We start from the raw sequence: 72,089 nt of genomic DNA on the forward strand, positions 1-72,089 counted from the left end.
ATCTTCGCTTCCCCATGTTGTCGGCGCCCGCGCCGTCCATGGACCGCTGCCACCACACCGACCCATCAAGGTGGCCGAGGAATAGCCACAAGGTGGTGATATAAACGCCGGGGGTGGAGCATCAGATCTCCTTCTGCCGCCGCCTTGCTGTCCTCCTGACCTCGATGGCCAAGCAGCACGCGGCGAACCCCATGTCGGTGGGACCTGCTTTCGACGCCGCGCTCCGCACGCCGGCCCACCTGTTGTGGGTCACAAGCCACGATCCAGAGGACTTCCTGGTGCTTTTTGAGTTGTCGGCGCACCACGACAACGATGTCCGCCTTGGCTCCATCAACGTCGACGGCGTCGTCTTCAACATCAAGCCATGGCACGATTATGACCATGCTGTGCACCAAGACTTCATGCTCCATGTGCGGGCGGTGTCACAACCTGATTCGGCCCTTTCTTTTTCTTTTGTTTTTCTGAGATATTTGCTTGAGATTTGTGGTCTAGAAACTGGAGAAGATGAACTCTTCTTTCTTTCAGAGTGGCTTGTTATCGTCATATCCATCCCAAAACCTTGCCATTTCCATCTTGGACCAAACCCCAATATTCTTTTCCTTTGGAATATTCCTTTTCTATTAAAGGAGTAACCCAATTCGCCCTAGGTTGTGAAACAACCTATATTTCCATCACTCCCCAAATTCCCAAATAATTCTCATAAATTGTTTGGGTCATATCTTCCTAAAATATGGCAAAATATTTCATTTGCCATGTTCCCCATCATGCTCGATTAATTCCTTACCTATTTTGTCCTGAATGTCAGTTTGTGAAGCAAGTGCTATTTGCCCTTGCCAAATTGACCCCAAACTTTTTGGACACCTTTTCATGTCCATATCATTGCCCCATGCTAAAATTCAACTCATTTTCTTAGTAAATATTCCTGAGCAATTTTTCAAAATTCTTGTCTGAGGGAAGCCTTTGTGAAGGAAGTACTAGTTAGGGTTACCCAAATGAGTTGAAATTTTGCACACACCTTCATGTGCTCATATCATTGCCCTCATTCAATTTTCAGCCCTATCCAAGCGTCTATGTGAGCACAGGGCTAAATCTTTATTTCTGGCAATATTTTCAGGTTATGAAGCAACTATAATTTTTAATGCTTCATTAATTCTGAGAAATTATCAGAACATGCTACTACCCATATAACATCTCTCCACCAAATTTGAGACCATTTCCTTAAGCCATTTTCCCTCTAATATTATTGCAAGTTTCTGGTCAGTGGGGATGTTTGTGAAGCAAGTACTATTTTGGCATGTCCATTTGGTATGAAACTTTTATATCATCTTTATATGGCCAAATAACCCTGTCTTGCCAAATTTGAGCTCAAGTTGATACTCCATGTGAGTGCATCATCATGCTCAACTTTATGGACCAGTTTAAGCAGTTGTTAAACAAGTGCATTAAGACTTGGTCCAAATCATCTCAAACTTAACAGAATGCTTGTTCCTTCGACCCTGAACACCCCAGACATCCTCTCTTGTCCCTATCCACTCTCCGCTCTCCACAATTTCAGTGAAACAACTGCTGCGTCAATGTTTCAGGGATGAATCCCATCGATCCAGAGCTCCTTTATTTGATCCATCACCTCTCTCAGACTCAGTGATGTAGGGACTCATCACTAGACATATCACGGCAGCCCCTCTTGTCCTTTTCATGCCAGCCAGTGTGGTGACCATCATTTTGGCAGCTATGAGCGTGTCTAGGGCGTTGCTTTGCTCTGGCCCGGCTCGTGATCATCGTTCCAGCGAGCACTGGCATGTTCCCTGTGTCGTAGCCGTCTCCCCGGACACATCTCCCCCTCTGGAAACCTCCTCGCTGTCGCTCGTCGCCGTGCGCCCACGGACACGGTGTAGATAGCCGTCGTCTTCCTCCTTTGTCCACTTCTCCCACGTGCCCGTTGTCTTCCTCTACACCGTGAGCCTGCTCCCTGCTCTACTCTGTCGCCTTATCTCGAGCAAGTTCGCGTGCCCATGCGTCCGCGGCCTCGACGACGTGTCGCACGGTCGTGCTCACCCAACCGCCTCGCCCCCGGCTATTTATAGCCCCTTCCCGTGGCTCCCAACCTCTTCATCGCCTCCTCCTCACTCCCAGCAACCTCCCCAACCTCTCCATTAAGCTCCAGGAGCTCTCCTAGCCTCCAATGGCCGCCATGGCCGCCGTTCGGCTCCTCCTAAATTCCTGCGAGCCAGCGCTCCTTCTCCTTCTCCCCACCTCCATGCGCCCCACCAAACCCCTCCGGACCCTCCCAGTTCCTCTCTTCGTCGCCGGAGCCAATGTGGCCGCGACCCCAAGATTTAGCCGCCGCCTCTGTCCTCGGATGACGTGAACCCCGTCGGCCCATTGCTCCTTCCCGGCCACCGTGCGTGTTCTGAATGGGAGCGGGGCATCTGCCCGAGGCCGTCGGTGGCTTCACCCTGGCCTGAGGCGGCCGGAGCCGGCCAGGCGGCCCAGGCCCCCGCTGGCGTCGCGCCCCCTGGCTTCCACTGCTTCTGGTCGGGAGGAGCGAGGAAGAGGACGACGACCTGGCCAGCCCCCCTGACCCCACCTGGCGGCGAACCTAGCGCCCGGCCCCGCCTCAGCTGACGTGGCAAGTGGAAGCACATTCCACAAATTACGTTTTTGTGTATTGAAAGCGTACTCCAGTGTATCATCCGCTATGAATACGCTTTCACTACTATGGAGACGTATTTCTGACAATGCGCCTTCTATTTCCCAGCCGCCATTCGAATCGGTTAAATAGTGGACGTTCACCCGTTAGCAACAGAAAAGCATATATTTTTATTTGTTTTTCTACTAACGAACGAACGACCGTATCTTTTTAACCGTGACTCTGAATCAGGTGATTCCAAAGCCCACTTCTTCGTCTTGTCGAGGCCGTCCTGTTCACATCATTTTCACTATGGTTTGACATACTAGAAATGACATTTATGCCCTTGCCCCTAATCAGCCCCTCCGAGAGAGAACCTTTTCCGGGGAATCTTTCCGCAACTTCACCGCACCTCTTCCCGGAGCCTTCTTCACCCCAGGCAAGCCACGACAACCACTTGCATGATTGCATGCAGTAGCCATGGTTTTCTACTTGAACCTTTAATAACTATCGGTTTGGTTTGCTACTATTAACGGTGTTTCGATAATGCTTATAGTTTCATGTTCATCTTCATGCTATGTTCGTATGCACCTGGTTATCATGTATTCTTACTAGTATTATTTCCATATGGCATGCTTGGTAGTAGTACATGTGGGTGTTGGTCATATTCTTCGGTGCATGAGCATCGTCTGTTTCCGAGTACCATTGATATGCATGTTCCTTTGCATCTAGCTGGTTATATGTTTGCCTGGTAGTAATCTTGACATGCTCTTGCTTGGTATTTATTGTTGATGCTAGTGGTCATGGTATGCTTTGAGTAGTGTTCAACTTGTGATATACATGCTCGTCAGTATTCCGTGCTCCTCTGGATTACTGTTTCAATGTTGTTGATTATACCCCCATGATTATGTTGATATCATGTTCATGCATTGTGGTTGCATCACTTTATTTTAATATGGCTCAGCTTATTGCATTCAATTTTAACCGGATAATAATGAACTTGAACAACTGTTGGCTGAGTCATGGTGCCACCATATCGAGCTGACCAGTGCAACCACATTTGCCTTTTATGGGGAGGTCCTAACTTGGTCTATTGTCATGCCTCTCGTTGGTGCCTCCAACGAGGGAAGGTTATGTGCGGGTGCTACCTTGGCTGGGTAGGACGACATAAGCCTTGTGAGCCCGAGCTTGGTTATGTGCACATGTCCCCTTTTGGGACCGTTTATGTTTTGCCACGATGGTGGCCGTTGATGCCTTTCGTAGGCATGGGGCCACCCATGACTTAGCCCAGTGGGGAGTTAGTCGGAGTGGCTGGGAGAGTGTCATGGCAGTAGGACGATTTTGTCGGAACGCGGTTGGTCCACCCGAATGGGAGTGGGAGGCCATGGGTTTCGTGGTGTGGGTAGAGTGCGCTACCTCTGCAGAGTGTGTATTAAATCTATCGATAGCCGCGCCCGCAGATATGTGCCTAGTTCATAGTTGGTCACACTATGGGTCAACAGTAATAATAATAATGGGCTTAATAACAACCTTGGTTCGATGATGGGAAAGAGATTGGTTGTGATCATGAGAGGATAACCGTGGTATCGAGGATACCGAGTTGTTGGATATTTGTGGTGTTATGCGAGAGTCAAGGGTAAAGGTCAAGCTCCTTGTAGTCATGTAATAATTACTACAATATTGTAATACCAAGCTTGATTGGCTCCTGAGATGATCGTGTGATGTCCGTAATGGTAAGTTGATGCATGTGATGGTTACGAGGTAACCCGAGCAGAGTAAGTTGGTGCATAAGAGTGTCATCATGTTGCATGCTAGTATCATCATGTTCATATGTTCATGCCATGCTCATATTGTTCTTGCTGTATCCTGTTCATCTTGTTCATGCTATGTTGTTCTGATCGATCTGTTAATCTTTGTTAACCTGTAATTGAAGGAAATATGCCCTAGAGGCAATAATAAAGTTGTTATTTATATTTCCTTATATCATGATAAATGTTTATTATTCATGCTAGAATTGCATTAACCGGAAACTTAGTACATGTGTGAATACATAGACAAACAAAGTGTCACTAGTATGCCTCTACTTGACTAGCTCGTTGAATCAAAGATGGTTAAGTTTCCTAGCCATGGACATGAGTTGTCATTTGATTAATGGGATCACATCATTAGAGAATGATGTGATTGACTTGACCCATTCCGTTAGCTTAGCACTTGATCGTTTAGTATGTTGCTATTGCTTTCTTCATGACTTATACATGTTCCTATGACTATGAGATTATGCAACTCCCGTATACCGGAGAAACACTTTGTGTGCTACCAAACGTCACAACGTAACTGGGTGATTATAAAGGTGCTCTACAGGTGTCTTCGATGGTACTTGTTGAGTTGACATAGATCGAGATTAGGATTTGTCAATCTGATTGTCGGAGAGGTATCTCTTTGCCCTCTCGGTAATGCACATCACTATAAGCCTTGCAAGCAATGTGACTAATGAGTTAGTTGCGGGATGATGCATTACGGAACGAGTAAAGAGAATTGCTGGTAACGAGACTGAACTAGGTATTGAGATACCGACGATCGAATCTTGGGCAAGTAACATACCGATGACAAAGGGAACAATGTATGTTGTTATGAAGTTTGATCGATAAAGATCTTCGTAGAATATGTAGGAACCAATATGAGCATCCAGGTTCCGCTATTGGTTATTGACCGGAGATGAGTCTCGGTCATGTCTACATAATTCTCGAACCCGTAGGCTCCGCACGCTTAATTTTCGGTGATGATCGGTATTATGTGTTGGAAATATGCCCTAGAGGCAATAATAAAAGTGTTATTATTATATTTCTTTGTTCATGTTAATTGTCTTTTATTCATGCTATAACTGTATTATCCGGAAATCGTAATACACGTGTGAATACATAGACCGTAATATGTCCCTAGTAAGCCTCTAGTTGACTAGCTCGTTGATCAACTGATAGTCATGGTTTCCTGGCTATGGACATTGGATGTCGTTGATAACGGGATCACATCATTAGGAGAATGATGTGATGGACAAGACCCAATCCTAAGCATAGCACAAGATCGTGTAGTTCGTTTGCTAGAGCTTTTTCAATGTCAAGTATCTCTTCCTTAGACCATGAGATCGTGTAACTCCCGGATACCGTAAGAGTGCTTTGGGTGTACCAAACGTCACAACGTAACTAGGTGATTATAAAGGTGCACTACAGGTATCTCCGAAAGTGTCTGTTGGGTTGACACGGATCGAGACTGGGATTTGTCACTCCGTATGACAGAGAGGTATCTCTGGGCCCACTCGGTAATGCATCATCATAATGAGCTCAAAGTGACCAAGTGGTTGGTGACGGGATCATGCATTACGGTACGAGTAAAGTGACTTGCCGGTAACGAGACTGAATAAGGTATTGGGATACCGACGATCGAGTCTCGGGCAAGTAACGTACCGATTGACAAAGGGAATTGTATACGTGGTTTGATCGAATCCTCGACATGGTGGTTCATCCGATGACATCATCGAGGAGCATGTGGGAGCCAACATGGGTATCCAGATCCCGCTATTGGTTATTCACCGGAGAGTCGTCTCGGTCATGTCTACATGTCTTCCGAACCCGTAGGGTCTACACACTTAAGCTTCGGTAACGCTAGGGTTATTAGGAAGACTTGTATGTGATTACTGAAAGTTGTTCGGAGTCCCTGATGAGATCCCGGACGTCCCGAGGAGTTCCGGAATGGTCCGGAGGTGAAGTTTTATATATGGGAAGTTGTCATGCGGACACCGGAAAGTTTCGGGGGCATATCGGTATTGTACCGGGGCCACCGGAGGGGTTCCGGGGGTCCATCGGGAGGGGCCACCCCTCTCGGAGGGCCACATGGGACGCAAGGGGCAGGGAGCCAGCCCTTGGAGGGCTGGGCGCCCCCCCACCTTGGGACCATGCGCCCAGGGTTGGGGGGAAACCCTAAAGGGGGCGCCCCCCTTGCTTGGGGGGCAAGTCCCCCCTCCCTGGCCGCCGCCCCCCTCTAGATCCTATCTAGAGGGGTCGGCCCCCCTTGCCCCTTCCCCTATAAATAGAGGGGTGAGGGGAGGGCTGCGGGACACAACTCAAGGCGCAGCCCCTCCCCTCCCCAACACCTCTCCTCCTCCGTACGTGCTTGGCGAAGCCCTGTCGGAGTACTGCTGCACCAACAACACCACGCCGTCATGCTGCCATTGGAGAAATCTTCCTCAACCTCTCCTTCCTCCTTGCTGGATCAAGATGGAGGAGACATCGTCCGTCCCGTACGTGTGTTGAACGCGGAGGTGCTGTCCGTTCAGCACTTGGTCATCGATGATCCGAATCACGGCGAGTACGACTCCATCATCACCATCCCCTTGAACGCTTCCGCACTCGATCTACAAGTGGTATGTAGATGCAAACTCTCTCCCTTGACTCGTTGCTTAGATGAACTCATAGATGGATCTTGGTGAAATCGTAGGAAAAATTTTAATTTTCTGCAACGTTCCCCAACAGTGGTATCGGAGCTAGGTCTATGCGTAGTTCTCTATTGCACGAGTAGAACACAATTTTGTTGTGGGCGTAGATCTTGTCAACTTGCTTGCCGCTACTAGTCTTATCTTGCTTCAGCGGTATTGTGGGATGAAGCGGCCCGGACCAACCTTACACGTACGCTTACGTGAGACCGGTTCCATCGACTGACATGCACTAGTTGCATAAGGTGGCTGGCGGGTGTCTGTCTCTCCCACTTTACTTGGAGCGGATTCGATGAAAAGGGTCCTTATGAAGGGTAAATAGAAGTTGACAAAATCACGTTGTGGTTATTCGTAGGTAAGAAAGCGTTCTTGCTAGAACCCAATTGCAGCCACGTAAAAGATGCAACAACAATTAGAGGACGTCTAACTTGTTTTTGCAGCAATTGTCATGTGATGTGATATGGCCAGAAGTTGTGATGAATGATGAATGACATATTGTGATGTATGAGATTATGTTCTTGTAATAGGAATCACGACTTGCATGTCGATGAGTATGACAACCAGCAGGAGCCATAGGAGTTGTCTTTATTTTTTGTATGACCTGCGTGTCATTGAAGAACGCCATGTAAATTACTTTACTTTATTGCTAAATGCGTTATCCTTAGAAGTAGAAGTAGTCGTTGGCGTGACAACTTCATGAAGACACGATGATGGAGATCATGATGATGGAGATCATGGTGTCATGCCAGTGACAAGATGATCATGGAGCCCCGAAGATGGAGATCAATGGAGCTATATGATATTGGCCATATCATGTCACTACTATATAATTGCATGTGATGTTTATTATGTTTATGCATCTTGTTTACTTAGAACGACGGTAGTAAATAAGATGATCCCTTACAAAATTTCAAGAAGTGTTCTCCCCTAACTGTGCACCGTTGCTAAAGTTCGTCGTTTCGAAGCACCACATGATGATCGGGTGTGATAGATCCTTACGTTCACATACGACGGGTGTAAGACAGTTTTACACATGCAAAACACTTAGGGTTAACTTGACGAGCCTAGCATGTACAGACATGGCCTCGGAACACGGAGACCGAAAGGTCGAACACAAGTCATATGGAAGATACGATCAACATGAGAATGTTCACCGACGATGACTAGTCCGTCTCACGTGATGATCGGACACGGCCTAGTCGACTCGGATCGTGTAACACTTAGATGACTAGAGGGATGTCTAATCTGAGTGGGAGTTCATTATAATAATTTGATTAGATGAACTTAATTATCATGAACTTAGTCTAAAACCTTTGCAAATATGTCTTGTAGATCAAATGGCCAACGCTCATGTCAACATGAACTTCAATGCATTACTAGAGAAAACCAAGCTGAAAGATGATGGCAGCAACTATACGGACTGGGTCCAGAACCTGAGGATCATCCTCATAGCTGCCAGGAAACAATATGTCCTAGAAGGACCGCTAGGTGACGCTCCCGTCCCAGAGAACCAAGACATTATGAATGCTTGGCAGACTCGTGCTGATGATTACTCCCTCGTTCAGTGCGGCATGCTTTACAGCTTAGAACCGGGGATCCAAAAGCGTTTTGAGCAACACGGAGCATATGAGATGTTCGAGGAGCTGAAACTAGTTTTCCAAGCTCACGCCTGGGTCGAGAGATATGACGTCTCCGACAAGTTCTATAGTTGTAAGATGGAGGAAAATAGTTCTATCAGTGAGCACATACTCAAAATGTCTGGGTTGCACAACCGTATGACCCAGCTGAACATTAACCTCCCAGATGAGGCGGCCATTGACAGAATCCTTCAGTCGCTCCCACCAAGCTACAAGAGCTTTGTGATGAACTACAATATGCAGGGGATGGTGAAGACCATTCCTGAAGTATTTTCCATGCTGAAGTCAGCAGAGCAGCAGAGGTTGAAATCAAGAAAGAACATCAAGTGTTGATGGTCAATAAGACCACTAAGTTCAAGAAGGGCAAGGGCAAGAAGAACTTCAAGAAGGACGGCAAGGAGGTTGCCGCGCCCGGTAAGCCAGTTACCGGGAAGAAGTCAAAGAATGGACCCAAGCCTGAGACTGAGTGCTTTTATTGCAAGGGGAAGGGTCACTGGAAGCGGAACTGCCCCAAATACTTAGCGGATAAGAAGGCCGGCAACACCAAAGGTATATTTGATATACATGTAATTGATGTGTACCTTACCAGTACTCGTAGTAACTCCTAGGTATTTGATACCGGTGCCGTTGCTCATATTTGTAACTCACAGCAGGAGCTGCGGAATAAGCGGAGACTGGCGAAGGACGAGGTGACGATGCGCGTCGGGAATGGTTCCAAGGTCGATGTGATCGCCGTCGGCACGCTACCTCTACATTTACCTACGGGATTAGTTATAAACCTTAATAATTGTTATTTGGTGCCAAGTTTGAGCATGAACATTGTATCTGGATCTCGTTTGATACGAGATGGCTACTCATTTAAATCCGAGAATAATGGTTGTTCTATTTATATGAGAGAAATGTTTTATGGTCATGCCCCGATGGTCAATGGTTTATTCTTAATGAATCTCGAGCGTAATGTTACACATATTCATAGCGTGAATACCAAAAGATGTAAAGTTGATAACGATAGTCCCACATACTTGTGGCACTGCCGCCTTGGTCACATTGGTGTCAAGCGCATGAAGAAGCTCCATGCTGATGGACTTTTGGAGTCTCTCGATTATGAATCATTTGACACATGCGAACCATGCCTCATGGGCAAGATGACCAAGACTCCGTTCTCCGGAACAATGGAGCGAGCAACCAACTTGTTGGAAATCATACATACCGATGTGTGCGGTCCAATGAGCGTTGAGGCTCGCGGAGGATATCGTTATGTTCTCACTCTCACTGATGACTTGAGTAGATATGGATATGTCTACTTAATGAAACACAAGTCTGAGACCTTTGAAAAATTCAAGGAATTTCAGAATGAGGTAGAGAATCAACGTGACCGAAAGATAAAGTTCCTAGATCAGATCATGGAGGAGAATACTTAAGTCACGAATTTGGTACACACTTAAGGAAATGTGGAATCGTTTCACAACTCACGCCGCCTGGAACACCTCAGTGTAACGGTGTGTCCGAACGTCGTAATCGCACTCTATTGGATATGGTGCGATCTATGATGTCTCTTACCGATTTACCGCTATCATTTTGGGCATAAGCTCTAGAGACAGCTACATTCACTTTAAATAGGGCACCGTCTAAATCCGTTGAGACGACACCGTATGAATTATGGTTTGGGAAGAAACCTAAGCTGTCGTTTCTAAAAGTTTGGGGATGCGATGCTTATGTCAAGAAACTTCAACCTGAAAAGCTCGAACCCAAGTCGGAAAAATGCGTCTTCATAGGATACCCTAAGGAAACCGTTGGGTATACCTTCTACTTAAGATCCGAGGGAAAGATCTTTGTTGCCAAGAACGGATGCTTTCTTGAAAAAGAGTTTCTCTCGAAAGAAGTAAGTGGGAGGAAAGTAGAACTCGATGAAGTACTACCTCTTGAACGGGATAGTAGTGCAGCTCAGGAAAATTTTCCTGTGATGCCTACACCAACTGAAGAGGAAAATAATGATGATGATCAAGGTACTTCGGATCAAGTTGCTACTGAACTTCGTAGGTCCACAAGGACACGTTCCGCACCAGAGTGGTATGGCAACCCTGTCCTGGAAATCATGTTGTTGACAACGGTGAACCTTCGAACTATGAAGAAGCGATGGCGGGCCCAGATTCCAACAAATGGCTTGAAGCCATGAAATCCGAGATAGAATCCATGTATGAAAACAAATTATGGACTTTGGCAGACTTGCCCGATGAACGGCGAGCGATAGAAAACAAATGGATCTTTAAGAAGAAGACGGACGCGGATGGTAATATTGCCATCTATAAAGCTCGACTTGTCGCTAAGGGTTATCAACAAGTTCAAGGGATTGACTACGACGAGACATTCTCTCCCGTAGCGAAGCTGAAGTCCGTCCGAATCATGTTAGTAATTGCCGCATACTATGATTATGAGATATGGCAGATGGACGTCAAAACGGCATTCCTTAACGGGCATCTTAAGGAAGAACTGTATATGATGCAGCCGGAAGGTTTTGTCGATCCTAAGAACGCTAACAAAGTATGCAAGCTCCAGCGATCCATTTATGGGCTGGTGCAAGCATCTCGGAGTTGGAATATTCGCTTTGATGAGATGATCAAAGCGTTTGGGTTTATGCAGACTTATGGAGAAGCCTGCGTTTACAAGAAAGTGAGTGGGAGCTCTGTAGCATTTCTCATATTATATGTAGATGACATACTCTTGATGGGAAATGATATAGAACTTTTGGATAGCATTAAGGCCTACTTGAATAAGTGTTTTTCAATGAAGGACCTTGGAGAAGCTGCTTATATATTAGGCATCAAGATCTATAGAGATAGATCGAGACGCCTCATAGGTCTTTCACAAAGCACATACCTTGATAAGATTTTGAAGAAGTTCAAAATGGATTAGTCCAAGAAGGGGTTCTTGCATGTATTGCAAGGTGTGAGATTGAGCTCGGCTCAATGCCCGACCACGACAAAAGATAAAGAAGAGATGAGTGTCATCCCCTATGCTTCAGCCATAGGATCTATTATGTATGCCATGCTGTGTACTAGACCTGATGTAAACCTTGCCGTAAGTTTGGTAGGTAGGTACCAAAGTAATACCGGCAAGGAACACTGGACAACGGTCAAGAATATCCTAAAGTACCTGAAAAGGACAAAGGACATGTTTCTCGTTTATGGAGGTGACGAAGAGCTCGTCGTAAAGGGTTACGTCGACGCTAGCTTCGAAACAGATCTGGATGACTCTAAGTCACAAACCAGATATGTGTATATGTTGAATGGTGGAGCAGTAAGCTGGTGCAGCTGCAAGCAGAGTGTAGTGGCGGGATCTACATGTGAAGCGGAGTACATGGCAGCCTCAGAGGCAGCGCATGAAGCTATTTGGGTGAAGGAGTTCATCACCGACCTAGGAGTCATACCCAATGCGTCGGGGCCGATCAAACTCTTCTGTGACAACACTGGAGCTATTGCCCTTGCCAAGGAGCCCAGGTTTCACAAGAAGACCAGGCACATCAAGCGTCGTTTCAACTCCATCCGTGAAAATGTTCGAGATGGAGACATAGATATTTGCAAAGTACATACGGATCTGAATGTCGCAGATCCGTTGACTAAACCTCTCTCGCGAGCAAAACATGATCAACACCAGAACTCTATGGGTGTTCGATTCATCACAATGTAACCAGATTATTGACTCTAGTGCAAGTGGGAGACTGTTGGAAATATGCCCTAGAGGCAATAATAAAAGTGTTATTATTATATTTCTTTGTTCATGTTAATTGTCTTTTATTCATGCTATAACTGTATTATCCGGAAATCGTAATACACGTGTGAATACATAGACCGTAATATGTCCCTAGTAAGCCTCTAGTTGACTAGCTCGTTGATCAACTGATAGTCATGGTTTCCTGGCTATGGACATTGGATGTCGTTGATAACGGGATCACATCATTAGGAGAATGATGTGATGGACAAGACCCAATCCTAAGCATAGCACAAGATCGTGTAGTTCGTTTGCTAGAGCTTTTTCAATGTCAAGTATCTCTTCCTTAGACCATGAGATCGTGTAACTCCCGGATACCGTAAGAGTGCTTTGGGTGTACCAAACGTCACAACGTAACTGGGTGATTATAAAGGTGCACTACAAGTATCTCTGAAAGTGTCTGTTGGGTTGACACGGATCGAGACTAGGATTTGTCACTCCGTATGACGGAGAGGTATCTCTGGGCCCACTCGGTAATGCATCATCATAATGAGCTCAAAGTGACCAAGTGGTTGGTGACGGGATCATGCATTACGGTACGAGTAAAGTGACTTGCCAGTAACGAGACTGAACAAGGTATTGGGATACCGACGATCGAGTCTCGGGCAAGTAACGTACCGATTGACAAAGGGAATTGTACACGGGGTTTGATCGAATCCTCGACATCGTGGTTCATCCGATGACATCATCGAGGAGCATGTGGGAGCCAACATGGGTATCCAGATCCCGCTGTTGGTTATTGACCGGAGAGTCGTCTCGGTCATGTCTACATGTCTCCCGAACCCGTAGGGTCTACACACTTAAGGTTCGGTGACACTAGGGTTATTAGGAAGACTTGTATGTGATTACCGAAAGTTGTTCGGAGTCCCGGATGAGATCCCGGACATCACGAGGAGTTCTGGAATGGTCCGGAGGTGAAGTTTTATATATGGGAAGTTGTCATGCGGACACCGGAAAGTTTCGGGGGCATATCGGTATTGTACCGGGGCCACCGGAGGGGTTCCGGGGGTCCATCGGGAGGGGCCACCCCTCTCGGAGGGCCACACGGGCCGCAAGGGGCAGGGAGCCAGCCCCTGGAGGGCTGGGCGCGCCCCCCCCACCTTGGGCCCATGCACCTAGGGTTGGGGGCAAACCCTAAAGGGGGCGCCCCCCTTGCTTGGGGGGCAAGTCCCCCTCCCTGGCCGCCGCCCCCCTCTAGATCCCATCTAGAGGGGTCGGCCCCCCTTGCCCCTTCCCCTATAAATAGAGGGGTGAGGGGAGGGCTGCGGGACACAACTCAAGGCGCAGCCCCTCCCCTCCCCAACACCTCTCCTCCTCCGTATGTGCTTGGCGAAGCCCTGTCGGAGTACTGCTGCACCAACAACACCACGACGTCGTGCTGCCGTTGGAGCAATCTTCCTCAACCTCTCCTTCCTCCTTGCTGGATCAAGACGGAGGAGATGTCGTCCGTCCCGCACGTGTGTTGAACGCGGAGGTGCTGTCCGTTCAGCACTTGGTCATCGGTGATCCGAATCACGGCGAGTATGACTCCATCATCACCATCCCCTTGATCGCTTCCGCACTCGATCTACAAGTGGTATGTAGATGCAAACTCTCTCCCTTGACTCGTTGCTTAGATGAACTCATAGATGGATCTTGGTGAAACCGTAGGAAAAATTTTAATTTTCTGCAACGTTCCCCAACATTATGATTTTATGTGTTTTGATGTACTGAAGGTAGTTCAGAGTCCCGGATATGATCACAGACATGGCGAGGAGTCTCGAAATGGTCGAGACATAAATATCGATATATTGGATGACTATGTTTGGACATCTGAAGGGTTCCGAGTGGTTCGAGCATTTTTTTTGGAGTACCAGGAGGTTATCGAAAACCCCCGAGATAAGTTATGGGCCTTATGGGCCATAAGAAGGAATCACACCAGCCCACAAGGGGCTGGTGCACCCCCCTTGGGTAGGAGGCCAAATTAGAAAAGGTTTGGGGGGGGGGGCTTTCCTTCTCTCCTACTCCTCCTTCCCTTCCTCTCCTACTCCTACTAGGGAAAGGGGGATCCTACTCCCGATGGGAGTAGGACTCCCCTAGGGTGCGCCATAGAGAGGGTCGGCCCCTCCCCTGCTCCACTCCTTTATATATGGAGAGGGGGGCACCCCATGGTGACACACACGTTGATCATTGATCTTTTATCCGTGTGCGGTGCCCCTCCCCACCATAATCCACCTCGGTCACATCGTCGTAGTGCTTAGGCGAAGCCCTGCGCCGGTAGCGTCATCATCACCGTCATCACGCCGTCGTGCTGACGAAGCTCTCCCTCGAAGCTCTACTGGATCATGAGTTCGTGGAACGTCACCGAGCTGAACGTGTGCAGATCATGGAGGTTCCGTACGTTTGGTACTAGGATTGGTCGATCGTGAAGACGTACGACTACATCAGCCGCGTTGTCATAACGCTTCCACTTACGGTGTATGAGGGTACGTGGACAACACTCTCCCCTCTAGTCGCTATGCATCACCATGATCTTGCGTGTGCGTAGGATTTTTTTTGAAATTACTACGTTCCCCATCAGTAATTGCCATGCTATTGTCTGTCTTGATTTCTCTTGGTTGTTGTGAGATTGCAAGTACATTCAATGTACTGACCTGGCGTGTCATGCCAGTTTGCAGGTCATGCGAGATTTGATTGCTTGTTTGTCGTGGATTCCTTGTTTGCGAGCTAGGATAAGCGTTCCATCCAGAGTCCCTGCGGAGTGGAGTTCATCATCGTCGTCGCTGTCCGCTACTAGAGTTATCTCGCTGCTTCGTGTTATTCTGCTGCTTGCATGGAGCAACCGTGGCAGGCGTAGTGTCGCCGTGCCGATGTAATCCCCTTGTACTCAATATGGATTGTAACAAAGAGCTGATTTGTTCTATGCTAAGCAGTGCCGTATTCCAGAAGACTTCTCCTCGATCTAGGCTAGAATACAGGGCGTTCCAGTTTCTCTGAGCCGGGGTGCCACAAGGCTTGGTATCAGAGCAGGTCTGGCTGTAGGACGCCCTAGCCCGCGTGAACATTAGAATGCGGTAGTATAGAGTCCAGTTGGTTTGTTGCATTTGTTTGTTGCATAGCATGCATATAGATTATTATGTGGTCATTGATAGTGATCTTGAGTGTGTAGGTGGTATCAGTTTAAATCCACTACCTGCACCCTTCCTCTTCGCATACCCGATCTTCGGTGTTTGGCGTCACCTCTGTCCCAGAAGAGTAATGCCCTGGTACCAAGTGTTCCAGACACCATTTACAGGAGTTATTCTCGTATATCGCGTCGATATCTTTCCATCATCCACCCATATCGTTTCGGTGATAGACTTGCCTCTATCCCAAATCGTGCCGCCACTTTGGCAACCCTTACTGATCTTGGTCATCAGAAAAGGGTAATGCCAGCCAGCCTTGCTATTCCCACCACTATCCTGCTGTCACATCCCTAGCCTTACTTTGCACTAGGCTAGCACTTGTCTGTTGCATCATGTTTAAATTCTTTTGAAACTTGAAATGGGGATTGCCTAAACCCTAGCATCAAAGGAATTCACTAGGTTCAACTAAAATATTTTCAGTGAATCCAAATGGCTTTCAAAAATGTTCATGATTTCTGGAAAATGCTAGAAACCATAACCAGAGGTGTTGCACATTTTTCCATGACATATTTGGTCACTGAATTAAATCATATAGTATTTGCATTTGGGCATTTAAATGCTATAAAATATTTTAAATGCCCAAATAATCATAAACTAAAATGTTTACTGTTGGATGTAATCTAAACAGTAGCCATGATTAGTTTCATGATTTTTGGAAGTGTTTAGGTATTTTTAGTAAAGCCACAAAGATTACGGAAAAATAGAAAAATAGAAATAAAAGAGAGAGAGACTCACCTGGGCCAACTCACCTGTGCCGCCCCCCTGGCGGCCCAGCCCACCTAGCTCCCTGTCGCCTTCCTCCCCAGGCCAGTAGGCAGAGCGCGTGGCCGCAGCGCGCCGGCATGCAGCTCGGCCACCTCCACCCTGCATGCCTGCGTCCCCGTCGCCCTGGATCTCTCCCGCGTCGCCACGAGCCCCCAGGCCCTCTCACTCTCTCACGTGCCTTCTTCCCCCTCCTTTGGCTCCCTCTCTCTCCCACCGAGCGGAGCTTCTCACCGCCGCTAGCTGCTGCCGCAGCCGCCGTGCTCCCCTCGCCTCCCGGACGTGTCCACGAGCCTCGTCGAGCCTCCCTTGTCCTCTCCGTGCAGCCACGCCTCGCCGGAGGCCCTACATCATCACTGTCTTCATCATGTTCGTCGCCGGCCGCCGGAGATCCCCCTCGCCGCTCCGCTCGCTCCGGTGCTTCCCCGAGCACGCCGAAGCCACCCCTGCATCCACCGTGAGTCACTGACCATCCTCCCACTCTCCATTCTCTCTGCCACTCGCCGTAGTTGCCGCACCAAGCACACCCGCACGCGCCACCGCCCGAGCTCGCCGCCGACGTGGCTCCGGCCACTCAACGGCCCCGTTGTCCTGTCCACTGACCTCACCGCGTCGCGTAGGGCCCGTAGATGCCTCGCACACACCAACTCGTTCGCCGTAGCCTCGACCCCGACCTCACCCAAGCTCCGGCAACCGCCGAGGTCATCACCGGCGACAACTCCAGCCACCCCAGGCCCAACCGCCACCACCACTCGATGCGAACGTGCGTCCGCATCACGTAGATGCCCTCCGCCGGCCGTTTGGTCGCCGGAGACGCAAACCCGAGGCTCGCCGCCACGGCTGGCCTCGCCGGTGGGTTTGACCCCGCTGACCCAGGTGTCGGGGATATACCCCGCGGTGTAAACCGGCCAGAAGGATAATCCGGCCGGACTTGGCGATTCACCGGCGACCTGCACAGACCAGACGGTTTACAGTTCATTGGTAACCCGGCAGGCGGGCCAGAGGAGCAACAAGACCCGGCGGCCTGTCTGGCGGTTCATGAAGGCCGGTTCAACCATTGTGGGCCGGTTCAAGAGGAAAGGAATATTTGCCTTACAAGGAGTTAAGACCAACACTTATATCCGGTTTGTATTAGAGATAGATTAGTCCTTATCCTAATAGGACTCCACATGTAACCCGCCCCTTCAACATATATAAGGAGGGGCAGGGCTCCCCAAAGAGGGACAAGCTAGAAGCTACAAGCAACAAGAAACAATCTTAGGGCTAGACACAAAGAGGAGAGCCGGTTTACGGCGACTCCCTCGTGATGGTAATGAGACCTAGCCTCAAACAGCATGTAGGGTTTTACCGGATGATGTTTCCCGGGGCCCGAAGCTGTCTAAATCCCTGTCTTATGTTGCGTCTCTCGATTCCACTCAACCCCTCTCAAGCTACCACATAGATGCGTTGGCCTCGCGACTAAGTCCTGACACTAAGGACATCTGCCGTGACAAATCCACGACAATTGGCGCCTACCGTGGGGCCTGCGCATGCTGGTGTTGAGTCCTTGGAGGGATCTTTTCTAGGGTTCGAGAAGCTCGCAATTTTCCGGTGGAAGAAGAGCCGGTGCAAAGGTCGCTGCCGTGGTCGTTCTTCCTAGTCTAATCTAGTCGACCATCGTCAGCCATGGGTGGATTTGCTTTTCTATCAACATCGGTGTCAGCCTTGTCTAAAGATCAAGCTCCTAAGTTTCGTTACGATGTTTCACACGCCACCGCAAAGCGGATCCAGTCGGCATCTACACACGCGTTCTTGGACGGTCTGCAATCAGTACTTCTCTAAGATCTTCTGTAAACCGGTTTCAGATTTACCTCGTGGGGAGCAAAGGAAAAAGCCGCAAGCCCGATACAATTCAACCGGGGAAGTATTGATCAATTTTTGTACTCCACGTCGAACTTTCAAGCAGTGCCGGTCTAAGGAAAGCCTAGTTCAATATGATTAAACAATGACCGGGTCTCAGGCCGGGTCAACCGGCAGCTGCACGCAGCTGCACGTACTTGTACTATTTACTTCAAAGTTTGGAGGAATTTCTACCTGCTATGCGTCAAAAATCCATCAGCAACGGTCACTGCTCCACGTACTATCGTCCAAACCCGAAGCGAATCAGAGACAGCTAACAGGCGTCCTATGTCATCGGCCAGTGCAAATTGCGATTGGGACAGCTACTTGCGGCCGCGTGAGATCGCCAGATTGATCTGCGTGAATTAAAGTTTCTGATAATCAGTCCGAAACCCAAAGCCTGATGGATTTCCAAATTGTTTCACGTGAAGGATCTCTCAACTAGTACAACCATTACACACGCACGAACTCCAAGGAAGGACAAAGACTTATGCAATGCACCAAAGATTCTTCACGTGAGTTTGCCAAACAGGCTCACGTACAAAAAAACAAGGGAGTCAACAATGGAAGTGGATAAGGTCACGGACTTAATCTCTGTCTCCCTCCGTCTTCGTCTTGGAGCCGCCACCGCCAAACGCGTTTCTGACCGCTGCTCGGCCGAGGCCCCGCCGTGCCGGTGCCTCTTCAACTCGCCGCTGTGGTTGCAGCCCTGCCCCTCCTTGTGCTTCATGGAGCTCGCCTCCGAGCCGCTTGTGCTTCTGCTAGACTTTGCCGCTGAGGCCGCGACCTCGCCTCAAGTTGCTGCCTTTGCTGCTGCTACGATAACGGCTGCACTTCGAGCTCTTCACAGCAAGCGGGACTGGGTACAGAGGAGTTTCCGGAAGCGCTCTCGCGATTGATGAACGGTTACAGTCAAGTATCTTTGCAGCTGCTATGAAGCAAATACACCAAAGTAGTACTAATTGCAATGCACAGAGTTCAAAGTATGTGCGTCTGTGCCGGACTGCGCCTGGGCCAAATCATCTGTCGTCCGCTCAGGTGATATCTGTCCAAACTGCTTCATTCAGAATACATTAATTTATTTGAGGAATAGATATTCCGGCAAGTTTATTTTAATCATGTAGGACGGATGTTCATTATAAAAGCGATGCCATGGATACCAAGCGTACACTGGCAGCATCTGCCGTGGAATCTGGGCGTGCCGCGGTGGCCAACTTGTGCATCCGCAGCGCGACTGATTCGTCCGTCCGTGGCTAACTCATCTGTCCGCTCTCGTGGTTGACTCGCTCGTCCGCGTGGCTTACCGCATCTGTGGTTGATTTGCCCGTCCACGCGGTTGACCGCGCCCGTGATTGACTTGCCCGTCCGCACCGGCTCAACGCTGCGGCCATCTCATCTGTCTGCTCCCGCGGCCGGTTCACCCGTGATTGATTTCCGCTTCATACAGTTATCATCAACTTCATGCGGGTTATTTCCGGTCCAAACGGATCAGGTGATATCCATCTAAGTCTATTTTTTGACATATGTTGTTTTTGTAAAAAGAACAATTACGTTGGTTTTGCATATTTTTATATGCAGGACAATTATTCGCCACAACATTGGTGTGACACCATGCATATGGAGCATGCACCGGCGTCATTATATACTGGCTTTTGACCATTCCACAGTGCTTAACGGACGCGCGCAAACCGCCGGTGGTCCGGTTTACATCAACACGCGGCCGGTTCTCCATCTGCGCCGGCTTACAACACCTGTGGCCGATTCTCCGTCTGCGCCGGTTTATAACACCCGCAGGCGACTCTCCGTTCGCACCGGTTTACAACGCCGTGGCCGACTCGGCCGTGATTAAATTCAGCTTCACCATGGTGATCATCAATTCTACAGTGGATAACCCCTGGCATGATACATCAGGTGAAATCCATCCAGTATATTTTATATTGTTTCCTTTAAAAGAGCAATTACTTTGGCCTGCAAAGTTGACTAATGCAGGACCCTAAACCGCCATATTGGTGCAAATTTAAAGGCCGTCAGAAAATTTCCGGCTTAAAAAGAGGGATTCCGGTTTAAAATCCGGCTCAAGGGGAAGATATCTCCCACAAAGCTTTGAAGCTCTCAAATTCGGTTCAAAATCCCGGTTCAAGAAGGAGTTATCTCTTGCAAAAAGTTAAAGGGTGCCAAAGAGGACCTGTTGCCATAATGCGCGGTTCAAACATGGGTATCCTGCCTTATTGTCCTAACATATTATTGATCACATGGGGGCTTCTGCTTCATAAAGCGGGGTCTCTGTCTTTCTCATCATGCGAGGTTACACGGAGTGGTTCTGTTTAAAGCGGCCTCCGGTTTACCCCTTGACATTTGTTTTTTATATATCACTGGGGGCCTTGGTCGTGTCCGAACCAACGAACACCCTTTGATAGGCGACAACCACCAGATCATTTGGGGACATGGTCAAGTCTGAACCAGTCACGCCTCTTGGTCGGCCTAAGGCCACAAAATCACTTGGGGGCATGGTCGAACCCGAACCATTGTCACACATCTTGATCTGGCATATATGCCATGAGTCATTTGGGGACCTGGCTGACTTGAATCATTGTCACTCCTATTGGGGGCCTTGATCCTGTCCGACCATGGTAATACCATCTGAACAGCTCAGTATAGCATATTTTTGCAAACGGTTTTTATCATGGCTTTTGCTTCCATATTTTTTCATAACTGTTATTTGATTTTTGTTGCGTTTTTTAAACCGACAACGTTTTAATCCGGTTCAACTATCAATTACAAATTGACGGAACACGGTCAAGTCTTAATCCGGAGGCCATCTGCCCGGTTTGATTTTCTGTTACCATCCTATTATGGAGTAAACCGGTGTTTATCAACCTGGCTTGACTTTCAATTACAAGTTGTCAATACAGGATCAAGTTATAATCCGGAGACTATCAGCCCGGTCCGGTTTGACTACGAGTCGCCAGTATTATATATGGTTAAACCGGTGTTTATCACAACCCGGTACGGTTTATCATCAACCGGCACAGTATGAAAGGAGTTATCATTACTTAAGATTGGGGTTATCACTCTTACTACAAAAAATTGGTAAACCAATGATATGATTCAATATCACAGGTATGATATATTTCATTGATTATTCTTAAGTGCAGCCTTGGTTATAAACCTGAGTTATATGTTGGGCATTATGACCCGTCCGGCGGTAAACCGCCAGGACACTTTAAACTTGTTGTATGCAGAGACAGGTTGAATAAAGCATGATGATAAATTATCCGGTGTTTATTAAACCGGCCTAGCTTTAAGACGATAAGTCGCCAGTATATGATGGGAAATTATCCGAAGTTTATTAAACCGGCCTGGCTTTGGACTATACGTCGCCAGTATATACTTGGATTGCGCCATTGGAGTCATGCGTTTATAAATGATTGGGTTATATTATTCAAATAGCCAAATTTGGCTGAATTTTCATTATGACATTGGATGAATTTTTCATACCGGATTATATTATCTTGAATAGCCAACATGGCTGATTTTTATGGTTATTAGTAACCGGTATTATTGAGTTTTCAAAGTCGCTTTAGCACAACAGTTATTATTTTATCAAAGGATATGGTTTATTCTACAATGGAAGGAATAGTCCCGAGTCGCTGCAGGCTCACGACCCGACACTTGGGGGCTACATTATTCAAATTGAGATTACATGCAAGTCTCATGTCGCTGCAAGCATGCACCATGACACTTGGGGGCTAATGCAAAGTAATTTTTTGCTCATATTATTGAAGACCCGACTCATCACATTATAATGAGTCGGCCCTTGGGGGCTACCAATTGCTCCTGTTAAACAATTCAAGGTACAAAGCTTTTTATTCATTATATTGAAGGGTCCACTGCTCAGTTGGTAAAGCAAAAGGCTCTTAACCTTGTGGACGTGAATTCAAGCCCCATGATGGGGGTTACATCATATGATGTTATTTTCATTGAAGTATCTATCAAAGTCCATGCTCATTATTGCATAATGACCCGGCCCTTGGGGGCTACACTGGTTGAAGTCTTTATGAGCATCAGGAAATTACAAGCCCAGGTTGCTGCAAGCATAACAACCCGGCACTTGGGGGCTACATAATATGGAATGTTCAGTTTTACTAAGTGACTGGGATGAACAACATGGATTTCTTCAAAGTGGCAGTAATTATATGAAAACAAGTCTCAAATCATCACTTTGTTCTATTCAAGACTTGGGGGCTACAGGTAATATGGATATAAGGGAGAAAAAATCTTCAAATGCTCAGTTTTGAGCAATAATTATGACCTGGAGTTGGTGACAATTATGACTTGGTGCCATCCATATTTACAATCCGGCAATTTTGGTAATATTAATCCGGCAAATTTTACATCTTCAAACCGGTTGAATATCAGATGAGTATGTCAAGACCAATATTTCTTAAAACCGGCGCCTTGGAAGCCGATTCAAGTGGATTATTCTTCACATTACTTTTTCTATAAGAAGCCAACATCAGCAATTTGAGTATGAAGCTGGTTATTAACTCGGATTTTCTAGAAGGAGGTGACAAGGATTTAAGGATGATCAAGTGCCGGTTTACAAGAGTATTTAAACCGGAGCACAACCCGACAAATTTATTCTTGTGTTTATGTTGCAGATCAGTTTAACATGGATGAATCCAAATTAAACTGGGGGCTAATGTCGGGGATATACCCCGCGGTGTAAACCGGCCGGAAGGATAATCCGGCCGGACTTGGCGATTCACCGGCGACCTGCACAGACCAGACGGTTTACAGTTCATTGGTAACCCGGCAGGCGAGCCAGAGGAGCAACAAGACCCGGCGGCCTGTCTGGCGGTTCATGAAGGCCGGTTCAACCATTGTGGGCCAGTTCAAGAGGAAAGGAATATTTGCCTTACAAGGAGTTAAGACCAACACCTATATCCGGTTTGTATTAGAGATAGATTAGTCCTTATCCTAATAGGACTCCACATGTAACCCGCCCCTTCAACATATATAAGGAGGGGCAGGGCTCCCCAAAGAGGGACAAGCTAGAAGCTACAAGCAACAAGAAACAATCTTAGGGCTAGACACAAAGAGGAGAGCCGGTTTACGGCGACTCCCTCGTGATGGTAATGAGACCTAGCCTCAAACAACATGTAGGGTTTTACCGGATGATGTTTCCCAGGGCCCGAAGCTGTCTAAATCCCTGTCTTATGTTGCGTCTCTCGATTCCACTCAACCCCTCTCAAGCTACCACATAGATGTGTTGGCCTCGCGACTAAGTCCTGACACTAAGGACATCTGCCGTGACAAATCCACGACACCAGGGTTGACATTGTTTGACCCACCAGGGTCACTGACACGTGGGCCCGCCCTGTTAATCTTTACTTAGTTTTAGGTTAGTGCTAACTAACTTAGATTAATTAGTTCAGTCACTGACCAGTGGGCCTAGGCCCTAATTAACCTCGGTTAGTGCTAACGTAACACTAACTAACTCTGTTAGTTAGTTGTTACACTGACATGTGGGTCCCAGCCATCAAGTTTGACCTGGGCTGGCGCCTTTGACCTGCTGACGTCACCCCGGCATCATGCTGGCGCAAATAACCCTTTTCTGGATTTATTTTAATTTAAAAAATTCTAGAAAAAGCTATTAACTTCAAAAATTCATAGAAAATTTTCTATAGCTCCAAATGAAATAAATTATATATTAAAAATGATCAGAAAAATCCAAAGAATCTGTTTATGGCAATATCATGCATGTTTGAACAACTTAAAGCTGCTGTATACAACAATTTGGATTAATGGCATTTGAAATGTCATATGTGGAGTTTGAATTTGAATCTTAGGTTCGAACCAACTCCATTTAACCTGTTGCTAGTTGCATTAGCTCAAATCACAACATATTGCCATGTCATGATCATGCATCATATTGTGCATTGCATTGATTGTATCTCCTTTTGTGTTGCCGGTATTTGTCCCCTCTCGATAGACATGGTTTCGACGATGAGTTCGATGACACCGATGAAGAGCTATACTATCTTCAGAAGTACCAGGCAAGCAAAAAAACCCTTGTTCATTCCGATACAATCCCACTCTCTCGCTCCTGCTCGCTTTTACTGCATTAGGACAACAACGATTCATTTGTTACTTGCTGCGGTAGTTGAACCCCTTTATCCTCTGCATGACCTTCTCATTGCCACAGTAAATAGATGAAACCCACTAGCATGAGTAGGAGTTGTTTGAGCCCTGATGTGCCTACTCATTCATGCTTGTTTGTCATGCCTACTATGCTTAGAGTTGTGTCAGGTCTGATTCATTGGGGATGAATTGGAACGGTGATGAACCTGTCCTACTGTGTGTGAGCTAAGTGTGTGAACACAATTTGGTAAAGGTAGCGGTGAGAGGCCATGTAGGAGTACATGGTTGGTTGTCTCATTGAAACTGTCCTCAGGAATTGTGTTCTGTGTTTGTGATCCATGAACAACTACTACCACACATTGGAATGCTTAAGTGCCCCTCTCGACTTATTAATCAACTCGATCTCTATCCAGGAGTTGCAACTAGTTTCTGGTGTTTGTAGGTAGTGCTAGTAGTCTACCAAGTGGCACCCGGTACAGGTGGGCTTGGGAACCCTGCTCACATCGTTTGGGGCCATGAGCGACATCCCGGCCGGATCTCCGTGCGGATGGAACCCGAATAGGCGAAAATATGGACTAGAGACTTGTGTGGTAGTCAGGTTGTGACCGACACCCTCGCCAGGCTTCCGCTTGAAGGTTGCCGAGATACATGACGTGTAGATGGCGATAAGTGGCAAGAGCGTGTGTGAAGAAGTATACCCCTGCAGGGTTAACATGATCTATTCGAATAGCCGCGTCCGCGGTAAAGGACCTTTGGGTTGCATATACAATTCATAGACAAGTGAAAGTGGATACTCTAAAATGCGCAAGATAAGCATGAGTGCTATGGATGGCATTCTCGTAGGGAGACGAGAGCGGATCCATAGTGGTGTATTGATATGGTGAATATGTGGACTCGTGTGCGCCACCTCAGAAGAGTTACTCGAAGTCGTAGTTCCGGATAGCCACCGAGTCAAAGCTGGCTTGCTGCAGTTAAACCCCACCATCTCCTTTGTCGATAATGATGCATATGTAGTTAGTTCTGATGTAAGTCTTGCTGGGTACATTTGTACTCACGTTTGCCTATTTTATGTTTTTGCAGAGAGACTTCAGTCTCACTAGTAGTTCCGCGTGGACTTTGATGTTTAGCTTGTTACCTCAGCTACGATCTTGGGCCCTCCGCAGGATCTGGTAGATAGTCAGGCTTCTCAGCCTTTTTCATTTGTAGATGTCTATACTCAGACATGTTAAGCTTTCGCTTGTTCTTTGACTTGTATGCTCTGAATGTTGGGTCATGAGACCCATGTTTGTAATATCTCGCTCCTCGGAGCCTTTTCAATAAAATACTTGAGTTGTAGAGTCATGTTGTCATGCCATGTTGTATTTGCACATATCGAGCATATTGTGTGTATGTTATTGAAATGCTTGGTATGTGTGGGATCTGACTATCTAGTTGTTTATCCTTGGTAGCCTCTCTTATTGGGAAATGTCTCCTAGTGCTTCCACTGAGCCTTGGTAGCTTGCTACTGCTCCGGAACACTTAGGCTGGCCGGCATGTGTCCTTCTTCGTTCCTGTGTCTGTCCCTTTGGGGAAATGTCACACGGTGTCTACTGGAGTCCTGTTAGCCTACTATAGACCAGTTTACCGGAGTCCTGCTAGCCCAGCTGCTACAGCCCGGATTCACTCGCTGATGACCGACACGTTCGTTGCTGGGTCATGTATGCTTGTCCCTATAAGTTAGTGCCACTTTGGGTTCATGACTAGCCATGTCAGCCCGGGCTCCTTGTCATATGGATGCTAGCGACACTATCATATACGTGTGCCAAAAGGCGCAAACGGTCCCGGGCCTGGTAAGGCGACACCCGTGGGAATAGCGTGCGGCAGGCCGCAAAGTGATATGAGGTGTTACATGCTAGATCGGTGTGGCATTGAGTCGGGATCCTGACAGCTTTTGTATCAAAGCCTGACTGCCTGTAGGATTACCAACCTTGTTCTCAGTAATTACTGATCAGGATCATTTCCAAGTGGTCCTACCATGGGCTCCATCCATCCCCGATGATAAGCAAAATCATCCATTGCATTGTCTTCAACAAGGTAATCTACATCATCCATGCTAGTCCGAGTATGCCATTCTATCGAACTCCTCCAAACAATCGCTCGAGATTTGCCCTAGGCTGGTATAGAAAGTCTCGGTGATCTCTATATCAAAGGTAATTCTTTTTCCCACTTAAGGTATTGATCCTATGAGTCACCTTCCCTGAGGTCTCGATATGGTGTCATGGAAACCTAACTCCTTGCTACATTGACAACCGTTCAACACCTTCTTAAGTGTGGGGTTGTTGTCTACCTAGTGAACCCTTGTCATCTGTTCCACTCCATCCCTCTAGATGTGTGCTTCGTGTCTCAGATCGAGAGATGTTGCTATGTCTCATTCTGTGAGTTGATCCAAAGTTGTTCGACCTTTGATAAGATCGATCCTTCTAGAGTCTTTCTTTCTCTCTCGTTGTCATGTTAGTTGGAGTCCTCAGAGCAAGACATCGAAACAATGATGGTGATCGAATCAACGTTCTTATGAAGTGCAACCTGGATCGTGAAGATTGTATTAGTTTGCGTCCCCCCTTCCGTCTTACCCTACGCTTGAATCTCGGGATGAGATTCTTTTTTAGTGGGGGTGAGTTGTCACATCCCTAGCCTTACCTTGCACTAGGTTAGCACTTATCTGTTGCATCATGTTTAAATTCTTTTGAAACATGAAATGGGGATTGCCTAAACCCTAGCATCAAAGGAATTCACTAGGTTCAACTAAAATATTTTCAGTGAATCCAAATGGTTTTCAAAAATGTTCAGCATTTCTCAAAAATGCTAGAAACCATAACCATAGGTGTTGCACATTTTTCCATAACATATTTGGTCACTGAATTAAATCATATAGTATTTGCACTTGGGCATTTAAATGCTATAAAATAATTTTAATGCCCAAACAATCATAAACTAAAATGTTTACTGATGGATATAATCTAAACAATAGCCATGATTAGTTTCATGATTTTTGTAAGTGTTTAGGTATTTTTAGTAAAGCCACAAAGATTACAGAAAAATAGAAAAACAGAAATAAAAGAGAGAGAGACTCACCCGGGCCAACTCACCTGTGCAGCCCACCTGGTGGCCCAAGTGGCCGGCCCAGCCCACTTAACTCCCTGTCGCCTTCCTCCCCAGGCCAATAGGCAGAGCGCGTGGATGCAGCGCGCCGGCACGCGCCCCGGCCACCTCCACCCTGCCTCCCTGCGTCCCCGTCGCCCTGGATCTCTCTCGCATCACCACGCACCCCCAGGCCCTCTCACTCTCTCCCGTGCCTTCTTCCCCCTCCTTTGGCTCCCTCTCTCTCCCACCGAGCGGAGCTCGTCACTGCTGATCACTGCTGCCGCAGCCACTATGCTCCCCTCGCCTCCCCGACGTGTCCACGAGCATCGTCGAGCCTCGCTCATCCTCTCCGTCCAGCCACGCCTCGCCGGAGGCCCTGCATCGTCGCCATCTTCATCATCTTCATCGCCGGCCGCCGGAGATCCCCCTCGCCGCTGCGCTCGCTCGGTGCTTCCCCGAGCACGCCAGAGCCACCCATGTATCCGCCGTGAGCCACTGACCATCATCCCCCTCCCCGTTCTCTCCGCCAATCGCCGTAGTCGCCACACCAAGCACACCCACACACATCGCCACCCGAGCTCACCGCCGACATGGATCCGGCCACGCAACGGCCCCGTCGTCCTATCCACTGACCTCGCCGCATCGCGTAGGGCCCGTAGATGCCTCGCATGCGCTGACTCATCCGCCGTAGCCTCGACCCCGAGCTCACCCGAGCTCTGGCAACCGCCGAGATCATCGCCGGCGACAACTCCGGCCACCCCGGGCCCAACTGCCACCACCACTTGATGCGAACATGCATCCACATCATGTAGATGCCCTCGGCTGACTGTTTGGTCGTCGAAGACACAAACCCGAGGCTCACCGCCGCGGCTGGCCTCGCAGGCGTCAAGTCACTGGTGGGCTTGACCCCGCTGACCTGGGGTTGACCTTGTTTGACCCCCCAGGGTCACTGACACGTGGGCCCACCCTGTTAATCTTTAATTAGTTTTAGGTTAGTGCTAACTAACTTAGATTAATTAGTTCAGTCACTGACCAGTGGGCCTAGGCCCTAATTAACCTAGGTTAGTGCTAACGTAACACTAACTAACTCTGTTAGTTAGTTGTTACAATGACATGTGGGTCCCAGCCGTCAGGTTTGACCTGGGCTGGCACCTTTGACCTGCTGACGTCATGCTGACACAGATAACCCTTTTCTGGATTTATTTTAATTCAGAAAATTCCAGAAAAAGCTATTAACTTCAAAAATTCATAGAAAATTATCTATAGCTCCAAATGAAATAAATTATATATGAAAAATGATCAGAAAAATCCAAAGAATCTGTTTATGGCATTATCATGCATGTTTGAACAACTTAAAGCTGCTGTATACAACAATTTGGATTAATGGCATTTGAAATGTCATATATGGAGTTTGAATTTGAATCTTAGGTTCAAACCAACTCCATTTAACGTGTTGCTAGTTGCATTAGCTCAAATCACAGCATATTGACATGTCATGATCATGCATCATATTGTGCATTGCATTGATTGTGTTTTCTTCTGTGTTGCCGGTATTTGTCCCCTCTCGATAGACATGGTTTCGACGATGAGTTTGATGACACCGATGAAGAGCTATACTATCTTCAGAAGTGTCAGGCAAGCAAAAAACCCCTTGTTCATTCCGATATAATCCCACTCTTTCGCTCCTGCTCTCTTTTACTGCATTAGGACAACAATGATTCATCTGTTACTTGCTGCGGAAGTTGAACCCCTTTATCCTCTGCATGACATGTCATTGCCACAGTAAAAAGATGAAACCCACTAGCATGAGTAGGAGTTGTTTGAGCCCTGATGTGCCTACTCATTCATGCTTGTTTGTCATGCCTGCTATGCTTAGAGTTGTGTCAGGTCTGATTCATCGGGGATGAATTGGAACGATGATGAACCTGTCCTACTGTGTGTGAGCTAAGTGTGTGAACACAATTTGGTAAAGGTAGCGGTGAGAGGCCATGTAGGAGTACATGGTGGGTTGTCTCATTGAAACCGTCCTCAGGAACCGAGTTCTGTGTTTGTGATCCATTAACAACTACTACCACACATTGGAATGCATAAGTGCCCCTCTCAACTTATTAATCAACTTGTTCTCTGTCCAGGAGTTGCAACTAGTTTCTGGTCTTTGTACGTAATGCTAGTAGTCTACCAAGTGGTACCCGGTACAGGTGGGCTTGGGACAGACTAGGTGCAGTGGCATGGTGTACCAAGTGGCACCCAGATGGTGGGCTTGGGAAACCTGCTCACATTGTTTAGGGCCGTGAGTGACACCCCGGCCGGATCTCCTTGCGGATGGAACCCGAATAGGTGATAAACCTGGACTAGAGACTTGTGTGGTTAGTTAGGTCGTGGCCGACACCCTCGCCACGCTTCCGCTTGAAGGTTGCCGAGATACATGACGTGTAGATGGCGATAAGTGGCAAGAGCGTGTGTGAAGAAGTACACCCCCATAGGGTTAACATGATCTACTCGAATAGCCACGTCCGCGGTAAAGGACCTCTGGGTTGCCTATACAGTTCATAGACAAGTGAAAGTGGATACTCTAAAATGCGCAAGATAAGCGTGAGTGCTATGGATGGCGTTCTCGTAGGGAGACGGGAGCGGATCCATAGTGGTGTATTGATATGGTGAATATGTGGACTCGTGTGCGCCACCTCAGAAGAGTTACTCGCAGTCGTAGTTCAGGATTGCTACCGAGTCAAAGCTGGCTTGTTGTAGTTAAACCCCACCATCCCCTTTGTTGATAATGATGCATATGTAGTTAGTTCTGATGCAAGTCTTGCTGGGTACATTTGTACTCACGTTTGCCTATTTTATGTTTTTGCAGAGAGACTTCAGTCTCACTAGTAGTTCCACGTGGACTTCGACGTTTAGCTTGTTACCTCAGCTAAGATCTTGTGCCCTTGGCAGGATCTGGTAGATAGTCAGGCTTCTCAGCCTTTTTCATTTGTAGATGTCTGTACTCAAACATGTTAAGCTTCTGCTTGTGCTTTGACTTGTATGCTCTGAATGTTGGGTCATGAGACCCATGTTTGTAATATCTCGCTCCTTGGAGCCTGTTGAATAAAATACTTGAGTTGTAGAGTCATGTTGTGATGCCATGTTGTATTTGCACATATCGAGCATATTGTTTGTATGTTATTTAAATGCTTGGTATGTGTGGGATCTGACTATCTAGTTGTTTATCCTTGGTAGCGTCTCTTACCGGGAAATGTCTCCTAGTGCTTCCACTGAGCCTTGGTAGCTTGCTACTGCTCCGGAACACTTAGGATGGCCGGCATGTGTCCTTCGTTCATGTGTCTGTCCCTTCGGGGAAATGTCACGCGGTGTCTACCGGAGTCCTGTTAGCCTACTACAGCCCGGTTTACCGGAGTCCTGCTATCCCAGCTGCTACAGCCTGGATTCACTCGCTGATGACCGACACGGTCATTGCTGGGTCATGTATGCATGTCCCTGTAAGTTAGTGCCACTTTGGGTTCACAACCAGCCATGTCAGCCCAGGCTCCTTGTCATATGGATACATTCTTTAGTTATATGTAGGGGAATTGATTGTGGGATAGAACATAAGGCTCTTTTACTCCTTATACCTTATGCCTTCTGATCTGGGTCATCCTATCTTTTCTACGGGGTAAGGAACTAGGCTTTCTCTTCTTTCTATCAGGATCACGTGTTACTAATCCGTTGACTTACAGGATTGTTGGATTCAAATCTTAGTGCAGTCTCTACTACTTCTGTGTGTTCATAGTTGGTCTCGGAATCTTCATATTTTGATGATCGAGTGGTTATGCCACCATTTGCAGGATGTCTTAAATCTCTTCGAGCATTTACAGCCGTTATGCTGTCTGAGTCATTCCAGGTTTCTAAACAATCCGATGCATTTGCGAAATCCTTTCCCTCTGGTTTCAATGTTCCTTTAGGCCAGGTTAATCACACTAATTGCTGAGTTGAGGTATTCTATTGCCTCGACATATATGTTGGAGTTATTATTATGACCCTAGGTGTCTTAGGGGATCACCTAGTAATCTAGCCATGTTTTTTGTTCCCAGTGTGATCATTCTAGCCATCATTCTCGAAAGCATCCCGTGATGCAATTTAGTTAGTAGGTATTCTATTCGTGGGTTTTTTCTTAACCCGAGATTCACCCTACTTACTTCATGTTGATAGTGTTTGCTCGTTCCCTTAGGTTATTAGTAACCTCTGCATTAGTCCTCAAGGTCTGTGGTATTTCCTTCTTCCAAATACCATGAACTGCTTATGGCAGAAGTTCCTTGCTGATCGGAAGATCACAACCAGAGTGCTCTTGATAAGTTCTCGATTCTATGATCTTACTCTGCCAATTCTACCTATCTGCATGGGTTATCCGAAAGAAATATTTTGATCTTGTTCGACATGCTAATCCATGCATCCACAACTCAGTAAATTGTATGTTCTTTCGAGTTGTCCCTATTTAGTTGTCTTCTGACCTTCGTCTATCAATTGATAGTTAAGAGTATGTGTGCATTCGTTCATCGATGCCTATTACCCTTGTGGTCCATCAAGCCATTATATCCGGAATGACAAGGAGAAACAAACTGCAGTATCTCATCCATTTCTAGGATTGGATCAAAGAAGTTGTACTTTGTAGATCAAAATGCCAATCCAGCTTTTGATTCTATTCTACCCTAGAGTATTACCCCCTTTATGTCAGGAATGTCATGGGAATTGCACACCATCTTATGAATTCTTGACATAGTGATACCTCTCGCCATCATTGCTCATTCCTCGGTTCCGTGTTATCACAACCGGAATGCCGCCAGGTGAACTATGATTTGTGAAATCAATACTCCTAGCAACTCCGTTGCTTGGTAGTTAAAGGCCAATAATTTCATTCTTAGCGTGTTGGTTATTGAATCATCATTCTAAGATTGATCGTGCTACCTAGTCCTAATTTTTGGTGCACTCTTCAATTAATGAGTTAGGATTGTGTCAATTCCTCTCTCTTTTGATCATCTCGTCTTGCCCTAAAAAGCAAGATTGTTCTCGAGCTTAATGGCATATCGATGGTTCGTGATTTCCCAATTATCTTCTCGGAAATATCACCAGGGTGAGTTGTCACATCCCTAGCCTTACCTTGCACTAGGCTAGCACTTGTCTGTTGCATCATGTTTAAATTCTTTTGAAACTTCAAATGGGGATTGCCTAAACCCTAGCATCAAAGGAATTCACTAGGTTCAACTAAAATACTTTCAGTGAATCCAAATGGCTTTCAAAAATGTTCATCATTTCTGGAAAATGCTAGAAACCATAACCAGAGGTGTTGCACATTTTTCCATGACATATTTGGTCACTGAATTAAATCATATAGTATTTGCATTTGGGTATTAAAATGCTATAAAATATTTTAGATGCCCAAATAATCATAAACTAAGATGTTTACTGTTGGATATAATCTAAACAGTAGCCATGATTAGTTTCATGATTTTTGGAAGTGTTTAGGTATTTTTAGTAAAGCCACAAAGATTACAAAAAAATAGAAAAACAGAAATAAAAGAGAGAGAGACTCACCTGTGCAGCCCATCGTGCGGCCCAAGTGGCCGGCCCACCCCACCTAGCTCCCTGTCGCCTTCCTCCCCAGGCCAGTAGGCAGAGTGTGTGGCCGCAGCGCGCCGGCACGCGCCCCGGCCACCTCCACCCTGCCTGCCTGCGTCCCCGTCGCCTTGGATCTCTCCCGCGTCGCCACGCACCCCCAGGCCCTCTCACTCTCTCCCGTGCCTTCTTCCCCCTCCTCTGGCTCCCTCTCTCCCTCATCGAGCGAAGTTCGTCGCCGCCGCTCGCTGCTACCGTAGCCACCATGCTCCCCTCGCCTCCCAGACGTGTCCACGAGCATCGCCGAGCCTCCCTCGTCCTCTCCGTCCAGCCACGCCTCGCTGGAGGCCTTGCATCATCACCATCTTCATCATCTTCGTCGCCGGCCGCCGGAGATCCCCCTCGCCGCTCCGCTCACTCCGATGCTTCCCCGAGCACGCCGAAGCCACCCCTGCATCCGCCGTGAGCCAATGACCATCCTCCCCCTCTGTTCTCTCTGCCACTCGCCGTAGTCGGCGCACCAAGCACACCCACACGCGCCGCCGCTCGAGCTCACCGCCGATGTGGCTCTGGCCACGCAAAGGCCCCGTCGTCCTGTCCACTGACCTCGCCGCGTTGCGTAGGGACCATAGATGCCTCGCACGCGCCGACTCGTCCGCCGTAGCCTCGACCCCGAGCTCACCCGAGCTCCGGCAACCGCCGAGGTCATCACCAACGACAACTCCGGCCACCCCGGGCCCAACCGCCACCACCACTCGATGCGGACGTGCGTCCACATCACATAGATGCTCTCTGCCGGCCGTTTGGTCGCCAGAGACGCAAACCCGAGGCTCGCCGCCGCAGCTGGCTTCGCCGGTGTCAAGTCGTCGGTGGGTTTGACCCCGCTGACCCGGGATTGACCATGTTTGACCCCCAAGGGTCACTGACGCGTGGGCCCACCCTGTTAATCTTTAATTAGTTTTAGGTTAGTGCTAACTAACTTAGATTAATTAGTTCAGTCATTCACCAGTGGGCCCAGGCAATAATTAACCTAGGTTAGTGCTAATGTAACACTAACTCACTCTGTTAGTTAGTTGTTACACTGACATGTGGGTCCCAGCCGTCATGTTTGACCTGGGCTATCGCCTTTGACCTGCTGACGTCACCCCGACGTCATGCTGATGCAGATAACCCTTTTCTGGATAGACGCAAACCTCATGCTCGCCACCGCGGCTGGCCTCGCTGGCGTCAAGTCGCCAATGGGTTTGACCCCGCTGACCCGGGGTTGACCTTGTTTGACCCCCCAGGCTCACTGACGCGTGGGCCCGCCCTATTAATCTTTAATTAGTTTTAGGTTAGTGCTAACTAACTTAGATTAATTAGTTCAGTCACTGACCAGTGGGCCCATGCCCTAATTAACCTAGGTTAGTGCTAACGTAACACTAACTAACTTTGTTAGTTAGTTGTTACACTGACATGTGGGTCCCAGTCGTTAGGTTTGACCTGGGCTGGGGCCTTTGACCTACTGACATCACCCCGACGTCATGCTGAGCAGATAACCCTTTTTTGGATAGACGCAAACCCGAGGCTCACCGTCGTGGCTGGCCTCGCCGGCGTCAAGTCGCTGGTGGGTTTTACACCGCTGACCCGGGGTTGACCTTGTTTGACCCCCCAGGGTCACTGACGCGTGGGCCCGCCCTATTAATCTTTAATTAGTTTTAGCTTAGTGCTAACTAACTTAGATTAATTAGTTCAGTCATTGACCAGTGGGCCCAGGCTCTAATTAACCTAGGTTAGGGCTAACGTAACACTAACTAAAATCATGCACAACCCCGATGACAAGCCAAGCAATTGTTTCATACTTTTGATGTTCTCAAACTTTTTCAATCTTCACGCAATACATGAGCATGAGCCATGGATATAGCACTATAGGTGGAATAGAATATGGTGGTTGTGGAGAAGACAAAAAGGAGGAAGATAGTCTCACATCAACTAGGCGTATCAACGGGCTATGGAGATGCCCATCAATAGATATCAATGTGAGTGAGTAGGGATTGCCATGCAACGGATGCACTAGAGCTATAAGAGTATGAAATCTCAAAAATAAACTAAGTGGGTGTGCATCCAACTCGCTTGCTCACGAAGACCTAGGGCATTTTGAGGAAGCCCATCATTGGAATATACAAGCCAAGTTCTATAATGAAAGATCCCCACTAGTATATGAAAGTGACAACATAGGAGACTCTCTATCATGAAGATCATGGTGCTACTTTGAAGCACAAGTGTGGAAAAAGGATAATAGCATTGCCCCTTCTCTCTTTTTCTCTCATTTTTTTTCCTTCTCTTTTTTTATGGCCTCTTTTTTTTCTCTTTTTTTATTTTTCGTCAGGAGTCTCATCCCGACTTGTGGGGGAGTCATAGTCTCCATCATCCTTTCCTCAATGGGACAATGCTCTAATAATTATAATCATCACACTTTTATTTACTTACAACTCAAGGATTACAACTCAATACATAGAACAAAAGTATGACTCAATATGAAAGCCTCCGGCGGTGTACCGGGATGTGCAATGAATCAAGAGTGACATGTATGAAAGAATTATGAATGGTGGCTTTGCCACAAATACGATGTCAACTACATGATCATGCAAAGCAATATGACAATGATGGAGCATGTCATAATAAATGGAACGGTGGAAAGTTGCATCGCAATATATCTCGGAATGGCTATGGAAATGCCATAATAGGTAGGTATGGTGGCTGTTTTGAGGAAGGTATATGGTGGGTGTATGGTACCAGCGAAAGTTGTGCGGCACAAGGGAGGCTAGCAATGGTGGAAGGGTGAGAGTGCGTATAATTCATGGACTCAACATTAGGCATAAAGAACTCGCATACTTATTGCAAAAATCTATTAGTTATCAAAACAAAGTACTACGCGCATGCTCCTAGGGGGATAGATTGGTAGGAAAAGACCATCGCTCGTCCCCGACCGCCACTCATAAGGAAGACAATCAATCAATAAATCATGCTCCAACTTCATCACATAACGGTTCACTATACGTGCATGCTACGGGAATCACAAACTTTAACACAAGTATCTCTCAAATTCACAACTACTCAACTAGCATGACTCTAATATCACCATCTTCATATCTCAAAACAATCATAAGGAATCAAACTTCTCATAGTATTCAATGCACTTTATATGAAAGTTTTTATTATATCCCTCTTGGATGCCTATCATATTAGGACTAAATTCATAACCAAAGCAAATTACCATGCTGTTTAATACTCTCAAAATAATATAAGTGAAGAATGAGAGTTCATCTATTTCTTCAAAATAAAACCACCGTCGTGCTCTAAAAAGATATAAGTGAAGAACTAGAGCAAATGACAAACTACCCCAAAAGATATAAGTGAAGAACAATGAGTAGTCGAATAATTATGTAACTATGCGAAGACTCTCTATCATTTAAGAATTTCAGATCTTGGTATTTTATTCAAACAGTAATCAAAACAAAAAAATAAAATGATGCTCCAAGCAAAACACATATCATGTGGTGAATAAAAATATAGCTCCAAGTAAAGTTACCGATGAATGAAGACGAGAGAGGGGATGCCATCTGGGGCATCCCCAAGCTTAGGATCTTGGTTGTCCTTGAATATTACCTTGGGGTGCCTTGGGAATCCCCAAGCTTAGGCTCTTTCCACTCCTTATTCCATAGTCGATCGAATCTTTACCCAAAACTTGAAAACTTCACAACACAAAACTCAACAGAAAACTCGTAAGCTCCGTTAGTATAAGAAAATAAATCACCACTTAGGTTCTGTTGTGAACTCATTATAAATTCATATTGGTGTAATATCTACTGTATTACAACTTTTCTATGGTTCATACCCTCCGATACTACTCATAGATTCATCAAAATAAGCAAACAACACATGGAAAACAGAATCTGTCAAAAACAGAACAGTCTTTAGTAATCTGTATCAAACGTATACTTATAGAACTCCAAAAATTCTTAAATAAATTGGTGGACCTGAGAAATTTGTATATTAATCATCTGCAAAAATAATCAACCTAAAATCTCCCTCCATTAAAAAATGGCAGCTAATCTCGTGAGCGGAAAAGTTTCTGTTTTTTTACAGCAAGATCATAAAGACTTCACCCAAGTCTCCCCAAAGGTTCTACTTGGCACAAACACTAATTAAAACATAAAACCACATCTAAAAATAGGCTATATGAATTATTTATTCCTAAAAGGAGCAAAATCAAAGAACAAAAACAAAATTGGGTTGCCTCCCAACAAGCGCTAACGTTTAACGCCCCTAGCTATGCATGATGATTTCAGTGACGCTCATATAAAAGATAAGAATCGAAACATAAAGAGAGCATCATGAAGAATATGACTAGCACATTTAAGTCTAACCCACTTCCTATGCATAGGGATTTTGCGAGCAAACAATTTATGGGAACGAGAATCAACTAGCATAGGAAAGAAAAACAAGCATAACTTCAAGATTTTCAACACATAGAGAGGAAACTTGATACTATTGTAATATGTAGAAGCATATGATCCTCTCTCATAATAATTTTTAGTAGCATAATGAATGAATTCAACCATATAACCATCACATAAAGCATTCTTTTCATGATCTACTTGCATAGAAATTTTACTACTTTCCACATAAGAAAATTTATTCTCATCAATAGTAGTGGGAGCAAACTCAACAAAATTGCTATCATGTGAAGAATAATCCAATTGAAAATTAAAATCATGATAACAAGTTTCATGGTTATCTTTATTCTTTATAGCATACATGTCATCACAATAATCATCATAAATAGGAGGCATGCTATCATCATTAATATATTTTCTCAACAAAACTTGGGAGACAAAAAATATCATCTTCATCAAACATAGCATCCCCAAGCTTGTGGCTTTGCATATCATTAGCATCATGGATATTCATAGAATTCATACTAACAACATTGCAATCATGCTCATCATACAAAGATTTAGTGCCAAACATTCTAATGCATTCTTCTTCTAGCACTTGAGCACAATTTTCCTTTCCATCATTTTCACAAAAGATATTAAAAAGATGAAGCATATGAGGCAACCTTAATTCCATTTTTGTAGTCTTCTTTTATAGACTAGACTAGTGATAAAACAAGAAACTAAAAGATTTGATTGCAAGATCTAAAGATATACCTTCAATCACTAACCTCCCTGGCAACGACGCCAGAAAAGAGCTTGATGTCTACTACACAACCTTCTTCTTGTAGACATTGTTGGGCCTCCAAGTGCAGAGGTTTGTAGGATAGTAGCAAATTTCCCTCGAGTGGATGACCTAAGGTTTATCAATCCATGAGAGGCGTAGGTTGAAGATGGTCTCTCTCAAACAACCTTGCAACTAAATAACAAAGGGTCTCTTGTGTCCCCAACACACCCAATACAATGGTAAATTGTATAGGTGCACTAGTTTGGCGAAGAGATGGCGATACAAGTGCAATATGGATGGTAGATATAGGTTTTTGTAATCTGAAATATAAAAACATCAAGGTAATTAATGATAAAAGTGAGCGTAAACGGTATTGCAATGCTAGGAAACAAGGCCTAGGGTTCATACTTTCACTAGTGCAAGTTTTCTCAACAATGATAACATAATTGGATCATATAACTATCCCTCAACATGCAACAAAGAGTCACTCCGAAGTCACTAATAGAGGAGAGCAAACGAAGAGATTATGGTAGGGTATGAAACCACCTCAAAGTTATTCTTTCTGATTGATCTATTCAAGAGTCCGTAGTAATATAACACGAAGCTATTCTTTCTGTTCGATCTATCATAGAGTTCGTACTAGAATAACACCTTAAGACACAAATCAACCAAAACCCTAATGTCACTTAGATACTCCAATGTCACCTCAAGTATCCGTGGGTATGATTATACGATATGCATCACACAATCTCAGATTCATCTATTCAACCAACACAAAGTACTTCAAAGAGTGCCCAAAAGTTTCTACCGGAGAGTCAAGACGAAAACGTGTGCCAACCCCTATGCATAAGTTCACGAGGTTACTAAACTCACAAGTTGATCACCAAAACATACATCAAGTGGATCACCTGATATCCCATTGTCACCACAGATAAGCACATGCAAGACATACATCAAGTGTTCTCAAATCCTTAAAGACTCAATCCGATAAGATAACTTCAAAGGGAAAACTCAATCCATTACAAGAGAGTAGAGGGGGAGAAACATCATAATATCCAACTATAATAGCAAAGCTCGCGATACATCAAGATCGTGCCATATCAAGAACATGAGAGAGATAGAGAGAGATCAAACACATAGCTACTGGTACATACCCTCAGCCCCGAGGGTGAACTACTCCCTCCTCGTCATGGAGAGTGTCGGGATGATGAAGTTGGCCACCGATGAGGGATCCCCCCTCCGACAGGATGCCGGAACAGGGTCCCGATTGGTTTTTGGTGGCTATAGAGGCTTGCGGCGGCGGAACTCCCGATCTAGGTTTATTTCTAGAGTTTTCTATATTTATAGGAATTTTTGGCATCAGGAACAAGTCAGGGGGGTCTCTGGGCTGTCCACGAGACAGGGGGGCGCGCCTAGGGGGGTGGGTGTGGCCCCACCCTCGTGGGCAGCCCGGGACTCTTTTGGCCCAACTCTTTCACTCCAGGGGCTTCTTTTGGTCCATAAAAAATCATCAAAAATTGGCACATCGATTGGACTCCATTTGGTATTCCTTTTCTGCGATACTCAAAAACAAGGAAAAAACAGAAACTGGCACCGGGCTCTAGGTTAATATGTTAGTCCCAACAATCATATAAAATAGCATATAAATGCATATAAAACATCCAAGGTTCATAATATAATAGCATGGAACAATCAAAAATTATAGATACGTTGGAGATGTATCACTGCCCAATCCTGCTGGCCAACACAGCGGCGCCCGCACGCAACGCCCCCTTCAAATTTGAATCTTTTGGGCGACATTTCCCACACTTCGAGCAAACAGTGGAGCGGGCCTGGTTGCACCCGGTGGACCTCACCTATCCCATTGCAAGGATCAAGCTAAAAATGAGGCGGGTTGTGTTTGATCTTAGGATTTGGGACAGGTCCCTATTCAGCGATGCCAAAGTTCAGTTCCATCTTGCTGCTGAATTTGTCCTCAGACTAGACATCACCCAAGAGACTTGTTGCCTCTCGGCCGCGAAATTCCACCTCCAGAAATAGCTTAAGCAGAGGATCATTTGTCTTGCCACGATCGAGCGTGCGTGTAAGAGGCAAGCGTCAAGGATTACCTGGCTAAAAGTCAGGGACGCCAAGACCACTTTCTTCCAGGCCAAGATAAATTCCAGAAGGAGGAAGAACTTCATTCATTCCCTGCATTCAGAGTCAAGGATGGCCACTTCTCACACGGACAAAGCTTCCATTGTCCACAATCATTGTCGGTGTCAAAACCAGCATATCTCGGGTAGGGGGTCCCAAGCTGTGTGTCATGGATCGATGAGTAACAGGAGACAGGAGACATGATGTTTACCCAGGTTTGGGCCCTCTTAATGGAGGTAATACCCTACTTCCTGCTTGATTGATCTTGATGAATATAGAGATTACAAGAGTTAATCTACCTTGATATCACATGTTGTGGTCTAAGACCTAAGGGTATGATGAATAATATCATAATGATCTATCGACTAGCCTGGCTTCGGCTTATATAATGTACCAGATGCCTAGGATAACAAGAGTCCTAGTCGAATACATCGGTGGAGAGGAGTCCTTGTCTTGATCACCAAGTCTTGTGGAATCTTCCTCATGTATGTCATCGGCTATCCGAACTGGCCCATGAGTAAACGTCCATGGGAGTCCTCTGCCCAATCCAACTAATCGGGAGACGACATGGTGAGTACCCCCTAGTCCAGGACATCATCAGTAGCCCCTTGAACCAGTCTTCAAGTTGGGGACGCTCCTCGGTTCTTCCGAACTGTTCTTCGTGTTCGGTCGTCGATCTTGAAAACTGGTTCAAAAAATCTTCCCATCTTCTATCTTGAGGATTGCCGAGCTAAATCTGAAGATCTCACACATCGGGTATCTGAGGAGCCCTTTATGTCTTCGACCTTTATCAATGCCTTGTTATTTTTATGCCACACATAGGGTTTAAAGTGTTTTTCGTGTGGCAGTGTCCTCTTGCATCCAAGCTCCAACGCCGGAGTGCATTCGAGGTATCTTTTACAGCCGAGCACCAACGTCAGACCGCTTCCGAGCTCCAATGCCGGACTATGCCCAAGCTCCAATGCCAGACTGTATCCGAGCTCCAACGCCGGACTATATATGAGGTGTCATAGGTCACCTTGGTTCAAAAAAGTTGAAGGAGTTTAGCCGAGATTAATACCGGAAATGCCCTCTATGGAGCCAGGCACTTGCATCCGAGCTATATCCCGAAATACTTTCGAGGTGGTTCAGCACCTCGGTCATGGGCTGATAGTTTGCGGATTTTATTTCCGATGTGTGTAAATTTATTTGATGTCAATATGTATAACCAGTAGCCCTCAAGGTATGTGTTGGTCTAAAACCCGAGATGTACCTGAAGGAAAGATGAAACCAATGTTCTTAGTAGCCCCTGAGACTCAGGTCGATTCACGAAATCGGCCTGAGGATCACCTCCTAGCCCGACAACATACGTAGGAATAGAAACGCATTGTAATATATTAGAAATAATGATCGGCGGATGGGCCACTGAGAGAGGGTCATGAGAAGTTGCTGTGATATATTAGCTTGATGCCGGATAAGTCCCAGATGGTACTTATCATTGTCCGAAGACGCGCTTGTCCATAGTTTGGTCATGCCGAACACTGAGAACTTTGAATTTTCTACATTGAATAGGCAATGCAGTAGCCCCCGAGCCACTGGTTGGGTGGAAACACCAGATCAGGGGATCGATGTGCCCCTTTAATATTTATAAATAATGAGCGCGAAGCCCAGTAGCCCTCGAGCCTTAATGTGGGCACGGATGACCGAATTAAGGATCGATATCCATTTGATAGAAAATTTTGTTGTGTTTAACACAAACTTCTCGGAAATATAATAAAGATCTCTCAAAGGAGCTTAGAGATGGTCGAAATCCGAGTTTGCTAAGGTAGGCCCCAAGGGGTTTAAAAGGTGGATTGCAGTAAATGGATTTTACTCGCAATTTTTATGTATAATGATTCTATGTATCCAAGTACTTTACATCATTAATGCTCGGATCCGCATTGTACAACACTTTGTTGACCGACCATCGGCTTCAACCTCCTCGGCCAGTATCCGGTGTCGTGGAATTAACACGTCAGATGTCCTAGTAGAAGGACTTAATCGTGGAGCCATCGCGACGAGATTAGCTTAAAGGGGTTAAACCGGAACAAAGGACATGGGAAGTTTATACTGGTTCGGCCCCTTGCGGTGAAGGTAAAAGCCTATGATCCAGTTGTTGTGGGATTGATTGATCTCGATGAGCAGGGAGCGAATCCGCTTTACCTATCTCTCGAGCTGTTGTTTCTTGTCCCTGAACCGTCGTCGGGTCGTCCCTTTATATACACAGGTTGGCGCATGGCCGGTTTACAGAGTCCCGAGGCCGGCTCATACAAGTGTCCGACTCGGTCTCTTCCTTTCCCTAACTTACATAACAAGTTATACAACTATGGCGGTTTACATTTATGGGCCCTAATCCACCTTTGGGCTATGGGCCTCTAAGCTTTAATAGTAGAGCACCATCTTCTTTGTCTTCATGGGCTTCAATATAGACGAGCGTGAACCAACCCCTCCTGGGTGGTTTACACTCAGTAGTTATATCCTCGACATTAGACTCCAGATTGATTTGAACCTGTTCATGTGAATCTTCAATACTTAGAAAAATTCCCTGAACATCTTCTTACGATCCTCGTAAACCGCCATGATATCTTATCCCTGTAAACTTTGGTAAACCGCCATGACATCATCTTCTGAAATTGCAGTAAATCTTCATGACATCATCTCTATATAAAAAGGTTATAAAGATTCCCTTCATTAATTAACTTCCAAAGATCGAGGCGACAGCTGCGCCCCATTTTACCGCTTCGGCTCCTCGATTCTCGTGCTTGCCTACTTTATCCACTCGCCTTATAAATAGGCTCAGGGGTCCTTCCCTTTTACCCTTCTGCACTTCTTCTTCTCCTCTCAACGCTCAAGCCCGACAACTTCGCCGCCGCTGTCGCCCTTCGAGCACTACATCATCCCTAGTCACTACATCAACCTAAACGCACCAGAGATTCACGGTTCTCCTCCGCTGCTTCTGCGAATCCGGTAAGCCTTCCTCCCTCAACCCTAGATCTGTATTAGGGTTTCGGTGCTCATCTATGTTCATCAGGGTTCATCCGTGCTTATTGTTTTGTCCTTATTATCTCATCAAATCAAGATCAACTTGACCTTTTTCTTCTGCGGCCGAAGCCATAGTTTGTTTCTCCTCACCATAGTATCCTTTAAACTATGAACAGATCCCATGTAGACCCTTTCTGTTCCGCTGTCGCCATTTTAGGGATTTGATGCTTTTTCTTTTCTTGAACTGTGTTAGATCCAAATGACAATCCTTAGCTTGTGAAACCTGTTTATGTAGCACTTAGTAATTTTCATATCTGTTGCCCTTCGTGCCACTGTAGGCGGTTTAACCTGTAGAAAACGACAATCCGGCAAGTACCATTAGCCATCTCATAAATCGCCGTCTTTCCCTGAACACCCATAGCCGGTTTAATGCACACACATGCTTTGATTAGATTCTCTGGTTTGAGACCGGTTTGTGCATATCAGTCTTGAACCGTGAACTGGCGTTTGCACTTCCTTTACAGTTTGTCCTCCAAAATGGCCAAGCAATTCTCCTCTTGCAACTGGGTTCCTTCCCGAATCACAGAAACACAACTCAATGGATATGTTCTAACTGGCACATTGGCAAAGAAATAAGTCATTCATTGGAGAGTCCCTGGTGCCGAAAACCCTCCTGAACCTCAAGATGGAGAAGTGGTTGTGTTTATGCAGCATTTGGACCGAGGGTTTAGCCCTCCCGGATAAAAAAATTCGGGATGTACTTGCCACCTTCCAACTCCACCCTCAAGACATTGGACCGAACTCTGTATCCAATATCTGTAATTTCCAAGTGTTCTGTAAAGTTTACCTTCAAGAAGAACCGACTGTTGAACTCTTCTGGGACTTCTTCCACTTGAACCGCCGCACCAAATTTTCTGACGGCCCCAACACTGAACTTGGCGGAGTGTTGATTCAGAAAAGGAAAGAAGTCGATTTTCCTCATGCCAAACATCACAGCCACCCCAAGGATTGGAATCAAACATGGTTCTACTGTCGGAATACCGCTCCTGCTGATGAAAACCCTTTGCCGGGTTACCGGGCTCACCTCTTAGCAATGGCCATCCGCTACCTCAGCGGCTTACTGCCAAGGTGAAAGGATCGATATGATTGACTAGAGGGGGGTGAATAGGCAACTAACAATTTTTAAGCTTTTCTTTAACAATTTAAACCTTGCAACGAAATAGGTTGTCTAGATGTGCAACTACGTGAACAACCTATATGATGCAAAGACACCTAGCACACAAGCAAGCAATAGATGCAACACAAGTAAGCTTGCAAAAGTAAAGGCACGAAATAACCAAGAGTGGAGCCGGTGGAGACGAGGATGTGTTACCGAAGTTCCTTCCTTTTAAAGGGAAGTACGTCTCCGTTAGAGCGGTGTGGAGGCACAATGCTCCCCAAGAAGCCACTAGGGCCACCGTAATCTCCTCACGCCCTCACACAATGTGAGATGCCGTGATTCCACTATTGGTGCCCTTGAAGGCGGCGACCGAACCTTTACAAACAAGATTGGGGCTATCTCCACAACACTTGGAGGCTCCCAACAACACCACGAAGCTTCACCACAATGGAGTATGGCTTCGAGGTGACCTCAACCGTCTAGGGTGCTCAACACCCAAGAGTAACAAGATCCGCTAGGGATAAGTGGGGGGAATCAATTTCTCTTGGTGGAAGTGTAGATCGGGGCCTTCTCAACCAATCCTGAGCAAATCAACAAGGTTGATTGGCTAGGGAGAGAGATCGGGCGAAAATGGAGCTTGGAGCAACAATGGAGCTTTGGGGGAAAGAGGTAAGTCAACTTGGAGGAAGAAGACACCTTTATATAGTGGGGGAACCAATCCAATCGTTACCCCACTAAACAGCCACGCATAGAGCGGTACTACCGCTTGGGCAGGGTGGTACTACCGCTGAGGGTGGTACTACCGCTCTCATCCAGTGGTACTGTCGTGCTGACGAGGAGATCAGAGACCTGGCCCCAGAGCGGTACTACCGTGGGAGTAGGAGCAGTACTACCGCTTGGAGCGGTACTACCGCCGCTACTACCGCACTTAGTACCATAAAACCCGACACGAAAAACATCGGTCGAGAATCGAGGCGGTAGTAGCCCGGAACCACTGCGGTACTACGGCCGAAGACCACAAGCGGTACTACCGCTCGGGGAGCGGTACTACCGCTGGGGAGCAGTACTACCGCTCTAGGAGCGGTACTATCGCTTGAGAGCTTTGGCGGTACTACCACTGAGGACCGCGGTACTACCGCTGGGGTAGGTCAGGGCAGGCACAGGGGAAAGGAAAGGCTGCTCCATCGAAGCGGAAATGAAGACATCGGGTGTGATACAGATGTGTACATGTTGATTCCACCCTAGCCTTACCAAAGCGGATCCCCTCTTGATAGTACGGTGACTCCTACGAAACTAGTCCACCAACAGAGAAACGAAGGAGCTACACTGTCTTGAATAACACAACGAGGGGAGGTAATCGTCTCGTGCCAATGGATGAATCTCTGAAAGAACTTAACGCACATGATTAGTCCGCAAAAGCATTGTCATCAATCACCAAAACATCTTGGGGATAAATATGCCCTTACAATCTCCCCATTTTTGGTGGATTGATGACAATACGGGATTTGCACAAACATGAGAGAAATAGGATAAGCGCACAAACCCCACCGTCCTAAAATGTAGATGGGCTCCCCCTAGATGTGTGCTATCTAGATAAGTGCTTTGGACTGCACGGCACACATACTAGGATCAATGCTCCCCCTACATTTTAGAGACCAACCACCTAAGCAAGGTATATGAGAGCAGCATAGATGACTTAACAGGATAAGCAAGCAACTCATAAGCTAGATAGTGACATAGATAATGATACTAGAAAGATAAGGTAGCATATGTCTCACACCATATGACTGTAACTTAGGTCTCACTGACACAAACCAACCAAAGCAAATTGCGAGGAAAACACAACCACAGAAGACGGAAGACGCAAAGCACAAATCCCTAAACTCTCTCCCCCTTTGGCATCAAGACACCAAAAAGGAGAGGGAGTGTTGCTACGGCTCCAGGTGATAGCAATAGAGGACACACACATCAGATGTCAGCGGGATCATCTGTGCCACCGTCGTCAGTCGGGAAGTGCTCGGCATCAAAATCGGTCCATGGGCAGTGCTGCTGAATCCACTCCTCCTCAGTAAGCTGGTCCTCAGATCCACTGTAAACTATAGCACCCAACTGACGCATGAGCTCCTTGTGACGACCTCGGGCCTTCTTCTCAGCCACATGAGTCATGTACTGACCGTGGGACTCCATGCAGAACATCTTCTTCATCTTGAGCTTGAGCTTCTTGGCCCAAGAGGGCTCTGCCTCAGAAGGCACATAGTCATCATCATCATCCTCAGCCTCAGCCCTAGTCTCCTCCTCGGTCTCCATGGCAGTAGCAGACGAGGGAACTCCAGTCTTAGGGGCCTGAGTGCCTCAGTTATCCTTCTTCCTCAGATGCTTGATGTCGTGAGAAACCAACTCTCCAGTCTCCAGCATCACCTGGGGATAGACACGAGCCCAGGCCTTCTCAATAAGCAGCATGATGAACGGACCATAAATCGGGCACTTGCGCTCGGAGATAGTAGATAACAGCTCAGACCACATAACATGAGCGATATCCAGGGACTCTCCGGTGTTCTGTTCCTTCTGACGCTAGCAGAAAAGAAGCATATCCACGAGATAGGAGTGAACCATATCCAGATTCCCGATATGGGGGAAGAGAGTCTCTCTGAAGACACGGTGAAGGATATCCAGATAGGCAGGCAGCTCATAAGTTTCCTTCTTCGTCTCAGGGTTGATCCTCAAAGTGCAGTAGGGCCATAGAGCTTGCTTGTGAGTGGTGTTGGTGTTGCGGTGAGGGCGAAAGCCGACAGGAGACTCAAGACCTAGATCTTGCACCCCAATCAACTCCATGAAGGCTTTCCACTTGACTGAAAGCAACTTGCCATTTGTCATCCAAGTCAATGTCCTGTCCTCATCAGTCCCAAGATGAACTGTGGCATAGAATTGGGCCACAATATCAACATCATAATCTTTGTTGAATTGCATGACTCCAAGAATGTTCAGTTGAGTGCACATCTGAAGAGCTTCACCAAAGTATTCAGGATCCTTCTCCATATGGTCGGTGTCGATGGAGTGCACGTTGACAAAGAGGTTCTTCTTGGCTTTGAGAACATCAAAGAAGATGGCAAACTGGAACCTGTTCTAGAACAGACGGTTGACCAAAGTGGGATCTTGGTCTGCCTCATACGGGTTGCGGCGACGCCTTGCCCAGAACTCCTTGGGCTGCATTTCTGGCACGGTTTTGCCTGGCTTCGGCTTGACACCAGGCTTCTTCTGGAGTTGAGGTGGAGGTGGAGCACTTGAAGATCCTCCGGCAGACTCAGTGGTGCGGTAGCGCTTGGACGTGGCACGACCGGGGTTGACACGATGAGCCTGACGCTCAGGAAGCTCATCACCTGGAACCGCACGCAAGAACACGCAAACAACCAGAAAGAACGAGCATAAGCCACAAAACATGAGCAAAAAGATCACTGAGAGGACAGAGCATTGTGGAAACTGGTAGAGGGCGGTAGTACCGCGACCTACGAGCGGTAGTACTACCCCAAGCGGTAGTACCACTCCACAGAGAGCGGTAGTACCGCTCCAAGCGGTAGTACCGCTCTGGAGAGAGCGGTAGTACCGCTCGAGACGGGGAAACATCAGTTTCCAACTACCGTGGTCAGATCCGGCACTACCGTCCTACCAAATTCAAAAATACTCCAACCAAACATCAATCGAAACTGCCTAGAAGCATTCTCCATCCTGCTCAAGCCTAGATTTGGCCAAAAATCTAGAGATGCAACTGTTATTGCCCCTAAGGTGCTAGATTCGAAATCTAGACAAGAAGAGAGAGGAAACGGGGGCAATACCGGCATCCATGGCAAGAGGACAAGGTGGGATCATTTCCACCAAAGGAAATGGAGAGGAACGCCCCGGAGAGGGAGATCCGGCGAAGCCCTCCCGCGGCGCCGGTTGCTGGAGAGAGGAACAGAGCGAGGGGGCGTGCGAATGGGTATGGGGGAGAATAAACCCCCCTGCCCCGATATAAGCCCCTGCCCGCACCTCACAGCGGTAGTACCGCGCTAGAGGGCGGTAGTACTGCTCGGAGCGGTAGTACCGCTCGCCACCAGCGGTAGTACCGCTCAGCAACCAAACGACTTCTAGACACACGGCAAAAGCACCAAAGAGACAAGAAAGCAAGGCCAAGAGAAAGAAAAGACCAACAAGGCAACACACACACTAACAACGGTCCAGAACCCACTCTTACAACACAACCACATGAAACAGAGCGAGCTCTGGCCTCTCTCAAGAGAGGGCGGTGGCCGGAGCCACCTATGTTTGAGTCAATTGGTATGGCACCGTGAAGAATTATCCTTGGGCCCATGGCCAAAACTCGTCTTTGAAGCACAAGTACCATCAAAAATGGCTAATGTGAAAGAGTTGATCGTTTTATGCATAATGGGGGAGGGAAAGTTCATTGAGAGAACAACACTCCCCCTATGTCCATGTCTACATCTAAACTAGACATCAAGTTGAGTGAGGTGGGATGTGCAAGGGTTCAAGTCACATTGCTCGAATCAATGATATTTAACTCATGTCTTAACTCGCGAAATCTTGCTTCATCCAACGGCTTCATGAAAATATCTGCAAGGTTATCATGAGTGTTGACATACTTGAGCTCAATCTCCCCTCGCCTAATGTGATCCCGGATGAAATGATACCGAATCTCAATATGCTTCGTCTTGAAGTGTTGCACCGGGTTGAGAGAAATCTTGATGGCACTTTCGCTGTCACACCAAAGAGGCACTTTGTCACAAATGACACCGTATTCCTTTAAAGTTTGCCTCATCCATAAAAGTTGTGCACAACAACTGCCGGCCGCCACATATTCCGCTTCGGTGGACGAGAGAGACACACAACTTTGCTTTTTGGAAGACCAACTCACCAAAGAGCACCCAAGAAACTGGCACCCTCCGGAAGTGGACTTCCTATCCACTTTGTCTCCCGCCCAATCGGAATCCGTAAATCCTTCAAGCTTGAAGTCCGCCCCTCTTGGGTACCATAAGCCAAAGTTTGGGGTATGAGCCAAATATCAGAAGATTCGCTTGACCGCCACATAGTGACTTTCCTTCGGTGCGGCTTGAAACTGTGCACACATCCCCACACTCAACATGATATCCAGTCTAGATGCACAAAGGTAAAGCAAGGAGCCAATCATGGAGCGATATACCTTTTGATCCACCGCTTTACCATTGGGATCAATGTCAAGTTGGCACTTGGTGGGCATTGGAGTAGTAGCCGGCTTGACATCACTTAGCTTGAATCTTTTTAGCATGTCTTGAGTGTATTTGGCTTGGTTGATGAAGGTTCCTTCTCTTCTTTGTTTAAGTCAAAACCAAGGAAGAACTTCAACTCTCCCATTGAAGACATCTGGAACTTGGAGGTCATGAGAGCGGCAAATTCCTCATTGAAAGCTTTGTTAGGGGAACCAAAGATAATGTCATCAACGTATAGTTGGCATACAAACAACTCCCCTTTGACCTTCTTAGTAAAAAGAGTGGGATCGATTAGCCCCACTTCAAATCCACGATCTTGTAACAACTCGGTAAGGTGGTCATACCACGCACGTGGGGCTTGTTTAAGGCCATAGAGTGCCTTATAGAGTTGATACACATGATCCAGGAAGTAGGGATCCTCGAACCCGGGGGGTTGCTTGACATAGACCAACTCATTAATAGGACCATTAAGGAAAGCACTTTTCACATCCATTTGTTGCAACTTAAAGTTGTGATGGGAAGCATAAGCAATCAACAAATGTATGGATTCAAGACGAGCAACGGGAGCAAAGGTTTCACCGTAGTCGATACCCTCGACTTGGGAGTAGCCTTGGGCTACCAATCTTGCCTTGTTGCGAACGATGTTCCCATGAGCATCTTGCTTGTTCTTGAAAATCCACTTGGTTCCAATGACATTGTGGTTCCCCGATGGCCTTGGCACCAATCTCCACACCTTGTTGTACTCGAAGTTGTTGAGTTCTTCATGCATGGCATTGAGCCAATCCGAGTCTTTGAGCGCCTCATAGACCTTTTGGGGTTCAACACAAGAGACAAACGCGTGATGTTCACAATAGTTTACTAATTGTCTACGAGTGCTTACCCCCTTTCTTAGGCTTCCAACCACATTTTCCATGAGATGGCCTTGGGTGGTGAGCTTGGAAGCAATCTTCACGGCACGACGCTCTAATTCCTCCTCGGGTGAGGACGGAGGAGAGTTAACTTGATTATCTTGAGCGCCATCTTGAGCTTGTTCTTGATCTTGGGCTTGCTCATGATCTTGAACTTGCTCAGGGGGAAGAACTTGACCTTGGGCATCATTTAGAGGTTCACCACCATCTTGAGGTTGATCTTGCCCTTGGTCTTGTTCACGAGGTTGAGGGCATTCACTTTGTTCTTCGGAAGCGTGTGGGTCTTGGGGAGGTGATGGCTCCACTTGATTGGAGCATTGTCCTTCTCCTTCGTCCACAAGGGGTTCCTCAATGGGTAGAATATGACCAATACCCATTCTTCTTATGGCTTGGGGAGGAATTTCATCACCTACATCACAAGTACCACTTTGCTCCACTTGGGAGCCGTTATTTTCATCAAACTCCATGTTACACGTCTCCTCAATGAGTCCGGTGGACTTGTTGAGAACACAGTAAGCATGGGAGTTTGTAGCATAACCAAAAAATATGCCCTCATGAGCTCTAGCCTCAAATTTAGACAAACGAACACCTTTCTTGAGAATAAAACACTTACAACCGAACACCCGGAAGTACTTGAGGTTGGGCTTGTTGCCGGTGAGTATCTCATAAGGAGTCTTGTTCAAGCCTTTGCGGAGATAGAGCCGATTGGATGCATGACATGTGGTGTTGATGGCTTCGGCCCAAAAGTTGTATGGAGACTTGAACTCCGCCATCATGGTCCTAGACGCATCCATCAACGTCCGGTTCTTCCTCTCCACCACACCATTCTGTTGAGGGGTATATGGAGCAGCATATTGGTGCTTGATCTCCTCATCACTAAGAAACTCATCCAAGGTGTAGTTCTTGAACTCGGTGCCATTGTCACTTCTGATTGTCAAGATCTTTGCATTATGTTGACGTTGAGCTTCATTTGCAAAGTCGATGACGGTCTGTTGAGTCTCACTCTTCCTCTTGAAGAAGTATACCCAAGTGTATCTTGAATAATCATCCACAATCACCAATCAATACTTTCTTCCTCCAAGACTATCAAAAGATGGAGGCCCAAAGAGATCCATGTGAAGGAGCTCCAAGGGTCTCTTCGAGTAGATGATGGTCGAGGGAGGGTGAGCCTTCTCATGAAGCTTTCCTTCAATACAAGCACTGCAAGCACGATCTTTGGCAAAACTAACATTTGTTAGTCCACGAACATGGTGTTGGAAATATGCCCTAGAGGCAATAATAAATTAGTTATTATTATATTTCCTTGTTCATGATAATTGTTTATTATCCATGCTATAATTGTATTGATAGGAAACTCAGATACATGTGTGGGTACATAGACAACACCATGTCCCTAGTAAGCCTCTAGTTGACTAGCTCGTTGATCAATAGATGGTTACAGTTTCCTGACCATGGACATTGGATGTCGTTGATATCAGGATCACATCATTAGGAGAATGATGTGATGGACAAGACCCAATCCTAAGCTTAGCACAAAGATCGTAGTTCGTATGCTAAAGCTTTTCTAATGTCAAGTATCATTTCCTTAGACCATGAGATTGTGCAACTCCCGGATAGCGTAGGAATACTTTGGGTGTACCAAACGTCACAACGTAACTGGGTGGCTATAAAGGTGCACTACAGGTATCTCCGAAAGTGTCTGTTGGGTTGGCACGAATCGAGACTGGGATTTGTCACTCCATGTGACGGAGAGGTATCTCTGGGCCCACTCGGTAGGACATCATCATAATGTGCACAATGTGATCAAAGAGTTGATCGCGGGATGATGTGTTACAGAACGAGTAAAGAGACTTGCCGGTAACGAGATTGAACAAGGTATCAGCATACCGACGATCGAATCTCGGGCAAGTACAATACCGCTAGACAAAGGGAACTGTATACAGGATCGATTGAGTCCTTGACATCGTGGTTCATCCGATGAGATCATCGTGGAACATGTGGGAGACAACATGGGTATCCAGATCCCGCTGTTGGTTATTGACCGGAGAACGTCTTGGTCATGTCTGCATGGTTCCCGAACCCATAGGGTCTACACACTTAAGGTTCGATGACGCTAGGGTTATAAAGGAAGTTTTTTTGTGGTTACCGAATGTTGTTCGGAGTCCCGGATGAGATCCCGGACGTCACGAGGAGTTCCGGAATGGTCCGAAGGTAAAGATTTATATATGGAAATTTGTTGTTCGGGTTCCGGGAAAAGTTCGGGTTTTTTCGGTATTGTACCGGGAAGCTTCCAGAAGGTTCCGGAGGATTCCGGAGGGGTCCGGAGGTCCGGAAATTGTTCCACCACATCCAATACAGCAGCATGGGCTGTAGGGGGGGTGCCCTAGCCTTAATGGGCCAAGGGCACCAGCCCCCCCAAGGCCCATGTGCATGGTAGAGGGGAAACCCTAAGGGGGAGGGCCTCCACATGACTTGGGAGGCACTCCTCCCCCCTTGGCCGCCACCCCCTCCTTAGATTGGATCTGAGGGGGCCGGCCCCCCTCTCCCTTGCCCCTATATATATGTGGGGGGTGGGAGGGCAGCCGCACCCAAAAGTTCTGGCGCAGCCCTCCCCCTCTCCCCAGTACTCCTCCTCTCCCGCGGTGCTTGGCGAAGCCCTGCAGGATTGCCACGCTCCTCCATCACCACCACGCCGTCGTGCTCCTACTGGATGGAGTCTTCCTCAACCTCTCCCTCTCTCCTTGCTGGATCAAGGCATGGGAGACGTCACCGGGCTGTACGTGTGTTGAACACGGAGGTGCCATCCGTTTGGCACTAGGATCTCCGGTGATTTGGATCACGACGAGTACGACTCCTTCAACCCCGTTCTCTTGAACGCTTCCCCTTAGCGATCTACAAGGGTATGTAGATGCACTCTCCTTCCCCTCGTTGCTGGTTTCTCCATAGATAGATCTTGGTGACACGTAGGAAAATTTTGAATTTCTGCTACGTTCCCCAACAGTGGTATCAGAGCTAGGTCTATTGCGTAGACTCTATGCACGAGTAGAACACAAAGTAGTTGTGGGCGTTGATTTTGTTCAATATGCTTACCATTACTAGTCCAATCTTGTTTCGATGGTATTGTGGGATGAAGCGGCCCAGACCGACCTTACACGTACTCTTACGTGAGACAGGTTCCACCGACTAACATGCACTTGGTGCAAAGGTGGCTAGCGGGTGCCAGTCTCTCCCACTTTAGTCGGAACAGACTCGATGAAAAGGGTCCTTATGAAGGGTAAATAGCAATTGGCATATCACATTGTGGTTTTGCGTAGGTAAGAAACGTTCTTGCTAGAAACCCATAGCAGCCACGTAAAACATGCAAACAACAATTAGAGGACGTCTAACTTGTTTTTGCAGGGTATGCTATGTGATGTGATATGGCCAAGAAGAATGTGATGAATGATATGTGATGTATGAGATTGACCATGTTCTTGTAATAGGAATCACGACTTGCATGTCGATGAGTATGACAACCGGCAGGAGCCATAGGAGTTGTCTTAATTTATTGTATGACCTGCGTGTCATTAAACAACGCCATGTAATTACTTTACTTTATTGCTAACTGGTAGCCATAGTAGTAGAAGTAATAGTTGGCGAGACAACTTCATGAAGACACGATGATGGAGATCATGATGATGGAGATCATGGTGTCATGCCGGTGACGATGATGATCATGGAGCCCCGAAGATGGAGATCAAAAGGAGCAAAATGATATTGGCCATATCATGTCACTATTTGATTGCATGTGATGTTTATCATGTTTATGCATCTTATTTGCTTAGAACGACGGTAGTAAATAAGATGATCCCTCATTAAACTTTCAAGAAAATGTTCCCCCTAACTGTGCACCGTTGCGAAAGTTCGTCGTTTCGAAGCATACACGTTTTGATAACTACGTGATAGTTTAATTAAATGGTTTAGAGTTGAGGCACCAAAGACGTTTTCGAAACATCGCGATACATATGAGATGTTTCGAGGGATGAAATTGGGATTTCAGGCTCGTGCCCACGTCAAGAGGTATAAGACCTCCGACAATTTTCTTAGCCTGCAAACTAAGGGATAAAAGCTCAATCGTTGAGCTTGTGCTCAGATTGTCTGAGTGCAACAATCACTTGAATTGAGTGGGAGTTGATCTTCCGGATGAGATAGTGATGTTTCTCCAAAGTCATTGCCACCAAGCTGCTAGAGCTTCGTGATGAACTATAACATATCAGGGATAAATATGATGATCCTTGAGGCATTCACGATGTTTGACATCACGAAAGTAGAAATCAAGAAGGAGCATCAATTGTTGATGGTTGGTGAAACCACTAGTTTCAAGAAGGGCAAGGGCAAGAAGGGATACTTCATGAAACAGCAAATCAGCTGCTGCTCCAGTGAAGAAACCCAAGGTTGAACCTAAACCCGAGACTAAGTGCTTCTGTAATAAGGGGAATAGCCACTGGAGCAGGATTACCCTAGATACTTGGTAGATAAGAAGGCTGGCAAGGTCGATAGAAGTATATTGGATATACATTATGTTAATGTGTACTTTACTAGTACTCCTAGTAGCACCAGGGTATTAGATACCGGTTCGGTTGCTAAGTGTTAGTAACTCGAAATAAAAGCTACGGAATAAACAGAGACTCGCTAAAGGTGAGCTGACGATATGTGTTGGAAGTGTTTCCAAGTTTGATGTGATCAAACATCGCACGCTCCCTCTACCATCAAGATTAGTATTAACCCTGAATAATTGTCATTTGGTGTTTGCGTTGAGCATAGACATGATTGGATTATGTCGATCGCAATACGGTTATTCATTTAAGGAGAATAATGGTTACTCTATTTATTTGAATAATACCTTCAATGGTCTTGCACCTAAAGGAATGGTTTATTGAATCTCGATCGTAGTAATACACATTTTCATGCCAAAAGATATAGGATAGTAATGGTAGTACCACTTACTTGTGGCACTGCCATGTAAGTCATATTGGTATAAAACGCATGAAGAAGCTCCATGTTGATGGATCTTTGGACTCACTCGTTTTTGAAAATTTTGAGACATGCGAACCATGTCTATTGGTGTATACGCATGAAGAAACTCCCTGCAGATGGATCGTTTGGACTCACTTGATTTTGAATCACTTGAGATATGCAAATCATACCACATGGGCAAGATGACTGAAAAGCCTCGTTTTCAGTAAGATGGAACAAGATAGCAACTTGTTGGAAGTAACACATTTTGATGTGTGCAGTCCAATGAGTGCTGAGGCATGCAATGAATATCGTTACGTTCTTACTTCACAGATGATTCGAGTAGATGTTGTATATTTACTTGATGAAACACAAGTCTGAATTATTGAATGGTTCAAGTAATTTCAGAGTGAAGTTGAAGATCATCGTGACAAGAGGATAAAATGTCTATGATATGATCATGGAGATGAGTATCTGAGTTACGAGATTTGGCACGCAATTAAGACATTGTGGAAATTGTTTCACAATTAATACCGCCAGGAACACCATAGTGAGATGGTGTGTCCGAACATCATAGTTGCACCCTATTGTATATGGTGCGTACCATGATGTCTCTTATCAAATTACCACTATCGTTCATGGGTTAGGCATTAGAGACAACCGCACTCACTTAAATAGGGCACCACGTAATTCCGTTGAGACGACACCGTTTGAACTATGGTTTGGAGAAACCTAAGTTGTCGTTTCTTAAAAGTTTGGGGCTGCAACGCTTATGTGAAAAAGTTTCATTGTGATAAGCTCGAACCCAAAACGGATAAATACATCTTCATAGGATACCCAAAATGGTTGGGTATACCTCCTATCTCAGATCCGGAAGCAAAAGTAATTGTTTCTAGAAACAGGTCCTTTCTCGAGGAAAAGTTTCTCTCGAAAGAATTGAGTGGGAGGATGGTGGAGACTTGATGAGGTTGTTGAACCATCACTTCAACTAGTGTGTAGCAGGGCACAGGAAGTTGTTCCTGTGGCACCTACACCAATTGAAGTAGAAGCTTATGATAGTGATCATGAAACTTCGGATCAAGTCACTACCAAACCTCGTAGGTCGACAAGGATGCATACTGCTTCAGAGTGGTACGTAATCCTGTCTTGGAGGTCATGTTGCTAGACAACAATGAACCTACGAGCTATGGAAAAGCGATGGTGGGCCCGGATTCCGACGAATGGCTCGAGGCCATAAAATCTGAGAGAGGATCCATGACTTTGGAAGAAATACTTGATGGTCGTAAGGCCGTTAGGTAAAGATGGACTTTAAAAGGAAGACAGAAAACGATGGTAAGTATCGCCATTAAGAAAGCTCAACTTGTCGTTAAAGATGTTTTCCGACGAGTTCAAGGAGTTGACTACGGTGAGGCTTTCTCACTCATAGCGATGCTAAGAGTCTGTTGGAAATGGATTAGCAGTTACTGCATTATTTATGAAATCTTGCAGATAGAATGTCAAAACATTGTTTCCTCGACAGTTTTCTAGAGGAAAGGTTGTATGTGATACAACCAGAAGGTTTTGACAATCCTGAAGAATGCTAACAAATATTCAAAACTCCAGCAATCCTTCTAAGGACTGGAGTAAGCATCACAGAGTTGGAATGTACGCTTTGATGAGATGATCAAATATTTTGGGTTTATACAAAAGTTTATGAGAAACTTGTATTTCCAAAGAAGTGAGTGGGAGCACTATAGAATTTCTGATGAGTATATGTTGTTGACATATTGTTGATCAGAAATGATGTAGAATTTCTAGAAAGCAAATAGGGTTATTTGAAAAGTGTTTTTCAATGGAAAACCTAGAATAAGCTGCTTGAACATTGAGCATCAAGATCTATGAGGATAGATCAGAAACGCTAAATGGTACTTTCAAATGAGCACATACCTTGACATGATCTTGAAGGTGTTCAAGATGGATCAGTCAAAGAAGGAGTTCTTGCCTGAGTTGTAAGGTATGAAGTTAAGAGTTAAAGCTCGACCCCGGCAAAAGAGAGAGAAAGGACGAAGGTCATCCCCTATGCTTCAGACGTAGGCTCTATAGTATGCTATGCTGTGTACCGCACCGGAAGTGTGCCTTGCCATGAGTCAGTCAAGGGGTACAAGAATGATCCGGGAATGGATCATTGGACAGCGGTCAAAATTTTCCTTAGAGTAAATAAGGACATGTTTCTCGATTATGGAGGTGATAAAGAGTTCGGCGTAAAGGGTTACGTCGATGCAAGCTTTAACACCTATCCGAGTGACTCTGAGTAGCAAACCGGATACATATAGTGGAGCAACCATTTGGAATAGCTCCAAGTGGAGCGTAGTAGCAGCATTTACAATATGACCTAGAGATTTGCAAAGTACATAAGGATCTGATTGTTGCAGACCCGTTGACTAAAACGTCTCTCACAAGCAAAACATTATCAAACCCCAGAACTCATTGAGTCTTAATCACATGATGATGTGAACTAGTTTAGTGACACTAGTAAACTCTTTGGATGTTTGTCACATGGCGATGTGACCTGTCAGTGTTAATCACATGGCAATGTGAACTAGATTATTGACTCTAGTGCAAGTGGGAGACTGTTGGAAATATGCCCTAGAGGCAATAATAAATTAGTTATTATTATATTTCCTTGTTCATGATAATTGTTTATTATCCATGCTATAATTGTATTGATAGGAAACTCAGCTACATGTGTGGGTACATAGACAACGCCATGTCCCTAGTAAGCCTCTAGTTGACTAGCTCGTTGATCAATAGATGGTTACAGTTTCCTGACCATGGACATTGGATGTCGTTGATATCGGGATCACATCATTAGGAGAATGATGTGATGGACAAGACCTAATCCTAAGCTTAGCACAAAGATCGTAGTTCGTATGCTAAAGCTTTTCTAATGTCAAGTATCATTTCCTTAGACCATGAGATTGTGCAACTCCCGGATAGCGTAGGAATACTTTGGGTGTACCAAACGTCACAACGTAACTGGGTGGCTATAAAGGTGCACTACAGGTATCTCCGAAAGTGTCTATTGGGTTGGCACGAATCGAGACTGGGATTTGTCACTCCGTGTGACGGAGAGGTATCTCTGGGCCCACTCGGCAGGACATCATCATAATGTGCACAATGTGATCAAAGAGTTGATCGCAGGATGATGTGTTACGGAACGAGTAAAGAGACTTGCCGGTAACGAGATTGAACAAGGTATCGGCATACCGATGATCGAATCTCAGGCAAGTACAATACCGCTAGACAAAGGGAATTGTATACAGGATTGATTGAGTCCTTGACATCGTGGTTCATCCGATGAGATCATCATGGAACATGTGGGAGCCAACATGGGTATCCAGATCCCACTGTTGGTTATTGACCGGAGAACGTCTCGGTCATGTCTGCATGGTTCCCGAACCCGTAGGGTCTACACACTTAAGGTTCGATGATGCTAGGGTTATAAAGGAAGTTTGTTGGTGGTTACCGAATGTTGTTCGGAGTCCCGGATGAGATCCCGGACGTCACGAGGAGTTCCGGAATAGTCCGGAGGTAAAGATTTATATATGGAAATTTGTTGTTTGGGTTCCGGGAAAAGTTCGGGTTTTTCGGTATTGTACCGGGAAGCTTCCAAAAGGTTCCGGATGATTCCGGAGGGGTCCGGAGGTCCGGAAATTGTTCCACCACATCCAATACAGCAGCATGGGATGTAGGGGGGCGCCCTAGCCTTAATGGGCCAGGGGCACCAGCCCCCCCAAGGCCCATGCGCATGGGAGAGGGGAAACCCTAAGGGGGAGGGCCTCCACATGACTTGGGAGGCACTCCTCCCCCCCTTGGCCGCCACCCCCTCCTCAGATTGGATCTGAGGGGGCCGGCACCCCTCTCCCTTGCCCCTATATATATGGGGGGTGGGAGGGCAGGCGCACCCAAAAGTTCTGGCGCAGCCCTCCCCCTCTCCCTAGTACTCCTCCTCTCCCGCGGTGCTTGGTGAAGCCCTGCAGGATTGCCACGCTCCTCCATCACCACCATGTCGTCGTGCTGCTACTGGATGGAGTCTTCCTCAACCTCTCCCTCTCTCCTTGATGGATCAAGGCATGGGAGACGTCACCGGGCTGTACGTGTGTTGAACGCGGAGGTGCCGTCCGTTGGGCACTAGGATCTCTGGTGATTTGGATCACGGCGAGTACGACTCCTTCAACCCCGTTCTCTTGAACGCTTCTACTTAGCGATCTACAAGGGTATGTAGATGCACTCTCTGAGGGAGTCCTGGATTAGGGGGTGTCCGGATAGCCGGACTACCATCATCAGCCGAACTATCATCGGCCGGACTATCATCATCGACCGGACTCCAAGACTATGAAGATACAAGATTGAAGACTTCGTCCCGTGTCCGGATGGGACTTTCCTTGGCGTGGAAGGCAAGCTTGGCGATACGGATATTTAGATCTCCTACCATTGTAACCGACTCTATGTAACCCTAGCCCTCTCCGATGTCTATATAAACCGGATGGCTCTAGTCCGTAGGACACAACAACAACAACCATTACAATCATACCATAGGCTAGCTTCTAGGGTTTAGCCTCCTTGATCTCGTGGTAGATCCATTCTTGTAAACATCCACAATATCAATATCAATCAAGCAGGACGTAGGGTTTTACCTCCATCAAGAGGGCCCAAACCTGGGTAAAACATCGTGTCCCTTGTCTCCTGTTACCATCCGCCTAGATGCACAGTTCGGGACCCCCTACCCGAGATCCGCCGGTTTTGACACCGACATTGGTGCTTTCACTGAGAGTTCCTCTGTGTCGTCACCGATAGGCTTGATGGCCTCTTCAATCGACAACGACGCAGTCCTGGGTGAGACTTTTCTCCCCGGACAGGTCTTCGTATTCGGCGGCTTCGCACTGCGGGCCAACTCACTTGGCCATCTGGAGCAGATCGAAAGCTTCGCCCCTGGCCGTCAGGTCAGGTTTGGAAGCCTAAACTTCACGGCCGATATCCGGGGGGACTTGATCTTCGATGGATCTGAGCCACAGTCGAGCGTGCCGCGCTGTCACGATGGGCACGACCTAACTCTGCCGCCGGACATCACCTTGGAGGCCGCACACGAATCCGCTCCAACCCATAGTCCGGAGCCGATCGCACAGATCGAGGACGGATGGCTGGACACCGCCTCGGAAGCTGCAACTTCTACGGCGATGGAGCCGAACACTTACCTTGTCCCGCATAAAGCTCATGACTCCGAGGTGCCAGACTCTCTGCCGGACTCCGAACCTCCTGCGCCCCTGCCAGTCGAATCCGATTGGGCGCCGATCATGGAATTCACCGCTGCGGACATCTTTCAGCACTCACCCTTCGGCGATATCTTAAATTCGCTAAAGCATCTCTTGCTATCCGGAGAGCCCTGGCCGAACTACGGCCAGGATGGTTGGGACGCGGACGACGAAGAAATTCAGAGCCCACCCACCACCCACTTCGTAGCCACCGTCGACGATCTAACCGACGTACTCGACTACGACTCTGAAGACATCGAAGGTATGGACGACGATGCCGGAGACTATCAAGAACCAGTGCCTACAGGACACTGGAAGACCACCTCGTCATACGACCTATACATGGTGGACACCCCCAAAGATGGGGACATCGAAGAAGCAACGGAGGCCGATTCCTTAAAGAAACAGCCCAAGTGCCGACGTCAGCGGCGCCGCTCTAAATCCTGCCACAGCAAGAATAGAGATTCCGGCACAGGAGATAATAACACCCCATAAAGTGCCGAAGACAACCCCCTCCAGCACGATCCAGCGCAGGAGGAGGCAGAAGCAAGCCCTCACGAGAGGGCGGCAGACGAAGAGGTTGAGGATGATAATTACTTACCTCCCTCCGGAGACGAGGCAAGCCTCGACGACGACGAATTCGTCGTGCCTGAGGATCCCGTCGAACAAGAGCGTTTCAGACGCAGGCTAATGGCTACGGCAAACAGCCTAAAGAAAAAGCAGCAACAGCTTCAAGCTGATCAAGACCTACTGGCTGACAGATGGACCGAGGTCCTCGCGGCCGAAGAGTATGAACTCGAACGCCCCTCCAAAAGTTACCCAAAACGCAAGTTGCTCCCCCAACTAGAGGAGGAAGCGTACAAACCTGCATCACCAGCGCACAATACGGCAGACCGACCACCTCGTGGCTGCGACAGAGAGGCGTGCAAGCCCTCCACCAAAACCGTACCCCGGCATCGCTCAAAAAGCATAAAGCCACAGGGGAACGCGCCGGACCTGCGGGATATATTAGAGGACAAGGCAAGACAATCCAGATCTATCTATGGATCACGTGGGCGCCCCAAGACCCACGACGAATACCGTCGCGCCGGATACAACTACTCCGGCTGGGCCGAACACAGCAGACAACGCTCTATCAAGCTACGTCGCGATATTGCTCAATACAGAGGCGCCGCACACCCACTATGCTTCACTGACGAAGTAATGGATCATCAAATCCCTGAAGGGTTTAAACCCGTTAATATCGAATCCTACGATGGCACAACATACCCCACGGTTTGGATTGAGGATTATCTCCTCCATATACACATGGCCCGCGGCGACGATCTTCACGCCATCAAATATCTCCCGCTCAAACTTAAAGGACCAGCTCGGCATTGGCTTAACAGCCTGCCCGCAGAGTCAATTGGATGCTGGGAAGACCTAGAAGCCGCATTCCTCGACAACTTCCAGGACACGTATGTGCGACCACCGGACGCAGATGACCTAAGCCACATAATCCAGCAGCCAGGCGAATCGGCCAGGCAATTCTGGACACGGTTCTTAACAAAAAAAATCAAATCGTCGACTGTCCGGATGCAGAGGACCTCGCTGCCTTCAAACATAACATCCGCGACGAGTGGCTGGCCCGACACCTAGGACAGGAAAAGTCGAAATCCATGGCAGCCCTCACATCACTCATGACCCGCTTCTGTGCGGGAGAGGATAGCTGGCTCGCTCGCAGCAACAACCTCAGCAAAAAGCTGGCAGTCCGGATACCAAGGACCACAATGGCAGGTCGCGTCAAAACAAAAACAAACGCCGCATTAACGGCGACATCAATGAGGATACGGCAGTCAACGCCGGATTCCGAGGCTCCAAGCCCGATCAACGGAAGAAGCCATTCAAAAAAACCACTCCGGGCCCGTCCAATTTGGACCGAATACTCGACCGCTCCTGTCAAATACATGGAACCCCCGAAAAGCCAGCTAACCACACCAACAGAGATTGTTGGGTATTCAAGCAGGCAGGCAAATTAATCGCCGAAAACAATGACAAGGGGCTACACAGCGATGACGAGGAAGAGACCCGGCCGCCGAACAATAGAGGACAAAAGGGATTCCCCCCTCATGTTCGGACGATAAACATGATATACGCAACGCATATACCCAAGAGGGAGCAGAAGCGTGCACTAAGGGACGTATACGTGATGGAGCCAGTCGCCCCAAAATTCAACCCATGGTCCTCTTGCCCGATCACTTTCGATCGAAGAGACCATCCGACCAGTATCCGCCATGGCGGATTCGTCGCATTGGTTTTAGACCCAATCATTGATGGATTTCACCTCACGAGAGTCCTGATGGACGGCGGCAGTAGCCTGAACCTGCTTTATCAGGATACAGTGCGCAAGATGGGCATAGAACCTTCAAGGATTAAACCTACAAAGACAACCTTCAAAGGCGTCATACCAGGTGTCGAGGCCAGTTGTACAGGCTCAGTTACACTGGAAGTGGTCTTCGGATCCCCGGATAATTTCCGAAGCGAGGAGTTAATCTTCGACATAGTCCCGTTCCGCAGTGGCTATCACTCTTTGCTCGGACGAACCGTGTTCGCAAAATTCAACGCGGTGCCGCATTATGCATACCTTAAGCTCAAGATGCCAGGCCCTCGTGGAGTCATCACGGTCAATGGAAACACGGAACGCTCCCTCCGAACGGAGGAACATACAGCGGCTCTCGCGGCAGAAGTACAGAGCAGCCTTTTAAGGCAATTTTCGAGTCCGGCCGTTAAACGACCGGACACGGCCAAACGCGCCCGGAGCAACATCAACCAAGACCACCTGGCACGTTCCGAGCATGCATAGCAATGCGGCCTCAACCCCAGCCCTCGCACAATTATAAGACAAACTCTCCGCGTACATAATTATGCCCTGGAGATACCATGGGCATAGGGGGAGAGGCACAACCACAACAGACCCAGAGTGCGGTTCGACCACACCAGGGGCTCCCAAGTGTGTCACTCTTTTTATCTTTTATTTCTCTCTTTTTTATACAGAACTCTGTCCGGCGGCGAACCTGCCGAACTCATGATGCAACAGCCAGGGAGGGACAAAGGCTGCGACGAACACTCAGGTGGTCTCCATTACGAGCATTAAATTTGTTAAATACACCATTCCGCGGCCTACCCCTGGAGGGAGACACCTTTAATTCGTCCAATCCCTTGCTTTCCGCACTATTTGTATCATTCCGCACTCATAGCAGATCTTCTCGAATAAAATGCAGCACTTTTTGCCCATAATTGCATTACCTTATATATATATGTTCATTTACGACATGTTGCATCCGTACATTTTGGTACGGCCAAATACACCAGGGGCTTATGTTCCCCGCATTATGGTGTGATAAAGTCCGCACACTTTCACCAGTGCGGCACCCCGAACTTATAGCATTATATGAATCGGCTCCGAATCATGTCTTGGGTCAATAGTTGGGTTTGCCCAGCTCCCATGTTTGGCACCTTACGTTCCGTTCTATCGGCTAAGGTAGCACTGGGAGAACCACTGCGATTGCGCCCTGGTTGAGCCGGGTTAACGCCTCAGTGGAGAAAGCTAAAACTGACTGTCATGATAAGGCGAGAGACTGGTCGCTGTTCGAGAGGTCTTTTCGGGTCCTTAAAGACCTACGCCGCTTCGAGCGAAGTTCCGGATAATGTCTGACGAAGGCGTGGATAGCGCCCCGAATTCGGTCTTCCGAATACTAGGGGCTTCGCCGAAATTTAAAATTATAGAATTCTATGGCTAAGTGAGAGTGTTCAAGCACTATAAGTCCGGTTGCCTTGTTCGTTGTGTTGAGCGCCTCCCTAGATGGACCCAAAAATGGGAACAAGAGCGCTCAAGTTTATCCCGAACACCCCAGCACTCGTGGCATGGGGGCTGAAGCCGATGACTTGCCATCTCTCAGATTTAATAAACGGCCGCACAGAAGGTAATATTTTAAATTAACAAGCGTTTCTTAGCGCATATGAACAAAGTTTTCAGCGCACAGGATAACACATTGCGAATTTACTCAATAATTACATCCCTGGGGCACTCATCCGCAATCTTGCGGGCACCCTTCAGGACAGTCTTATAATACATCTCGGGCGTACGATATTCCTTGCCCGCTGGTGGCGCGTCAGTGATTAGCTTCTCCGCATCCAGCTTGCCCCAATGCACCTTTGCGCGGGCAAGGGCCCGACGAGCACCTTCAATACAGGCGGAGCGCTTGATAACCTCCACCCAGGGGCACGCATCCACCAACCGTCGCACGAGGCCGAAGTAGCTCCCAGGCATGGCCTCTCCAGGCCACAGCCGGACTATGAGGCCCTTCATGGCCTGCTCGGCCACCTTGTGGAGCTCGACCAGCTGCTTCAGCTGGTCGCTAGGGGGCACCGGATGGCCGGCCTCAGCATACTGAGACCAGAAGACCTTCTCCGTTGAGCTCCCCTCCTCGGCTCGATAGAATGCGGCGGCATCAGACACGCTGCGAGGCAGATCTACAAACGCCCCTGGAGAGCTCCGAATTCGGGTAAGTAACACGTAATTTACATTCACATGCTTGCTTTGCATGGAAAATGCCTTACCCGCCGCTATCTTCCTCACCAACTCAATCTCCTAAAGGGACTTATGGGCATCGGCCTTGGCAGTTTTGGCACTTTCGAGAGATGAGGCAAGCTCGGACTCTCGAGTCTTTGAGTCACGCTCCAAACTCTCATGCTTTTCCATGAGAGCCTGGAGCTCTTGCCGAACCACCGCCACCCACGCCTCCTGCTTTTCTCGCTCTGCCCGTTCCACGACCGCATTGCGTTCGGCCGCGGACACGGCCTCCTTCAGGGTCGCCACCTCGTTTGTGGCCCCTGCAGTACCCATGTTATCCTGGTTATTTTTTGTTGCAACCTAAATCATTTTCTGTAAGGTACAAGTTCAAAGTGGTGTTACTCACCTTCTTTGTCCTGGAGCTGCTTCTTGGCGCGGCCGAGCTCTTGCTCGGACCGCTCGAGCTCCTGCTTCAAAGCACCGACCTCCGCAGTCAGTGCGGCAGAGGTCAGCAGCGCAGCCTGCAACCCATATTGACATAATTTTTTAGCAACCCTGTGTATATCTTTTTTTTCAGATCCTCAGTCCGGCTTTTCTTTCCGAACACCGAACCGAGCATCAGGGGCTACTGTCTATGCGGTATTACATTGCATATTTTTAACTTCTTACCTCAAAGCCTGATAGAAGGCTACTGCAGGCTTCGGTCAGCCCGCTCTTGGCAAGCTGTACCTTCTGAATCACCGCACTCATAATAGTGCGGTGTTCTTCCTCGATGGAAGCGCTCTAGAGCGCCTCCAACAAATTGTCCGGTGCCTCCGGTTGGATAGAAGCCGCCGGTGTCACGGTCTTGCCCTTCGTGCGAAGGGGCCGCCGGCCGGACTCCGGAACCACTGCGGGTTCTGATGTGGAGTCCGGCGCAAAGTCCGGGAGGACGCCTTGTGGCGCCTCCGGAGCCTCCCCCTGATGGGTCCCTTCTTGGGATCCCACCTCGGCGTCCTCGGTGTCACGAGGGGTGGAGGCGGTCAGGATGGAGTCTACATCCGATGGAGCCAACGACCCGCTCGATGAAGCGGGGAGATCATCATTGGCCAGACTACAGGCAGCATGCAGCATCAGAATGACACCATGTGACGCAGAAAAAGAAATTATAAATCATTCAGGAATCCGGATACTTACGATCTCGCCGGAGGCCTGGCCCTTGAAGGCCATTCTTCCTCGCCAACGTTGATGTTGGCGGAGCTGTCCGGGGGAATAGTCCTTCCCCTCTTGGACCCTTCAGCCTCCCCTGTTGGGGAAGCCTTCCTCTTCCTCTCTCCCTCCTCTGGGAGAGAGTCCTCTTTCTCCTCCTCGTTTTTGGGGGAGGAGTCCGCCCCGGAGTCGTCGGACACCTGAAAACGGGAACTCTTTCGAGCACCCGTGGCCTCCTTCTTGGCCTTCTTCTCCGGCACCACGTGCGGTGCCGGAACCAGCAGCCTCGCTAGACGGGCGTCTACTGGGTTTTCTGGTGTAGGAGCCGGGCAGATAATCTGCTCCGCCTTCCTCATCTAGTCCTATCAAAGGAAAAGGGGAAATTAAAGCCCGCATAGAGTCAAACTATGAAAAACAAGTGTCCCGTAAAGGGGTAGAGTCACTTACCTCGTCGACTTGGTGCTGCGAGCGAAATCCGCGATCTTCGGTCGCGGATGCGGGGGCTTCGGCACCCTTAAACAGCACCCTCCAGGCGCCTTCGTACATCGTGTCGAAGAGCCCGCTTAGCGCCTGGTGCTGTTCCGGATCGAACTCCCACAGATTGAATGCCCGCTCTTGGCATGGGAGAATCCGGCGGACGAGCATGACTTGGACCACGTTAACCAACCTGAGCTTCTTCACCAGCTTCTGGATACAGGCTTGGAGTCCCGTCAGCTCCTCCGAACTACCCCACAGCAAGCCCTTCTCTTTCCAGGAGGTGAGCTGCGTGGGGATACCAGATCTGAACTCGGGGGCCGCCGCCCACGTAGGGTCGCGCGGCTCGGTGATATAGAACCACCCCGATTGCCACCCCTTGACGGATTCCACGAAGGCCCCTTCGAACCAAAGGACGTTGGGCATCTTGCCCAACATGGCGCCTCCGCACTCCGCTTGAGTGCCCTTCACTACCTTCGGCTTGACATTGAAGGTCTTGAGCCACAAGACGAAGTGGGGCTGGATGCAGAGGAAGGCCTCGCACACGACGATAAATGCCGAGATGTTGAGGATGAAGTTCGGCGCCAGATCATGGAAATCCAGGCCGTAGTAGAACATGAGCCCCCGGACAAAGGGGTGAAGTGGAAAGCCCAGTCTGCGGAGGAAGTGGGGAAGAAAAACGACCCTCTCATGGGGCCTGGGGGTGGGGATGAGCTGCCCCTCGTCGGGCAGCCGGTGCGTGATGTCGCCGGACAGGTAGCCGGCGCTGCGCAGTCTTTCGATATGCTCCTCCGTAACGGAGGAGGTCATCCACTTGCCTCCCGCTCCAGACATGACTGGGGAAGGTTGAGACGAGATGTGCGGGCTTGGGCGCTGGAGCTCGAGTGCACGGAGATGGATAAGCAAAGGAGGAAGAAGGCGTAGGTGAAAAGGTGAATCCTTATCCCTTATATGGGCGGGCGAAGTCTACGCGTCCCCCACCGGCCTAGTAAAACTCGCTTATCCCCCAAGCGTCACCATCAATGGCGCGGTTGGGTTACCCACGTCCGTATTGATGAGAATCCCGGATTAAGGGGGAACACGATCTCTGCTTCGACAAGACGTGCCAAGGAAACCGCTTCGCTAAATGCGCTGAGGTGGTAGAGTAAAAAACGATTCAACTAATGGCTTGGTAGTGGCGTGACGTCATGCCGCAAAAAACGTCAGCAAATTGAACTTGTGTATATATTATTCTCTCTACGGTGGAATGTGGAATTTATTTTGCAGAGCCGGACACTATCCTGGTGTTCACAATCTTCTATCATTCGGAGGAGGAACCCGCCTTGCAATGCCAAGCAATATACGCGCCGGACTTATCGTCATTGAAGCCTAGTTCAGGGGCTACTGAGGGAGTCCTGGATTAGGGGGTGTCCGGATAGCCGGACTACCATCATCAGCCGAACTATCATCGACCGGACTCCAAGACTATGAAGATACAAGATTGAAGACTTCGTCCCGTGTCCGGATGGGACTTTCCTTGGCGTGGAAGGCAAGCTTGGCAATATGGATATGTAGATCTCCTACCATTGTAACCGACTCTATGTAACCCTAGCCCTCTCCGGTGTCTATATAAACTGGATGGCTCTAGTCCGTAGGAACAACAACAACAACAACCATTACAATCATACCATAGGCTAGCTTCTAGGGTTTAGCCTCCTTGATCTCGTGGTAGATCCACTCTTGTAAACATCCACAATATCAATATCAATCAAGCAGGACGTAGGGTTTTACCTCCATCAAGAGGGCCCGAACCTGGGTAAAACATCGTGTCCCTTGTCTCCTGTTACCATCCGCCTAGACGCACAGTTCGGGACCACCTACCCGAGATCCGCCGGTTTTGACACCGACACTCTCCTTCCCCTCGTTGCTGGTTTCTCCATAGATAGATCTTGGTGACACGTAGGAAAATTTTGAATTTCTGCTACGTTCCCCAACACATGGTCCCCCTTGAGAAGACTTTGCAAAGATCTCATGTTGACGTGGGCTAAACGGCGATGCCAAAGCCATCCCACGTCAACTTTAGCCATTAGGCATGTCGCGGTCTTAGTGGGTCGCTCCTAAAAGTTAATCACATAGAGACCGTTCTCGACATGCCCAACAAAGGCTACTTTAAGAGTCTTGCTCCACAAGAGGGCCACGGTATCAATGTCAAAGAAAGTAGCAAAACCCATGAGTGCAAGTTGATGAACGGAAAGCAAATTGTATGCAAGGGACTCAACAAGCATGACTTTCTCGATTGTTAGATCATGAGAAATGACAACCTTGCCGAGACCCAATACCTTAGAATGTGATGCATCACCCCACTCGACATTGGTAAGCATAGATGGAATCTTTTGCACGTCCCACCATGTCCTTGCTCCCGGTCATATGATTTGGTGCTCCACTATCGAGCAACCATGATCCCCCACCGGAAGCAAACACCTACAAGAGATCAATGCTTGGTTTTAGGTACCCATTTAATAATGGGTCCTTTGATGTTAGTAACAAGGGTCTTGGGAACCCAAATAGACCATTCAATGTACTCATAAGGAGAACCAACAAATTTAGCATAAACATGTCCATCACTAGCACGACACAACACATATGACGGGTTAAAGTCGCCGACTTTGTTGGAGGAAATGCTTTTGCCCTTTTGGATGTCAACTCCCTTCACTTTTTCCTTCTTCTCCTTAGGAGCACCCTCTCCCTCTTTCACAAAAGTTTGCTTGAGAGGAGGAGGACATTTGGTCTTGTCGTTATTCTTCTTCTTGCTCTTGGACTTGGGTGCAAATCCAATTCCTTCCTTGGCCACAACTTCCTTTTGATTGCTCAAGAGGTCGTTGAGGTTCTTCTCACCTTGAATGCATGTCACAAGGCCTTTCTCAAGTTGATCCTTCAACTTGGCATTCTCCTCCACAAGATGCACATGCTCACAGCACGGGTTAGTAGCACATGCATTATCAATTAATACCATATGAGGAAAGGTGGCCTTTTCCTTGGTTAGCTTAACTTGGAGTTGAGCATGAGACTCCTTGAGGTTAGCGTGAGCACCCTTCAAGACCTTGTGGGCCTTGTCAAGTATCTCAAACTCCTCTTTGAGTCTAGCATGATCAACCCCAAGTTTAGCCTTCTCGGAAGTTAGCACACGAGACACGACAAGAGCATGATAAAGATCTTTCTTTAACTTAGCATGGTCATCGTTGTGTGACTCCTCAAAAGTCAAACGATGCACACGCTCTTCCTCAAGAGCATTAGAGAGATCCGATATCTCATCAGCATAGTCACGACTATGACCTTCCATCTTAGAGATGGTTTCTTCGTGAGCCTCGATCATGTCATTGGCCTTACCAAGTTGTTCCAAGAGAGAAACAAAATGCTTCTTGGACTTGCCCTTGAGCTTACTCATAAAAGACTCAAACTCATTCACTTCTTCATTAGACCCATCATGTTCATCAATGCAATCCTCCACGGAGGGATTAGTAATGATGGTGGTTTTAATGTTGGGGGTTACCTTATTTGAAGCTTTAGCCATGAGGCACTTGGCGGTGATGTTCTCGTTGGGTGAATCAAAGAGAGACACCCGGGGAGTAGTAGCAATGGCAACAGATGCCATGGCCATTGCTTCTTCATTTTCATCATCATCATCATCCTCTTGGTATTCTTCTTGAGCCACCAACCCACGAGTGGGAGTCTTCTTGGCGAAGTTGTTCTTGTTGGGGAAGGACTTGGCTTTGTATTTTCGGATGAACTTGCCACCATTGTCTTCCTGCTTCTCGTAAGGACAATCCGCAACGAAATGGCTCATATTGCCACAATTGAAGCAAGTTCTAACTCGTTGCTTGCCCTTGACGCCACTTGAGTTGTTCTTGTTGAACTTAGGTCTTGAATTCTTCTTGCTCCAAAATTGTCTTGAAGTAAGGGCCATGTGCTCATGGTAATCAAATTTGGTGTCTTCGGGGTTGCTCTCCTCATCTTCCACTTCTTCCTCTTCTTACATAATAACCTTGGCCTTCAAAGCAAGGTTGGGCTTCTTTGCCCTTTGAGAATGGAGCACCGCATTGTCGGCGGTCTTGTCCAAGATGCTCATTGCAACGAACTCATCCAACACTTCACTTGAGGTCATGGAGTGGAAATCCGGTCTTTGATGAATGACGGAGGACATGGCCTTGTTGTAGGGCATCATGGCCTTGAGGAACTTGCGCTTGATCCAATTGTCATCCGTGTCCTTGCTTCCATGATCTCGGAGTGCGACCGCGAGTTTGGTCACTCTTCGAAAGAGCTCACGAGGTTCTTCATCTTCTTTCATTGCAAACTCATCGGCTTCATCTTGCACCACTTCATAGTTGGAGCGTTGAGTGCTAGCACTTCCTCGATAGAGAGACTCGACACATTTCCATGCTTCTTTAGCCATGACATGAGGTCGAAGATGAGGGAGATCTTCGGGAAGGATAGCATCTTGGATGATGAAGAGAGCACTCTCATTGAATTGATTGCCCACGGCTTCTCGAGGGGTGAAGTTGCTTGGGTCATGAGGATAGAAACCTTCTTCAATGATTCTCCAAAGGTTAGTGTTCACATGTTTTAAATGACACTTGAAGCGATAAACCCATGAATCAAAATCTTCATGCTTCTCATATTTAGGAGGAGGGCCGGCATGATTCAAATGAGTGGAGGGGATCGGCCCTCCATAAATTGGGGGTTCCAGATGGGCAAAGATGCCGGTGTCATTTCTACCACTAGTAG

This window comes from Triticum aestivum, chromosome 2B, assembly GCF_018294505.1.
Source record: "Triticum aestivum cultivar Chinese Spring chromosome 2B, IWGSC CS RefSeq v2.1, whole genome shotgun sequence".
NCBI lineage: Eukaryota > Viridiplantae > Streptophyta > Magnoliopsida > Poales > Poaceae > Triticum > Triticum aestivum.